General features: G+C 31.1%; 1 protein-coding gene across 1 annotated transcript; it reads left to right on the plus strand.

Annotated features, from left to right (window-relative positions):
- The first annotated feature begins 12,679 nt into the window (after window positions 1–12,679).
- On the plus strand, window positions 12,680–48,704 carry LOC124368129 (gustatory receptor for sugar taste 43a-like). The gene is made up of 6 exons (XM_046825403.1): window positions 12,680–12,751; window positions 43,208–43,628; window positions 44,266–44,540; window positions 45,141–45,209; window positions 46,516–46,605; window positions 48,636–48,704. The coding sequence occupies exons 1-6, from the start codon at window positions 12,680–12,682 to the stop codon at window positions 48,702–48,704; spliced, it is 996 nt and encodes a 331-aa protein (XP_046681359.1).
- Window positions 48,705–72,089: the final 23,385 nt, after the last annotated feature.

A 72,089-nucleotide genomic window follows, 5' to 3' on the forward strand; every position in this document is an offset into this window, starting at 1 on the left:
AATTCAGAACAATTTTTTCGATCAAATTTCAATTTGACATTACTTTGAACTAAATTTATATATTGCCTAGAAATTCGTTAATGAAGATATACAATTTTCCAATTTCTACCGGGATATAGTATATTACGGTATAACGATCACAACTGAACACCTGAAATGTGGCTTACTGAAACAACCATTTCCGGAACATGTGTTGGAATATCCATTATAAAAATTTGTAGCACCTTTTGTGGTCAATAATTCTGTGGAAGCATATTTTTGCGGCTAGTATTCATCCTTATTTTGTCGAATTACGTTTAAGTGTGTTGAATTTAAAGGGAGGTATTTTCATTACGAACTTTATTAGGGAACTTTATGTTGTCATAAAGGATGTTTTCGGGACTTAGGACTATAGTATTAAAGGCTGTCTAATTTTATGTCAGTCAGCGATTTGTCCCAGATAACTGTTAGTACAAAATTTCAGAAAGAGTTTAACAATAAAAGATAATTGTCAGAAGGCTAAAATTTATTTATTAGGTTACAAACCATCTTTATATATTTGATTTAACACTCTAATCTTACTCTTCGCCACATACATATTTTTTGTAAATTTTATTCCGTGATACTCCATGCATTCAATAATTCGTCAGTAAAACACTTTACTGTAAACTTTTGTATTGAAAAATTTTTTTCATTGGAATTGATATATTTGATCAATTAATTAATAAATAATAATGTGCTTAGGGCATAACTATAGTGTACTTACAGTGTGAAAATTATTTTAAAATATTACAAAACAGGTTTTAACTATTTAAAGGGAAAAAGTATTTCGAGAATCTGGTTTTCTATGTGATAGAACAGGGAGGTAACAATGCGGTGGGTAAATATGGCGAATGTTCATCACAAAAGATAACCACTACAATTCCACACAAAGAACTTTTTCTCTTTCCTCTCCTCCTTTTACTTTCTGCTTTAATTATCATCCCAGCTGAGTGATAATGCGTTAACTTGAACTGCTCACTCTTAATCACTTAATTGTGTAGACCATTTTATTAATATTTCTGAAGGGATTAAGTAGTAACATTTCGATAAATAATCGTCTTTTATTTTGCAACAATTAGCAATGCACGTGATATTAGAATTGTTTTTAATGATGTAGGAGTCGGCGCTAGTATTTTATAAACATTTGAAGTGGAGACATTTATACATTCATAAAACAGGTCATATATCTTAATGACTTTAACTAAAGATAAAATCGTTATTAAAATATTTTATGTCGAATCTTTTGGGAGTTTATTATAAAGCTTATGTTAACCCCACTCAATACCTTGTACACGAAACTATAAATATTTCTATATAAAATCTATATACTTTTATACTAAAAGCTTACAACCATAAAACATATTTGTATTATAGCAGATTGTAAACTACTACAATGTTATAAAAAAACACTAATTGTGCCAATTTTTTTAAAATATCCAAGATAAAATTCTAGTAAAATTGTTAATTTTATACGACCCAAGTGGTATTTAATGCAATGTTCTCATTTGTAGGTTCTAGAACTATAGTACACGTATTTTCAATTGGTCAGAACTTACAGCAGTTGTCGTATTCAGAAACAGCAAAATACCTTTACTATATTTTCATTTTAAAATACGTTTATCGGTTTCATAATTCCTAATGTTTCAAAAACATATTATTATAGAGGTTTATTTAAGAGATTGGACATTTAAACCAAATCAAATAATAATTTAAAATCTACGCTAGAGGCTTTATTAAAAAAATACAGGCTTTACATATATATATATATATATATATATATATATAATATATATATATATACATTCTGAGTTTTCATCTTCACCCGAATACTTATAGGTTACCAAATACATTTTTACACTAACTTATAATAACTTCCATCCAATAATACAATCTATTTATCACTTTTAATCATTCTGGGGATATTTAGGATGTTTGGTGGTTGTTAAATTTCGTAGTAGCATCAAATTTTCGTCAAGGATTTCTGGATTTTCTGGCCAAAGTTTCGTTGCCGTTATGTTTCGTGCTGGTCGTCTCTTTATGGTGAACATTTCAAATCCCAGGATCTCATTGTGACAAAATTTTGTGGTTAACTTTTACTTAGTAACCACCATCTAAGGAGCCATGATCCATATAAAGGAGAAGTTATTGTTTCAGAATAGTATTAAAGAAGTTTGCTGTGCCACAAGTGCGCAGGATGACAACTATGGTTCTGATGAATAAGAGGCTATGCTAGTTAGAATTTCAGGCAGAAAAAGTTGTCGTAGGCCAGGTGTATTAAATCTTACATCAGAGTGTATTAAAAGTTATTATTATTAGGTATAATATGCTAAGAACTATTTATTAGTGTGCGCCCCTGTACTTCGGCGCAACTCCCTGGATGTAACACATAGTTATCTTACATGATTCAATCTAGAAATCCAGTTATTGTGGAATAGTATCGTATATTTAGTCGCATATTGTTAAAAACTGTATAATAAACCGTTTAAGTCTTGTTATAATGTCATAATTTTGTCGTAATACTGAGAGGTGAATGACGTCATACATATGGGTTTAATACATAGGTCCTACATAGGTATAATACACAATCCTAACTTTGAATGTTATTTAAGTGGAGGGTCAGAAGGGATTATCAAGAATTTGGATACGCCCGACGTTATACTGAATATGGCAGAGGTTTTCTCACTTAATGTTGTCACAAACACGCTTGGGGAATCAAGCTTACAATTATAGTGTGAACATGTTAGCACACACAAACTTACACTTAAACAAAGTTTAAAGGTTGTGATTCATTAATTATTATTCTCTTACCTGCGTACCGTTAGATTATGGCGTAATACAAACACCAAAGTGAGAAAAATTAAAAGTGTAAGTTTTAAGAGGATTATAAATTTCAATTATACGCTCTAACGTATATTATATTGGAAATTCTCTCTAGTTTGTGGTAACTTTGTAAACTGGTTTAATAATTTACTTATCTATATATATTATAAATATGGTGAACGTCTGCTATTAAAATAAAAATCTAATTAGCTTAATGTTTAACCAAAGTTACATAGTAAATTAGCTGTTATTATGAGGATAATCTAGCACTCAGGTTCAATTCAGTAATACCATTCTATAAAATGAACCAAGGCTTAGTCAAACCTATTATATGACAACCGTACTTATATAACAATATAGCAGTACAAGAGACCAGGTATCGCATGAAACGCTTTGCAAGGGATGTAATTAAAGAATACGCAGAATATATTTCATTACAAACTCAGGTTTTTGACTCTACATGTTATCCCGCAGACAGACGTAGAAAGGCCAAAGGGACAGAGAAACTAGACAGAAGAGGCATTTTGCCATTGCACCGAGTCTGCTCAAGCTAAAAATACAATGCACCATCGTATGCCTTGGTCTTACCTAAGTAACAATGAACTTTTATACAAGTATTTAAATCACAATTTCAATCTCTATTTCAGATATCATTCTTTACCACCGCTCATAAAAACTTGCTTTTTCTATTCTTTTAACAGGTGAATCTAGAACGTAAAATGAATCAAACCGTTGGGAAAATGGAAAGAGAGGGCAAGGGTTAATTTATATTGAAATGTGGTACCATCCAACAGTACTACGACTACTGTACATTATTATGAAAACAGCTTTGGATTATACAACCATAGCTAGTACACCATATAAAACACGAACACCTCACTTACCACAAACTATGCACGATGGTAACACTTACATTTCCACTGGCGGTTACTAAATCCTACACGTATTAACAAATTTGACAGGGAACAAATTAGAGAACAGACTAAAATCTTAAAAGTTTTTTGTTCCGATATGGTTATGATTGTGGGCACTTCGACGCCAATATTTAAAAGCTAAATTTAATTTTAATGCTTTAGCTCTCCGTAGTTTTATATGAGAATTGGCTTAAATATTGTTATGTTCATGGGATAATTATGCATACACCAGTCTTTTTCAAGTTCTAATTATTCGTACTAATAAACCACTTAATTGTTTCTAATGTTAAAGAAACGCTATGCTGTAGAAATAAGTATATAAGAGGCAAGATTGTATTTGAATCAATTCAGAACCATCGTCATATAATTGTTAGTTCTATTTTTTTAAGATATCCTTCGGACACACATAATTGAAACAGACAAACAGACAGAAACATGGCAATAATTGTCTTGTGTCTATAAAAATTTGTTTTTAATTAAAAACCTGTAAGTATAAATCTTATTTTCATGAATGAATAATAATTTTCACTTAGTTTTTTTTCCATTTACCGTATGATAGAATATATACTTGTTGCTTTTGTGATATTAATGATGCATCAAACTGTATAAATTTTTAAAAAGCATCCTCCTTATGTACGCATGAGTATGAAATTTAGTTTTATTTGCTTCAAAATATGAGTTTTTTTGCCAATGCACATAGGTCAATCCTATAAAGGAACTGAAATAATACCATCCACAGGAATTTCTAGGGTTTTAAAAAGATATCCTCTTAATTAATTGAAGTTAGAAATTTAAAAACGATTTTTTAATATCACGAGATTAATCTATCCATTTTCTCTTATGAAGCTCCAGAATTTTTAAAGAAGCAGTTCAATTTGAGCCGCAAGAGAACAGTTCAAGTAGGTAACAAAGTGAATTAATCTGTCAATAAAAAACATGCACATATGTGTATGTAGGGGACAAAAACAACTCCCTAATGGTTCCCTAAAATTATATTTGTACGGAGCCCTGTTGTTAGTAACCGAAAAAAGACTGAGCTTGTCTCGATATATGTGAAGCAACAATATTTTAACCTTCATTACAAATTATCTTTTTAGTTTTTCCCTAAATAGCGTAAATGAATCTTTATGAATAAGCTCTATTTTTCAAAGGCATGTGAGATTATGTACAAGAAACCATTATAGAACTTTCAAGTTCTAATATGTATTTCAAATTAGATGTAATCAAAAATTATATAAATTTTAAGGAATGTTTAATATCATAACGTATAAAATATGTATACATTTTCGGATTCTTCAAAATCTCATTGGAAATACTTCATTTCATGACCTAAAATGAAAATAATTCTTTACATGGATAGTTTTCATTGTTATTAAAACGTTCTGGAAGCTATAACACACCATAACAATAAGTTAATGGTAAAACTATACTGTTAACGTTGAAAGTTTCCAGTACATTTAACAATATTTATTAAAACAACACCACTAACAAAGATTACAGATAAGCTGGGTAATTTAATTGGCAATTTATTACAAAGTATTCTAAACTGATACTGACTAGGTCAGCTCCTGTACCCGCGTAATCCGATTACAACTTCATCGTTGTTGTGTGCTCGTAATTACTAAATTATTCTATTACTTTGAAGTTTTATTCTGTATTAAATGTTAAACGAATTCCACAATAAACTATGTGCGTTTGAGTTTTATATTATCATTACAATATAAGAAAGTGGCTGTACTGTTTCAAAATACTATTATATTAAAAATAATCCTTGAACTTAAACACCGTGAGTTTTAAAGACCTGACTTCAAGAAAATAATTCTTAAACTACTAAAAGTACATATAGTTATGAACTAGGGTTTTCAGGTTAATTATTAACAAATTTGCTTTTTTCTATTACGTCGTTCTACAAAACGTAATATGCATTATATTAAAAATTACGTTGTAATAATAATATTAGTACTAAACGAATTGTATTAACAAATATATTCTCTCTTTGTTTTACATGAGTTATCTTCTACATTCTACCAATATACTAGACACGTAACCAAAATACATCTAAGAATCAAGTTTTCAAAACATCTTACTGCTCAAAACTTCTTGAGGATTTAGGTTTGACTGATAGACTACGTTGACTGCATACTAATATTGCACATCTCCATTTCAAATATCTAGTGAATTTCCGAAATTCATTGAGGGTTGCATTAAATTATGAGAACACTTTAAAACAAAAGAGTTCCTTCAGTAATTAATTTTAAAATTATTTTCTCGTGTAAAACAATAAATTGATGGTGAATTAAAACTTTATCACCACACCTGATACCCGCAAATAATATTTTTAAGAAAGCTATGATTCATAGTAATTAGAGGTAAACAATAATATTATTAGAGGTACTAGCAGTTACCCGCGCTTTGTACGCAACTTTAAGTTGGAAAACAGGGACATCGTGGGCATATTCCTGTACCTCTATTCTGTGTATGCTCTGTGGGCAATAAATACTGGGACCTCTGAAACTACAGAGTGTTCAACATAATACTTAGTGTTTTGGAAACAATAGTTATATTGTTAGAAGACGTGCAAGAGAGATAAAGCGGAAATATTTGATTTTAAACAATAATTTGACAGTATAATACATTCAAAATTAACTTTAAGGCATTAATTAAAAGGCAAATAAGGACTTCAATAAAAGTTAAGTTGGGTAAGTTGAAGTAAGTAGTATTTTAAATTACTACTAATAAGTATTACCAATCGTTCTTTGTTACTGCATTCATATGAGATAAACGTAATGTAAAATTATTGCCAACAACATGGTATTAATCGTTTTTGTAGGTATTTAAAGAAACTTTAAATAAATAATGAAGTATATATGTATAATGATGGCAAAATTTATAATTATCTTTCTGTAATCATGAAAGGTTGCATACGTTCTTTATCTACGGTATTTATCTGATTTGGTTCAAATAGTCAGTTTAAAAAGCCCTTCCTAAGTTTCACTAAAAATGTAAAACACAAATAAATAATGACTAGATAAAAGTTTTTATGATGAACCAACTACTGTTACAACGGAGCTCTTTTCACTCAAACAGTTATAATTCAACAGATACAGAGGTCGTAACAAGAATACAAACACACTAATTAATATGTTATACATTTCTAATGCTGCTGTGAATATGACTAAATAATGTTCCTTGCATGACTTTTGGCTCTTGTTCATGTTGATGTATTTGATTCATGATAATGCTTCTTGGCTGTGTAATACGAAACGAAATTATTAAAACTGAACCTAGTAGAGTTTAGTATTATAATTTACAGGTATACTGTCAAGTTATGTAAAATATTAGTGCCTTACCATGTGATACTCAATACTGTATTGATATAGTCCCAAATGGTTCAATGTTACATACATCACAATCAATACAAGGCGAGGTTGAAGTGTATAACGTATTAAGCATTTAAGGAAACACGAGATTCTGGACTGTTCTTATTTACTGCTAGGCTTTCAAACTCAAAAGAAAAAGTTTTTCATAATTTTTAATTTAAATACAAAATTCTATGCTATTCGCTAATTTTACATAATGGCATGGCATGATTAAACTGAATATTTCTCCGGATCTCTTGCCACATGATACACTAACATTATTATTCACTCAATCGGGTGTCGTAGCAGTGTTTAAATAACAAAAGACTACAAAACAAGTTGCGAAAATATTGTGCTGTATGTTCTTGTTTATTTATGAAACATTTGTTTGTCACATTTTTTAATATTACGTACTTAGTATGTTAAAAATATTATTTATTCTGCTCTCTTTTCGTAGCCCTAATACTTGCCTGTAGGATATATCTAAGCATATTCGATAATGCCCACCCAAAAAACATGGAGTGACGTGTTTCATGGCTTTTGATTCATTTTTGACATTTCGTATAATAAAAAGTCAGATATAAATTAAATGTTGGCAGACTTGATAGTGATAGGCCGCTGTAATGCTCAGCCAATTAACCAACTTAACCATCCGGTTTGAGTTTTAGTTTCTCCTAACCGCATTCTGATATTAGAAATATAAACAATATTACCATATAATGATCACTCATTAAAATGCCACTAAAGGGTGTTTAATGATCAAATGAACCTAGTGTTGTATGTAACACACACGTCACGTTAACTAGACGTAAATGGAGCTTCGCACATGTTTACCCTGATAATTACTTCGTAACTCAATCAGCCGTAAGCACGATGTTGATACTACTAATACTGAGTTGCTTCATGTGCTAATTTCTTACCAGATATATGGACTTAATATTATGTGTATAAACATTGTCGCATATTGCAGTTTTACCACACAATTAAGATGATTTCGCCTTACAATGAAGATGATTTTTCCATACAATGAAAATGTAAAATGTCGGTTTGAACGTGAAGGGAAGTTCTCCCCCTTTTAAAATCAGCACAACAGTGATTTCAATACAAATAAGTATTTGATATAAAGATAGAAGTTTAAATAGTAATAGTGAGTGGCCCATTGTCTGATTATTGAGAGAAACGTTAAGGTCTATATTAAAACCTAGTCATCAAAATTTAGTCGTATTTAATTAAAATAGTTAATTAAATTCTACTAATCCTAAGTGACTTTGTTTAACAATGGTGCTGGTATTGCAAGATTCACGATTTTATACAGATAATGATTAAGAAAACGGCTCCTGAGCACATGCAGATTAAATGTATACCTTTATTTGTATTATTATTTTTAACAAAGTGTAATCTAATACTCGGTATTAACAAACTGTTAATGCTTGTTTGGGTAGAAACATATAAACTTCAAAATTTCTCTCTGAGTTTCGCTAATTTGGCTGATACCTTCCTTCAAAGGTGTGTGAAGTAATACACTCTGTTCATAAATCAGCCTAAGTGAATTAACGGGGAAGAGCTTCATAATAAATTTTTTTATAAGTTTACAAAGTTGTTACTTTTGTTGAACCACTAATTTAATCTAAATAATATGGACGGACACTAGCCAAATTCCACTTAGGTATTCTATGGATTTTTCTTTAATGTCTGTTTGTTTTTTGGAATACGTATAGAAATTACGGTTAAGATACAGTACATACATCATAACTCCTACTAAAAAAGAAGACGTGACTGAGTAATGCTTGAGGACTATTCACTGCTGTTCGTGTGCTTCATTTAAATAAGATGGTTTGTACCGGATGTTTAATATCATGGGCCTTCCGAAGAATATTGTTACCCCTTTTGAATCTTCAGTTCGATTCAAGGCCGAAATGTGAATAGTAAAATTGAGAGGTATCGTTATTGGATCGTGATGGTGGCTCTGGAACTCTATTAGAGTTTTGGGAGTTTTGCACGCAATTATTCTCTGTCGTTGTAATAATTTCTTTATTTATAAAGTAGGATGAATATTTGACATTGCTAGGTCACTGTGTTTCTATTTGATTTTGCAGTGACTGCTGCTATCAAGGATACTATATTCACGTTACTGAGCATGATTAGCTTTTATAACTCCTGGTTCTATTCTTAGCATAGCTCCTCAACCAACTTAGTCCTAACATATGTTTTCGATTCAAATGTGTTGAAAAGGTGGTACTTAGGTTCAGAATCCCCCTAACTTGACTGTGGGCAGGGTAATCACAGTATATTTCTAAGAACAATTAGTGGATAAGAATAAAGTCCGACTGAGACTTTTGGAGCTCTAAGTTTTTTAATGTACTTAAAGAACGAGCTGTAGCTCTACTCATTTCATTCAGGCTTTAATCAAATGCCTCCCAGCACGATTATGCAGAAAAATGGACAAGAAAGAAGAAACATTTGGATCTACAGTGTTCATTCATTTCCAGCGTTCAACTCTTGTTCCTGCAAAATCCACCTCAACATTTATTAACCATTCATCTCCAGTTCATGTTCCTCTTAGTTCAGCACCTGGAACCTGATTATATTATAGTTATCACTAATGGAGTCTGGAGCTATTTATGTTCGTCTGAAGAGATCGAAAAAGCCGACGAAGAAAAAGCTAAAAAGAAAAATTTGCATTTTTTCGACATCAAAGACACATAGATTACAAAATATAGTGTAACCCAGGTGAGTTAGGATTATAATTTTATCATCAGGTGCACAATTTCAGTTCCTACGTCAAATTTGAATATGTAATGCACTTAAACCCAACTATGAATTAGTAGATTCATGAGTGATTTTGCTACATATATGCAAATGCCATTTCCCTAAAATAATACTTTTTAAGGCGAAGAGGCAATTAATGTGTGTGTGTGTGTGTGTGTGTGTGTGTGTGTGTGTGTGTGTGTGTGTGTGTGTGTTTGTGTGTTTGTGTGTGTAGCAATGCACAGTCATAAAGTACGTTACAAGTGCACACGACTGAGACAATGTATTAGAGTTAACATTAAGTTAATACAGGACCTTATAAAAACTTACTTAATGATGTAATAAGTACGTGTATGGGTTATATTTAATATTTATAGGTTTAAGTTATCGTGTTAGATGCTTCAAAATCCCAAAGATTCGCTTAAAAAAAATAATAGTTTGAAGAGAAGTAATATGAAGTAGAAACTATTAACCGAATCAACCTATATGATAACTCACATTGTTAAAATAAAAAAACAGTAGCAGTCGTGGGACTGCCGATAGAAGTGAAAACGGAACTATTAAGTTGAGATTAATTAAAACTATATGCAAAAATTATACAGATGTACTGCTACTATAACGTATTGTTGACGTGACTCACAAAATTATACTTATCCAAAAAGCGTCCAACGCGCACATAATACAGTAAGAAATAGTCGATGTATTAGTGAAAGTTTTATAATAAACATCGGTGATTCTGAGACCAGCGATAGTGAAGAGGATAGTGACGCCAGTGATGTGGAGGAACTCGCCGCTCCATTGTAAAAAAGTACTGTAGGTATTTAAGAATATTATTTTAATGCAAAAAAGTTTAATGCAATCATTATACTTGTTGTAATTGTTCAATATTAATAGTTAGTTAAACATAGAATACAAGTGAGTTAACACCGTTGTAAATAATACAGTTATTGCTACGGATAAAGTATATAATTGCAATGACAATTAAACCCACAATATTTTTAAGACTAATAAATTAGTTAAATTAACTTGGTTCTTTCGTAAAGATATTTTTATTGCACAATAAACTAATTTATTGAGTTAATACGGTATCAGTGAGCCAATGCGCCAACTACAGTTCCGGCAGAAACGTTCACTCATCACTTCATACGCTACTACAGGCTAAACTAAACTTCCAATAAAAAAAATGATAAATTACAAAAAAAATTCATCTATTTTCACACAACTTTCTCGCTGACAAATTTTGTCTGACCAAAAAATAAAAAAAATCCTCGCTTACTACTTTTTTCTTGTCATTGTAAACGCTATGTAAAATGTAAACAATAATCAAAATTATTTCGAAATTTTTTTAATATTTAAAAATGTAACCAATAGATTGCCAATATTAAGAGCTTTAATTTGACGCATCTTATAGAATTGTACGACATTGGCTTCACTTTTAAATCGCGAGAGGAAGCCGTAGAGGTTACTGATTTTCGCAGTCTGTTTTCATACTCCGCCGGGACAGTTTTAACACAGCGAGACTGACTTTTTCATGCAGGTTAGTAGTCCGCGGCCAAGTCTACGGTTAAAATTTTAAAGGCAAATTAGAAAAAAACCAGTACAGTTATAAAAAACTTACTAGACACCAATTAAATGAAAAATTACATTACAATTCCAACGGTACTTGTTTCATTGAATTCCGTCATTCCAAGTAAACACAACCACGTTAAAGGTAGGCTTGCACAAGCCTGGAACAAAAACCAGTTTGTCTTTTGATAGGGATCAGCTGTTTTACATAGAGTATTATCATTAGCATGTCGGGGACGCGAACCGAGGATTTTACCCTCTACCAAAACGCTCAACGCGCCTAAAGAAGTTTTCACTTCAAAAATTGTTTTCTAATGTTGTTCAATAATATGATTACGACTAATATTCAATCATTTTATATAATTTTAATATTCTTTTAATATTCGTGATAATCTTTCAAATTAAGTCTTAATATTATATTAGTCATAAATGTTAGTTAAAAACCAAGCTACAAATGCATTATCGATACTATAAACATCTTCTTGAATTCATTTTTTAAATCCTTAGTTGTGATCTTTTATTTATTAACTGCGTATTTTTAAACTCTTACATACAGTGTAATACTGTTCCTGGTATACAGATATTTTTTATAAAACGTAGCACATTTCAATAACGTTTCCTCTTCTCACTTCTACGTTTTAATATTCACCTGAAACTGGTACATTTGAACTATTTTAAATACTATAATTTATTTTGTCTTAGGAAATAGATTATTGATAGTAAAATTAAACAAAGACAGGTATAAGACATACAAATTAGAACACATATAGAAGAATAGTGTCAATTTTTGAAATTCGTCTCAGTTTTATATCATTGTATATTATTTACAATTATGTTTTATTACAGTAAGATTTACTTTTATCCTTAAAACATTTTATTTTCTATTTGTATTAAAGGTGCAAAAATTTAAAGCTGAACTGTATTGTACCTTAAACCCAAACGTAAGACCAGGAGCGTGATGTTCTGATCGTTTTTGACAGCGTCTGCTTGACGGTGACCTGACCAGTGTGCCGTAGGTGCCTTGATCAATATGATCTAGTCCGTGAGCAATCTCTCTAAACAAAGCGAGGGTGTTTTCTCGATTTGCCTCTTTGACAAACCTGTTAGATTTGTGGAGTTCAAATGGCACAAAACACACATAGACACATACATGCCATTCAACCATGTGACCCACCCCGATGCCAGTGAATGTTGTACATTAATAGCTATAAATCCAATTACCAATTCACCCATGGGTACCGAGTCGACGCCATGGGAGCTCAAGAGGTGTTTCGTGCTAGAATTACCGTTCCCTGTGCTTGTGCTGAAGTGAGAGAGACGTCGGTGTGTTTACATTGTTCCATCTAAACCGTTTAGTTATACTGCTATTCTTGACTGTTACTAGAAGATTTACATTTTTTTATTTTTCTCAATAACTATCGAATAATATAAAGTCAAATTTATAAAACCGTCTAATACTTTTAAACCATTCGTCGAACCTTATAAGCCTTAAAAAGACAATGGATAAAAATTAAAGTTTTAATATTGAAACGGTACTGTCTCCAACGTGGTTACCAAGACATTTGTAACTATAAAAAAATAAGATCAAGAAGTGAATATTTATTTCATTAAAAATGGCTGAGGATTAAATCCCTTATTAGAATTCGATCATTATTATTTTATTTGCAACAAAACATAAAGGGGCCCACTTACATCTCTGCTATTCTATAACATATTAAACAATGGACTAGATTTAGAGCAATATAATAATCAATATTTTTACACTTTTGTGTATAACCCTTTGAGCCCCGGACCTAAAAATATAGTTTGTGCAAATTTTTACCAAGTCTAGTTTTGCAAGTAACTGTCTAAAAACCCCAAGGCCTTTTCAGGGATTTTGTACGATTTCATTTGAAAAATCATACCATCACTAATATACTAGCTAATGGCCTATACACAAAAAAACACACAAATGTTATACATTAAAATGTTTCGAATAAGGTAGTTTACAAATAAAAATTCAATAAGGGCTCAAAAAATTTTATCTACTTTTATATATGTAAAATAACGCATATGTGCAAACTAAAAAAGAAGAAAAAGTTACATTTAACATGTTTTATAAATAAAACAAGGAACAATTAACCCGTGGAAATAATTTTATTTCATTTGCCATGTTATTGCAAAGATACAAAAAAAATTTCAGACAGATTAGTTCAATAATAAATATTTTGTAAAATATTTTTTTAATTACACAAAACCTGTGACGTACTACGCCTAGGTTGTGTAACATTAATCTGAGCTGATGTAGATGGTATCTCAGGCGTCAAGTCTTTAGCACTAAATAGGCCTACATTTCTGTTATTGTCACTATCATAATTAAAAAATATCAGATAATACCGAATCGTCATCTGAATAGTCAATATTCAATTGTCTGTCAACTTCACTTGACTGTTCTGCTAGGTTTGAATCACCCATTATTTACAAAATAAAACAATATTTCATACTGAAAGTACCAAAACAATAATATAACTGTCTACTCACACAAACGTAACGAACATCAAAATAAACACAGTAGTGGAACAACACAACACAGTCTACTAAACGTAAACAATGACAGCAGTTGCAGATGTTGTTCTTAGTAACAGCTGATATTCTTACTCTTTCTTTAGGAGTAGTGTAAATATTATTTAGTAACCTTTGACCATGCAATCATATTGTATATGTATGAAAATAACATTATAAGTTCTAAAATCACTGGTATCGCTAAAATTAAACACTTAAGAGCCATTTATAATAACTTATAGCATGCCGACGACATATCGTCGGCTGGGGTTTCTCGCACTATTTTTACTGCCGGATTATCGTCGGCCTGGGGGTTTTTGGACAGTGAGATTTACCGACGATATACCGGAGGCTGAAGCTCAAAGGGTGGAAATACATTTTGTTTCATCAATTTTTTACCCTGCAGTTAATTTAATAACCTAGGAAATAGCACAGTATATTGTTTTAAAAAGTTAATATGGACCATAGATTAATATTAAATTTTCAAAACTAGAACCAATATTTTATAATAAATTTACTTTAAAAGTCGCATATATCAGTCGTAAATGTTGTGACACGCCACACAACTCTCGTTGTGATTAACGACATACAGCTGACCGTCTGCAGTGACTGTGACAATGTGTCACATAAAACATGTGTCAGATTGTAACATTTAGACTTATATCATAACTAATGTTGTCTTAAACCATTGTTTTATAAAATGTGTACTTTTTAACTAAACTATGAAAATGTCGCTGCATATGAAATAAAACTTGTCAAAAACATAAGGGTGAATAGTTTTAAGACACCTTTTCCGTCGTATTTCTGTTAAACATTGAATAAAAATTTATTAAGCTGTTCAAGTAATAATTTTATAACATATAATATAATTATGTGTGAATATTTAAGTTTTGGAGTATATTTCTGCACTATTCGCATTGGTTTGCGATATCTTATTGATAATAAACTTATGTTGTTATTTCGGACATTACCGAAAGCAATTAATGTTTTATTAAACAGACTTGATTTGTATCGCACTTTTTATACTTTAAACTTGTTCGTTTCATCAGTAAATAATACGTGATTAATAACATATACCAAATTATTTTGCGAAAGTATAATTGCTAGGTTTAACAACAATTAACTAATATAACAGTAGTATCGAAAACACTATACTTCAATTTTTTCGATTAAGCATCCGTTCTCAGGCATACATTCATACAATATATCCCATTAATGAAAAACTTTATGAACGCTCAGCCAAATCCTATAAAATGATATGCTTCATCCAATAACGCAAGTTTTTCAATTAGAAATATAGCTGCAAGTATAATTTCCAATATATTCCTCATAGAATTTTTGAAATGATGCGCAAAGAAGAAGTAACATATTACCAATCCCATAATTGATGGGTAGGCTCAGGAAATATGAAAATTAGTAAGCTACACTCTTTCTTATACTCTCAAGCCACTCATAGCAATTAAAGAGTTCACAATAATCTGAGTTACTAAAATTTTTGTTTGTTTTATAAACTCTTAAAACTCGAAAGGTTACAATTTCTATTATCAGAGTTATTAAAATTTTCTTAAGCCCGTATTTCCAATTGTAATTTGAAATATGTGTAAGATTATAAATATCTATTATATCAATGCACGATGGCAAAAGAGCGGAGAAAGCATCAAAGAATTTGTAGAAAAAGTCACATTTCCACTGTTTGATAATGTTGAAAGAAGAGTCTCTGATAAAAATGACGCTAACATCTGATCTTTAAAAAGTTAGTACATCTACTCCCTTAAAATAACATGAAACTCCTTTGTTAATGCACTTTGTATGACATAAAATCTAATACATCTTGTGTCTTTTTTAAAATCTGACATGAATATAAGTACGAGTATTTTTAATGATTTCAAGTGTAACTATTTGGATGAGAGAAGGTAGGTGAGTTTTAAAATGTTCAAAAAATTAAAACCATTTAAAGTGGGTTGTATTTATGAACACAACTTAAAATGATCGTACTCATACAGTCTTATACTGTAAACACTGAAAATACAGAAGTGTGTCACACCACATATTATAGCAGGCTTCGCTGAAGTTTCAGGCTAAATTTCAAATCCAGATAATTGCATTCCCAAAAATTCACTCGGAAAAATCAACAGGAATACGATGAAACAGATAAAAGTTGACTAAACATTACTCATCGTAGAACTTATCCTTGTAGAAATGAAGATTTGTGCAAATTTAATGTTTATATATGATATCCATCTAGACTTGTTTTAACACCTAATATATTCAGATTTGTTTTCGTTAAACCGTTAAAAATAATAATAATGTTTTAATTATAAATTTCCACTTAAAGAATCACTATAAATGGAGTTGCACGTGTTGGGATAGTGAAGCCACATATGTTAATACGTCACATGTTGAAAACCTCTTAAGGATGTATTGCTTTTATTTACAAATTTTATATTAAGCTATTTTCTCATTGTTATCATTATTACCTGTAAACCCAATGATAACGCTCAGCCAAATTCCATACAGATGATTTTGAATCGTCATCTTTGTGCACTCAATTGTGCTCCTTATGAGACAATGATAATACCTCTTCTCCTAGATTGTACTACTTTACTTTACTGCACTACTATCCCGATGCTGGGGGTTTAGTTTTGAACTTCGTGGTTCTTCGTCACGGACTGTTTTTGGATCACTTCAGTCGAACATGACTTCAGGAGGAAAGTTTGCAACAGCATCATATCTCAGATGCTGCACGTGATAGAAGGTAAACTTGATATTAGCATTGAATCAACCCTTCCCGCCATAGCTGCGTTTAAAACAATTTGTACTAAAATAAACTCTTCCTTTGAATAATATCATGTACATTTTTAAGACCGCCGACCAAATAATCCTTCTGGCAATTAACCTGCTCGATTGCTCAGCCAAATCCTACGGAGGGACATTAATGAACACTAGAATTACTTTAGGGTATATATATATAAATATTTCATACAACACACCGAGTCTATGACTTAATTTATTCTCCCTGATGGCAATAAATAGGGATAGAAGAATATTCTCACCAGCCCCCTTAATAACAGGCTTCGCTGGCGCTCAGCCAATAAACATTGCATTTTTATCAGTTTACAAGCTTATAAAGGCCAATATTGACATTTGATCCCTGCAGCATGTGGAAATATGCCAATAAAATGCGGCGAAATATCCAATCGACGCCCTTTGACCCCGGTCTGACACTGTAGGGACATTTACGAGCAATTATATGAAATGGTTGTTTGAAACGTGTTTGTTGAATATTGTGTGTGTGAAATCATATTTCATTAATTGGCATGGTACAGGTTTATTACAGATATCTACTTTTTTCTCGTTGAAATAAAACTAATAGAATTGAAAAACTAGACAAATACATATTTATCAAATCAAGTTTAATACACATTTGTATTGAACATTTTACTGATATTGCTCTTCTTGCCTTTTGCGGGAATTTACATATTTTTAGTATATATTTTGTAGTAATTATTGTTAGTTTAAGTAATTATTGTTTATTTATGAACTGTTTTAATCATGTGTTATTTGTTTCATTTCATTTGAAATTGAGTTTGTATATTCCTGCAATAAAGAAAGTTTTCTATTCTATTCTATTCTTAGGTAACACCACTCATACATATAGTTATGTTTTAGTGCTTAACTTGTATTCACATATTTTCTTTTCAGTAGACGGTGCCGCCACTTCTCAGGTTTCATTGCTTGCTTTGACCTTTGTCAGGACAGTGGGATGAGGGACGAATTCTAAAAATATAAAGCAAAATTGTTTCCTATTGAAGCCAACCTTTTAGCCATAATCACGTGTTTCAGTATAAGTACACATATTATACTGTCCTAATATAAGTAATGGTTTCTTATTTAATGTTATTTCACATTCATAAAATTTCCATGTCTTAATAATCCTGATAATGTTAATGATGTTCTGAGTCCTGATACTACAGTGTAAATGGGTTTATTATTAATTACAAATAACATTTCGTATTTACACGAATTGTGACGCCATTTGTCGAAATGGCTCCTGAAATGTAAACAATGTACAAATGTAAATGCTGATGTAGGAGCGGATATTATTTATATATAATAATTTATAAAATGAGAAATAATTGTGTTATTTACATTTATTGTTCCAGCGGTGTAACCATTTTGGCATTCCAGTTGTATAATTAACATTACAGAGATTCTTTTTAAACCTTCAAGTGCTAGTGAGGCCAAGCTCTAAAATCAAATAGTATTATATGGGCATTTTTAATGCCTGTGAAATAATGAAATTATACATTTTTTGAAATGTATGAAGTCTGAAATTTCCGTACCGTACGAAAACATTTCTCTCCATTTCGGTAGTATTTTTATTTGTTGTTCTATGCATTTAAAAACATTAATATTACCCCTGAAAATCGTGTTTTGTTTTTAAACTGATTCAATAATAATTATTTCTGTGTATTTTGGTAATTTTATGTAGATACTTGATCTCAAATACTCGGTTACATTTATGTGTATGAATATGAAATAAAATAGTTCTTGTTGATTTTTTTTCATTCTATGTTTAACTAGACATTTGCTTTTTTCTTGTCAACGGTTCAAACGCAACTGCTGAAAATTTCGAGTTCCTAAATTTATTTGAAGTATCTGTGACAAAAATATAGTTTGTAAAATATGTTATTACATCTAATAAGTTTTGAACAAATATTTTTCCAAATTTTGTTTCAATTTAAGTATCTAAAGTTAATTTATGATGAATATTTAAAATGTTTGTAAGTATTTTGTGTAAATTTTGAATAGTGAAAAATATTGATCTGATATTTTTACGTATATATTCTATAATTTTACTAGTATAAAATCTATACACAAACATAACACACACATTTTATTCAATGATATGTGACAAGAAAATGAGTTGTTCTAATAATTTTACGCTTAGGTAAATATATTTCAAATTATCACATTTGGAAATTGGTAAACAATATTAATTCAAACCGCTAAATAAATGTTGTGTTTTGATGATTCTATTAATAATTAAGTTTACGCTTCAACTGTAGAAATAATTACTAATTATTGGTGTCCATTTCAATTCATTAAACCTAAACATGACATTTAAATGTTCCGTGTATTTAATCACCAATACAATGTAAAGCTCGTTTGCCCGTGAGAGGAGAGGGATGATTGAGTCAGTGACCCCTGCATTCACAACTTACCACTGGATAAAACACGACTATGTATTAAAACAACAATACTTTCAATAAAAAATATATCCCGGATGCATTCAAAACACTGCTCCTAATATTGTACTGTTTGAGTCAACGATTTTTTTAACATACTTTTGGTTATCTGCATTCCTGATATTCAGTCTAATGTGAGAATCCGGAGGCTAACTTTAAGGCAGTTAATACCTACCTGGCTACCTAACTTAATCACCTTAAAACAATAACCCACATTTATTGATATTTTTTTACTTCTTTATTAAGAGGCGAATTTTCTAAACTTGATATTATTAGCCTTGGTGTATTAAAATAGCCAGTACATCCTTGTTTACTCTTAAATCTAGAAATTACATTACAAGCTAATCGATATCATACGTTAGTCACACTTGAGAATATAAACTGCTAAAAACTCAACAGTAATTTAGGTGAGTGAAAGAAAAACATATTCTTATATTATTATTCGAATCTTATTTGTATATTTTTATGTATTTCCAAAACCGTCTGGCCGCAGACATGATAGGTTCTCTTTTTTACCTATAATTCTTTCGCGTGTAAGCGAGTAATATCGGTCCTTGGCATTCATATCACCTGATATTTTTACTTTACAATTGATTGAGGTGAATTATGTGAGAAAAGAAGGAGACTATTCTAGTATCATTTATGTTTTTTTTCTAAGATAATTTCTATCATCGAATTATAATATTTCAGTAATCAGTTTAAAATATGGTTATTAATAGAATACGAATTTTAAAATTGAGTTATATTGCGATTCCGGTATATCTGTTAGGAATGTATTACTTCATGAATTTGATTCTACAACGTCTATAAGATTAAGATATCATGCTACAAAATTGCAGTAACTAGAAGTGACTTTTGTTGACGATGTATCTCCTGTCAATGACTCGAATAAGACATTTTTATGTGCGATATTAAATAATACGATTTGTTGTAATTGATGGAAGTATAGCCATTAAAATACAAAAAGCATTAAGAAAATTCAGTATAGATATAGCTACAAAGCTTCATCAATACGCAGGTATTCAGGTCATTGTTAGGAATGAAATTACTGTAGCTTCATATGAACCCCAAAATCTGGCAGACATCCAATATTAGGATGTGGAAAACACACTCACATAATCAGGCCGTCGAGCCACATGAAAAAATTTCCAATTACGCTGGTTTTGGTATTACTATGTATCCATTTTGAAGTAAATAGATACATTTTCTAAGTTTCTGTAAATTATCTAGTATATTTACTCTCGTTTTATATTGTTCAATGTGTACTCTCTTAACATTTCTGTATCGTAGGGAGAAGCTTTGACTTGTTTACTGCAGGTAAATAATTCAAAATCAAGATAGGTACTATAAGGAAGGATTATATAACAAATGAAGCTGCCCGCTACATTGGTAAACCTTCGGAAAAAATCACCAACCACTAGCTAGGACTCCATTTCTGACTGACACATACATACCTAAAAACATGGAAATTCAAATTCATTGTTCATAGATGTAAACCTTAGCGTTCCATATTCTAGTAAATAAAAATGTTTATTATGGGTTTATGTATTATTCCATTAAAGTATAATAGATTTAATTAATATTATTGTGCATTAATAATCAATTATAATTTTAGAAAATGTGGAATAAACAACTGTTTGGAATAAACAGATTAAGATAATCGGAGAAAAGTCTGAAAAATATTCGATTGATTTTTTTGTATTTTTCACTAATACTTTTAATTCATGCCACTGTGTGGTAATTTTACTTTTTAATTTTCAATTTACAGTCATATCTCATCAATAACATAACGCCAAAATAAAATTTTACGGGCTATTAAAACTATCAATACATGCCTCAACAGATTCCCTGCCCTTCAATTTACTGCATCAGTGTCTGTGTTTATTGCAAAATAATGTTATGTATTCTAATAATTTGAAATGATTTTATCTTTTCTATAATAAAATGTTTTACTAAAAGTGTGTTTACGCTATTTAATGTTTACTATATGGGCCATGAACTGGATCAATTAACTAAAATTTGAACAGAAGCACTTCTGGCTGCACCTAGTCCTTTATGTCAGGGAGTCAGTGATTTAGTTTATGTGGGAATAATGAATTAACCAAAATGTTTTATGAAAACTTATAGTCAACTTAAAATTGTCTCCCGGACTTTTTCATTTCATTATTTAGGCCTATTTCAGGGTTCAAATTTCAGGTATAGTTGCTACAATAGTTAATGTGTAAAATTATATACTTTTTCTAATAGAAATGTTTTTCTAACACCAATAAGTTTATTTTTTGTATAAGTTTTGCAATTAAACTGTCTATATAATTTATAAAATACATAATTTAGACTATTTATCATTACATCAGTTATAGCAATAGATGTTAAGTGATATATAAATTAGAATATTGTGTAATAGAATATCTAAATTGAATTTTAGCTGGCTAAGACGTAGTTACCTGTATCTACTGGTATTAATTTGAACCCGTCTGTGTATCAAATGTTTTGATTTCATGTATAATTATTATTTTTAAACATTAATATTGTTAAAGGATAAATGTTTTGGAAGTCAGTTAATCATGGAAAAATTAAGCGATCTTAATGTTTATTTTTTGTTTATTTTTACGAAACATTTAAAAAAAGAATTAACTTTTATCAAGAATAAATCCATGCACAAGTGAGACTCTTCCGTTATTTTTGCTCAGAGTATTTAGACAGAACATTTTATAAGCCACTTGAAGTCTCAACTGAATCAAAAGTAAAGACCAAGATACTAATTCTTTAAAGAAAACAAGTTGAAATTTTATATAAAACCAATTTAAGTGGCTAAGATACTATATATGTTTACGTTCTGAATACTTATGTAATTCTACAGCTCTGATCGGTTTTTTTTAGGCTAATTACTACGTAGTGAAATATTATATAAAAAACCAATTTAAGTGGACTAAGATACTATATATATGTTTTACCTTCTGGTATACTTATGTAATCTTACTACAGACTCTGAATGGTTTTTCAGGCCTAATTACTATCGTGTGATGAAATATTTATCCCTTATCTAGAGTTTTCGATATATAATATTTGGAGGACGCACAATGTAATGTAATATAAAACCAATTTAAGTGGCCTAAAGGATACTATAGTATGTTTACCTTCTGGAATACTTATGGTAAATTCTACAGCTCTGATGGTTTTTAGGGCAAATTACTACGTGTGATGAAATATTATATAAACACCTATTTACATATATAACTTTGGAGTAAGACGCACTATTGTAAGTTTACAATTTAAGTGGATACTTATGATAATTCTATCAGCCTGATGATTTTTTAGGCTAATTACTACAGCTGTGAAATGGTTTTTATTTAAAACCAATTTAAGTGGCTAATGATACTATGATATTTGTTTACCTTCGGATACTTAAGTAATTCTACAGCTCTTGATGGATTTTTATATTAGCGAATTTTAAGTGGCGAAGTGAAATATTATATGTTTAAAACGTTTCTGAATACTTAAGTAATTCTTCAGATACTAAATGGTTTTTACGTTCTGGATACGTGTGAATGTAATTTTCAACACTCTAGAGTTTTCGATCTATAATTTAGGCTACGCACAAACGTGTTAAATATTATATAAAACCAATTTAAATGTGGCTAAGATACTATATAATATGTTGTACGTTCTGAATTTACTTATGTAATTCTACAGCTCTGAAAGGTTGTTTTAGGCTAATTACTACGATGTGAAATATTATATAAAACCAATTTAAGTGGCTAAGATTACTGATATATGTTTACCGTTCTGGAATACTTATTGTAATTCTAACAGCTCTGAATGGTTTTTAGGCTATATTAAAACCATTTACGTGGCTGAAGATACTATAATATAAAACCAATTTAAGTGGCTAAGATACTATATGTAATGTGTACTAGCTTCTGGATGGGTTATGTAATTCTACACTACGTGTGAAATATCTTCTGATCTAGAGTTTTTAGCTAATTACTAACGTGTGTGAGACCGATAGTTCATATAAAACCAATTTAAGTGGCTAAAGATACGTATAATATATGTTTACCTCTGGAATACTTTATGTAATTTCTACAGCCTCTGATGAGTTTTTTAGGCCTAATTACTTAGTGTGAAATATTTATCTACTAGAATTTTCGATTTTACTAACGTGTGAGACGCCCCACTATTTACATTTCATAGAAACCAATTTGAAGTGGCTAATATAGACTATATATGTTTACGGTTCTGGATACTTATGTAATTCTACAGCTCTGATGGGTTTTGTAGGCTAATTTTACTACCGTATGTGAAATATTTATTATCCACTAGTCTAGAGTTTTTTCGATATATAACTTTGGAGACGCACAATGTAATTTCAATATAAAACCCAATTTAATTAAGGGTATACTAATGATACTATAATATGTATTACGTTACTGTATACTTATGTAATTTCTACAGCTCTGATGGTTTTTATTTAGCTAATTACTACGTGGCTAATATTTTATTCCCTATCTATGAGTTTTACGATATATAACTATTGGAGACTCTACAGCTCTGATGGTTTTTCCATATAAAACCCAATTTAAAGTGGCTAAGATACTATATGATGTATACCGTTTCTGAAAACTTATTGGTAATTCTAGCATCTCTTTGATGGTTTTTAGGCTAATTACTACGTGTGAAATATTTATCCCTATCTAGAGTTTTCGATATATAAAACTTTGGAGACGCACAAATGTTATATTTCATATAAAACCAATTTAAGTGGCCCTAAGATATCTATATATGTTTTACCTTCTGGAAATACTTGATGTAATTCTACAGCTCTGATGGTTTTTTAGGCCAATTACTACGTTGTGAAATTTTATATAAAACCAATTTTAAGTGGCTAAGATACTATATACTGTTTACCTTCTGGAATACTTATGGTAATTCTAACAGCCTTTGATGTTTTTTTTAGCTAAAACATTACTACGTGTGCTAAGATATTATAATAAAAACCAATGGTTTAAGTGGGCTAAGATTCTATATGTAATTTACTGACTTCAGTGATACTTACGTGTGAACTGAATTCTATCCCTATCTACTGATGGTTTTCGATATAGGCTAACTTACTAAGTGTGAAATGCTAATTCATATAAAACCAATTTAAGTTGGCTAAGATACCTATATATGTTTAACCTTTCTGGATACTTAAGTAATTCCTACCGCATACTGATGGTTTTTAAGGCTAGAATTTACTACGTGTGAAATATTTATCCCTATCTTAGAACCCCCCAATTTAAGGTGGCTAAGAATCGACTATATATGTCATTTACCTCTGGAAAACTTAAGTAAGTGGCTAACAGCTCTGATGGGTTTTACGCTATATTACAGAATACGGTGTGAAATAATTCAATAAAACCAATTTTGATGGTTTTTAGGCTAAGATTACTAGTATTATGTTTTACCTTCTGGATACTTATCTAGAGTTCTACAGCTCATGTTGGTTTTTAGGCTAGATTACTACGTGTGAAATTTTCATATAAAATCCGATTTAAGTATGTGGCTAAGATTACTTATATATGTTTAACGTTCTTGAATTACTTATGTAATTCTACAGGCTCTGGTGGTTTTTAGGCTAATTACTACGGTGTTGAAATATTTTAATCCCCTATCTAGAGTTTTCGATATATAACTTTGGAGACGCACGAATGTAATTTTCATATAAAACCAATTTTAAGTGGCTAAGATACCTATATATGTTTACGTTCATAATACTTATGTAATTCTACAGCTCGGATGGTTTTTTAGGCCTATATTTACTAACGTGTGATAATATTATATCTCCCTATCTAGAGATTTCGATATATAACTTTTGGAGACGCACACTGTAATTTTCATTATAAAACCAATTTAAGTGGCCTATAGAATACTCTATAGGTTACGCTTCTTAGATTACATATTTAATTCTCACAGCTCTGATGGTTTTTAGGCTAATTACTACGTGTAAACCCATATTTAAGTGGCTAAGAATACTATATAAGTTTGGAGACGTTCAGAATACTTCATATAAAACCAATTCTACAGCTCTACAGATGGTTTTTTAGGCTAATTAACCTTCACGTGTGAAAATATTTATGTAATTCCACTAGCTCTTATATTTTTTTCGAAATTACTAAACGTGTGGGGAGACGCACAATTAAGTTCATATAAAAACCAATTTAAGTGGCCCTAAGATCACTACGTATATATGTTTTACGTTCATGCCGAATACTTATGTAATTATCTAACTACAGCTCTGATGTTTTTAGGCTTAAATTACTACGTGGGTGAAATATTATATATAAACCAACTTTAAGTGGCTAGCTAAGTTACTATTAGTTTACCTTCTGGATTACTTATGCTAATTCTACAGCTCTGATTGGTTTTAGACGCAAATTACATACGTGTGAAATATCATATAAAACCCAATTTAAGTGGCTAAGATACTATATAGGTTTACCTTCTGGATACTTATGTTAATTCCTACAGTCTCTGGATTGGTTTTATTAGGCTAATTATCTACGTGTGAAATATTATATAAAACCAAATTTAAGTGGCTAAGATACAATATATGTTTACCTTCTGCGATACTTATGTAATTTCTACAGCTTCTGAGGGTTTTTTTTAGGCTAATTACTACTACGTGTTGAAATATTATATAAAACCAATTTAAGTGGCTAAGAGACTAAATATGTTTATCCTTCGTGGATACATAATGTAAATTCCCTACAGCTTCTGAAGGTTTTTTAGGCTAAATTACTACGTGTGAAATCTAATTATATAAAACCAATTTAAGTGGCTAAGATACTATATATGTTTACCCCATCTGGATACTTATGTAATTTCTAACAGCTTCAGATGGTTTTCAGGTCTAATTACTACGTGTGAAATATTTATCCTATACTAGAGTATTCGGAAATATTAACGTGTTGGAGACGCATAATGTAATGTAATATAAAACCAATTTAAGTGGCTTAAGGATACTATATATGTTTTACGTTCTGAATACTTATGTAATTCTACAGCTCTGAGGGTGGTATTTTAGGCCTAAATTACTACGTGTGAAATATTTACTCCCCTATCTAGATTTTTCGATATATTAACTTTTGGAGACGCACAATGTAATTCGTCATATCATATTAAAACCAATTTTAAGTGGCTCAAGGATACTAATATATGTTTACCTGTCTGGAATATCTTATGTAATTATATAGCTCTGATGGTTTTTTTATAAAACATCCTCTAAGATACTGTTTTTTAGGCAAATGTAATTCATACAGCTTCTGAAATGGTATTATATAAAACCAATTTAAGTGGCTCAGATACTATATACTGTTTACCTGTTCTGGAAATACTTATGTAAATTCTACAGCTCTGATGCCGTTTTTTAGGCTAATTACTAACGTGTGAAATATTTATCCTATCTAGAGTTTTCGATATATAACTTTAGAGAGACGCACAATGTAATTTCATATTATAAACCTTAATTTAACGGGGCTAAGATACTATCTATGTTTACCTTCTGGTGAAAATACTTATGTAATTTTACAGCTCTGTTGGTTTTTATATAAAACCAATTTAAGTGGCTACTAAGATTACTATATTATGTTTACGTTCTGAATAACCTCTAGGTAAATTCTACAGCTCTGATGGGTTTTTGATTATAAATACCAATTTAAGTAGTCTAAGATAACTATAAATGTTTTACGGTTCTGTAATACTTATGTAATTTCCTACAGCTCCTGGTGGTTTTTTTAGGCTCTAATTACTACGTGTGAAATATTTTATCCCATATCTTGAGTTTTTCGATATATAACTATTGGAGATCGCACAATTGTAATTTCATATAAAACACAATTTAATGTGGCTTAAGATACTATAAATGTTTTACGCTTCAAGAATACTTATGTTAATTCTACATCTCTGATGGTTAATTTAGGCTAATTAAAACTCTAATTTAAGTGGAAATATTGATATCCTATCTAAGTTTTACGATATATACCTTATGGAGACAGCTACCTATGTAATTTCCATAATAAAACCAAATTTAAGTGGCTAAGAGAATACTAATATATGCTTTACCTTCTGGAGATACTTATGTAATTCTACTAGCTCTGATCGGTTCGGCTAATTACTTAGTGGTTGAAAGTATCTTATCCCTATCTAGTGTTTTCGATATATAACTTTGGAGACGCTACAATGTAATTTCATATAAAAACAATTTAAGTGGCTAAGTTACTCATTTATGTTTACGTTCAGAATACTTATGATAATTCTACAGCTCTGAAGGTTTTTAGGCTAATCAATTACGTGTGAAATAGTGTGAAATATTTATCCTCTATCTAGAATTTTCGATATATAACTTTGTAGACGCACAATGTAATTTAATATAAAACCAATTTAATGTGGATAAATAGCTATATATGTTTACGTTTAGAATACATTTAAGTGGCTAATATACTATATATCTACAGAATACTTAAGATTGGTTTTTAGGCCTACAGCTCTTATATCGTGTGAAAATATTTATCCCTATCTAGAGATCCCATTTCGATATATAACTTTGGAGACGCACAATGTATGTATTTCATATATAAACCAATTTAAGTGGCTAAGAAACCTATATATGTTTACCTTCTGGATACTAAGTGGCTAAGATTCTATATATGTTTACTTCTGAATACTTATGTAATTCTACAGCTCTGATGGTTTTTACGGCTAAATACTACGTGGAAATATTTATCCCTATCTAGAGTTTTCGATATATTAACTTTGGAGGACGCACAAGGGCTAAGATACTAATATAGTGTTTACCTTCTGGATACTTATGTAATTCTAACAGCTCTGATGGTTTTTAGCTAATAACACTTGTGAAATATTATATAAAATCCAATTTAAGTGGCTAAGATACTATCATATGTTTACCTTCATGGATATACATATGTAAATCTACAATACAGCTCTGATGGTTTTTTATGGCTAATTACATCACGTTCGTGAAATATATATAAAACAAATTTTAAGTGGCTAAGATACTATATATGTTTACTTCTGGATACCTTATGTAATTCTACAGCTCTGGATGGTTTTAGGCTTAATTACTACGTGTGAAATATTAATATAAAAACCAAATTTAAGTGGCTAAGATACTATATATCGTTTACCTTCTGGATACTTAATCGTAATTTCTACAACTCTGATCGGTTTTTAAGGCAATTACACGTGTAAAATATTTATCCCTTCTAGTGTTTTGATACTATAACTTTGGAGACGCACAAATGTAATTTCATATAAAACCAATTTTAAGTGGCCTAAGATATCTATATATGTTTACGTCTGGAATACATATGTAAATTCTACAGCTCTGGGGTGGTTTTTAGCTAATTACTAACGTGTGAAATAATTATCCCTATCTAGAGGTTTTCGATATATAACTTTGGATGACGCACAATGTATAACTTTCATATAAAACCAATTTAAGTGGCCTAAGATACAATATATGTTTACGTTCCAGAATAGGTGAATTACTACTGCTGTGAAATATTATATAAAACCAATGTTAAGTGGCTAATGATACTATATATGTTTACCTTCTGGATATTATGTAATTCTACTGCTCTGATGGTTTTTAGGCTAATTACTACGTGATGAAATATTATATAAAACCAATTTAAGTGGCTAAGGATAATATATATGTTTGCTTTGGGAATACTTATTGTATTTCTACAGCTCTTGATGGTTTCAGGCCTAATTTACTACGTTGTGATATATTTATCTCTTATCTAGTGTTTTCGATATATAACTTTGAGACAGCACAACCTGTAATGTCTAATATAATAACAATTATTTAAGTGGCTAAGATACATATATGTTTACGTTCAGATACTTATGCTATATTCTACAGCTCTGATGGTTTTCTAGGCCTAAATACTAGTGTGTAATATTTGTCCCTATGCTAGAGTTTTCGATATATAACTCTGGAGACGCACAATGTAATTTCATATTAAAACCAATTTATTTAAGTGGCCTAAGATACTATATATGTTTACCTTTGGAATACTTATGTAATTTACAGCTCTGATAGGTTTTTATATAAAACCAATTTAAGTGGCCTAAGATACTATATATGTTTTACGTTCTGAATACTTATGTAATTCTACAGCTCTGATGGTTTTTAGGCTAATTACTACGTGTGAAATATTTATCCCTATCTAGAGTTTTCGATATATAACTTTGGAGACGCACAATGTAATTTCATTTGTAAAAGGTAACATTTCGTGCCATAGTACCGCGTATTACCGTTAAAATAATTTACACATAACCTGCATCCTAGTTGCTTTATTTGGCAAATTTTCTCAATTCATATCTGAAATCTCCCCCATAAACATCGACCTAATTAACTATATGTAAAGAAAACGGTGTGGTACTACAAAAATTCTTAATTAAAACATCATATATTATGCAATTCGTCTATGAATTTTATTCATAATACGTATCTCATACACCCTTACAAAATTACTGAAACTGATTGGAAGTCAATGTTTTGAAAAGTTTTCTTTGTTAAAAGGATTAAAATTGGTGCCAAATTTCGATTTATTTTCTATGTGTATTTTGCAAAGGGGTGTAATGTAAAATTGGAATACGATAAATGTAGTTGTGATACATTTACCAATAAATATTACTCATACCAGCATACGTCTTTCTTCCACAAACAGAAAAGTGAAACCTCCTCTTAAGTTGCTAATGAATAAATGTATGATAATTTGCAAAACTCTTCAACTGAATAAAACATTTGTGGAAAATTTAATACACATAAGTCAGGGTCTCTGAATTCATATCTACAATTAAACATGCACTGACTGTGGTGGAATACACATTGGAGAGTTGATCCACTGCCCGTTCCACTCCATTATTCACATTACAGACCAATATCACTGACCTACTGTGTAATAATGTATAACTGCGTTCCCCAGGGTAGCTTTTTCTCCCATAGATAGATATAGGCCTGATCGGTTTCTAATTTTGAATTTCATCTATATTCACCACAGTGAACCCGGGCAAGACAGTTAGTACTCTCACTTTTATATGAATTATTCAAGTATAATGCATATTTTCACGTAAATTTTACTTTGACTGACATTATACGAGATGATTAGTACCTCTTAAGAACTAGGATATATATTTATTATAATAAAAGGCTATAGATGATTCATAGTGTTAGCTCATCAATACAAAATGCATCTTCATTTGATTATAACATTGGAATAGCTTATAAGAACCTACCACTTCAATTTACTAAAAAGTGACATGACACATTTAAGAGGATCAGGGTATGTTAGCACTATCCTGTGAAGGGTACACTTCTTGTTGGTTTGTAGCTTCCAGTTGAACCAACACTAGATACGACAAAACTCATATATACGAACATCCCTCTAAATGACCAGAAGTAAAACACTACTAATTACAAATATATTATTTTCAAAGAGTGAATCGATGTCCCCCATCTGTTTTGAGTGCTAAAGGCTTGAACAAGGCCTTCTTTTTTCCTAATCTTTTTCCCAATTGAGGGAATAAAATGTAAGTATTAAAAATTACACAATTATTTTAAATTTGATATTATAAGTCAGTAGTGAGTTTCCACGAACTTAAATATAATATCGATCATCAAAATACTACTCTTTTACTCTGGATACCACCACAATCTGAGTTATGTTGAAAAAACAAATATTTCTATTTGTTAGTAAGAAAGTAAGTAAAGATATAGGCTACCTGACGACTGGCTTTGACCCATAATGTTTTTAAAGTTTTCGTATTATTGAATTATCGAACTAGAACAACGAGATGAATATTTAAAATCTTTCTTGCTGAATACACAGGCGCTTGATTGGTTGCGGGTAGAAAACAATGCATTTCCTGAATTTCCGATTGAAAACTTGCTAATTAAACTTGCAAATTCCCAAAGTTTTATTAGATCCTTAAACACAAATCGTAGCCTTTAAAGAATATTCGACGTGGTTCGAGTATTTAAGTAATTTAAAATACCAAAAATCGCCGTGAAAATGTTTACGCAAATATTTTGCGTAATATATAGAGCGATTTGTACTAGTTTGTTATTAATAATTGTTTAAGTTTTTGTGTGCATATCCAACATACCACTTGTAGAATTTTGTAGGGGTAGTTTACTGTGTGCTTTTCAGTATAATATCTAAATACTATATGGATTTCCTGTTTTTGTGTGTATATCCAACATACCATAGAATTTTAGAGGGGTAACTGTGTGCTTTTCAGTATAATATCTAAATCCTATGTGGATTTCTTGTTTTTGTGTGTATATCCAACATACCACTTGTAAAATTTTAGAGGGGTAGTTTACTGTGTGCTTTTCAGTATAATATCTAAATCCTATGTGGATTTCTTGTTTTTGTGTGTATATCCAACATACCACTTGTAGAATTTTAGAGGGGTAGTTTACTGTGTGCTTTTCAGTATAATATCTAAATACTATGTGGATTTCTTGTTTTTGTGCTCCATTAAAATAAGTTCTTTCATATAGATACATTCATGAAAAATTAAAATCTGTTCATGGCACTTGTTACTGCATGGTACTTATTAATTTTACATTGCCTACTTTTATATATTTGCAGAAAACTATAACATTTTAAGTTGCTGTTGAGCCGTTAATATTCATACAATAAATACGTGCGTTTTTTGCTTGTACTAGTAGGCAGAGATAACTACAAAAAACAAAACATATATAAATTTGATCTACAAAGTAATGTTTTATGACATTTATATTTTTATACCATTGTGAAAAAACTACGGATAGACACTTTAGAATCTTAATTCTATAGGCCAAGAAAAGCCTCAAATAATGCAAACCATGATCTATATTGTTTTCCATATGTTTTTCTCCCTGAGTGGGTTATGTTTTAAAAATTTACAGGATTCAAAGTAATAAAGTAAATTTAACCACATTTTATTACACTCTTAGGGACAATATGTGATAATTGAGAGAGTTTGGTTCAATTCGATAATGAAATATCCCAATGGCATTCATTTAAAATATTTAATTAGAATACATCAAAAAGTACTAACTTTATAAGAAAAAGATATAAATGATTATTGAAAATGTTCTATTCAATCAACAAACATTTAAATATATAAATCGTGTTACAAATGACTTGTTTAATTCAATTAAATAAGTTACATATATTCAAAGTAAATTTATTATCTAATTTTTGTGGAGGTTGATACCAATTGGAGGGTTTAATAAACGAAAGATTTATAAGGTCTACTTATAAAATAATTCTTAAGCTATTTATTAGATGATTTACTGTTTATTCACTAAATTTGGAAGTTTCAGCAATTGACCATCACAGAACCCATTCTCTTCTATTCTTGTATATATATATGACATTTTATCCGAAGTAAAGTCTGCAGATGGAATCTTTGAGATATCTTGCCAGTAACAATTTTTCACTTTTTCAGTGAAAGTCGTGTAATATTCTTCTGCATGATGAATTATACACTAACGACTAAATATATAATATTGTTTTTTTTTTTTTTTATTGTGGTTTTGGAAGTTTATTCTACAAATTTAGGTGAGTGAAACTTCAACACATTTTAATAGTTACTTTTTGTATCAAATTAGTTCCTTACGAACACCAACACCGTACGTTCGAATAGCACAGTTGGTTTGGTGCTATTCGTTAGTTCCGCACCTGTAAATTTTGGTAAATCTAATTAAAATTTACCTAGAATTTACCGGTGATACTGCAATACGCTGCGTTTGTGAAAGTGGTTTCAACTGAGATAAATGTACCGTCAACTCACAGAAGTCTCTTACAAGAGAAGTAAAATCAAATAGGATTTGTGAGGAGTGCATACCTGAGAGTAACTGGAACACCAGCAGTGAGAAATCGAAATATTTTAAAGATTTTAAGGGATATAGCAATAAAAAAACAATCCTTACCAAAGTCAATTCACTTCTTGATCTGAAAACGCAGCATTGAAAGCTTGATAAATTCCCTCGTAAGTATAACTAGTTTCTAAAGACATTATTCAGTCTGCGAACCGAGAACCATGATCTGAAAAAGCAGCTAGAAGTACGAGAAGAATAAGGAATCAAACGCGATGGAGAGAGTTGAGACCTCAGCATTGGAACTCACCGATCTGAACTAGTTTACATGTGCCATCGTTGTAGCCTACTATAACTTGTCTAAAAATGAATGAAATTTCGTCCACGCCTCCTCAAACTCGATCTCCCCTATGAAGAAATAAAGTTTCATGCCTAGAATTTAAGAAGGTAACGTTTCCCAGCCCCCTGTGTAAATTTTGCTAACGCTTAGCAAACCTTTTCTAGATGATTTACAAACAAAATTTTGATGAGATGATATTAATAAAAAAACGTATAACCCCTTTAACTGCGTGTACACCTGTGCAAATAAAGAATTTTTTTATAAAATGAGGACCATACTAGCCTATAAAAACAAACTGTAATTATAAATATATAAATCATGTTATTTTTACGTAAATCATATTTAATTATTTGTTATACTATTACGTAAAAGAAATATTAAAAGTCTAATTTCATAGCTCAGCAAACTTTGAAACATAATATTACTATAATTAATGTTATATTACAATAAACCTGTTGGACTTATAATAGTTTATATATAGTTTATATATATATATATATTTAAATATATGTAAAAATGTAACATTACAATATACATATATATATATATATATATTGTAGTATTACATTTTTTTATATTAAGTTTCCAAATATCTATCAGACAAACATAATAAAATAATTAAAAATTAAATATTCAGCTGGGAACATTGTATATACTGTAGAATCTCGTTAATATTACAGATTATAACTAATTTTTTTTATTCCTCCTCTGTAAATACCTTCTTCAATCCACCTTAGCGAAAACCTTAAGTGACATTACACTCTCTCCGATCAACGTCGGTTTATCCCTGGACCTTAGCCAGACGGTGCTTCTTAAAAATGATTGTCGACAAAGTTAATTTAAACTTTCTATTGTAGCAAAGAACCGCTTCATAACGTAACTTTCTTTCCCCAGTGTATATGTGACACAATTTAAAATTCTGGATATAACGAAGTCGATAAAGAATGATTGTATATAATTAAATTGTAAAGTATTGATTATTTACTAGAAAAATGCAATGAATAGTACCACTTCCAAGCCAATTTCTCAATCGAAGTCCTTGCCTACTTAATAAAATGACTTATGATGAAATAGGATACAACAGTTTGAAATGTTCCAAATGCAAGTAGGCGTTCAGCAGATAAATATTATTTCGAAGTTTATCAATAAGAGGAACAGAGTTTAAAAGACATACTCTTATCAGTTTTTATGATTAGGATTACAGAATTTAACCTGACTCTTTTATAGTGTTTTGAACCTGTAGGGATTTTTCCGGTTCAAAAGAGTTATATTTTTGTCACAGCCGGGGTCTGCCTCGTTATAATGATAAAAACATTTTACAAAAACATAGTTTTGGTAAACGGTCTAAATCTTTTATTTCTAGCTCTTATCATATAATTCTTATCATTTTTTCCATGAAAAAATTAAACATATATACTTATGAATGTGGCACCTATTACTGCTCACATGGAAATTTACCTACCTTCCTTCTAAGGGGGAAATCATATTTCAGTTCATGCAAATTTCTAAAGTAATTGTTTATTTTGTGTTATTGAAGTCTTGATGTTTTTTGCACTTTTGTCTGGGAAAGAAAGAATCAGTTAAGTATGTTAGTTATCATTTAAGTTTATCCATAAACCATTGTTCACACGCTATTTCACAATCATCAGGAGCCCAACAGATTGGAATACTTCAAGTGAAAACTGTCACAGCTTTCATAATTAATTAAGTTTGGTTTTGTAACGGTTTTATATGGAGTTAAAATTAGATGTTATATTTGTATTTGCTATTTGCATCATACTAATAATCGAGCACAGTGTTTATTATTTTACAAAATTTAAACGTGAAAGCAATTCATTGACTTTGTTTATGCTACATTTCAAAATAATTTTTGACAATATTTTACGTTTAAGAAGTGTTGTTGTGTTCCTGACTGTTGTACGGGAAGAATGCACCGCTGATACATGTTATCGTTCGTTTTACCGTTTCCCCCCAGTCACTGTTAAGGGGAGCGGGAAGGCAAAAAATTGAATTTCTTTTAGTTTTCTGTTTTTTTCGTTTTTTGTTACTCAGACTTGTACAGTTTCAGAAAATATAACACTTTTTGTTGCAAGATTATCCTAAGTACGCAAAAAAATTATTTACGAAGTAACTACCGGCGCTTTTGGCATGAAATTTTACTCCACCAAAGGGTGCCGACTCTTGGTGCGGTTATAACAAAGGGTTAGCTCTAAATCAGCCCTACAAACATAAGCACTTTTTACCAAGTGACATAATGGCCACAATTAAACAAATTTATAAGGATTTAGCAAACCCCGAACTTCTAAAAAAAGTGCCTTCACCAAAAAACTCAAAATCCTAACGAAAGTTTTAATCACGTAGTGTGGAATAAAGTCCCCAAAAATGTGTATGTGAGACTGAACACTTTGAAGTTAGGTGTGCTGGATGCAGTGCTAAGTTTCAATGATGGATTTGCCAGTAAGTTGGATATCTACAATAAATTAGGCCTAACTTTGAGTAAAAACTCAGTGCACGCGCTTCGTGGTTTTGATGTTTTGCGACTCAAGAAAGCCGACAAAGCTGCAGGAACTAATGACCAAGGAAGCCAGAACAGCTAGAAAAAAGAGAAAACTGGTTCTAGAGGAGGATCAGGAGCATGCTGATGGCCCTGCCTATGGTGCTGGGATGTTCTAAGCTAGCTAAAGTAAGTACAGTACCTAGTTTTAAATATAACCGTCGTTTCCCGAAAACTGTGTTTTTTTAAACAAAGGTAAATTTTTCTCAAAAACCAACGGAGGTATGGCAACCAATGTTTTCCACTTATAAAACACCTAATTACCTAACCATGGAAGCAGAATAGATAGTGTAGCACAACACACTAGCTTCAAAAAAAATATTTTTCTAAAAAAAACTAAAAATTGTAAATAACTTTTTAAAAAAAAATCTAAATTATCTATTAATTTAATTTTAATTTTTACCATTTTGCCTCTGTAGTTAGATACATATCATAACAATACACACACAAAATTTTAGGCCTATAGATTTAATGGTTCCTGAGAAAAGTGTACCTAAATTTTGTAGAATTTAACATAGTCGGCATAGGGCCTTCCCGCTCCCCTTAAATGGCCATATTATTTGGTCAAGGCAGCGTAATAATATGCAGTAGCTAAGGTAAAAATATTTCACAACTTTTTTCGTTAAGATTGGTTTTATAACAGTGTTTAAGTGTATGTAAGATGCATCAGATGTTTGAATTCGTCAATAGCGCAATCTAGTAACAGTCTTGTATCATCTTAATCTTTACTACCTTATTTAAAGTATTAAACAAGCATACATAATATTTTATAAAAATTAAACTAAACAGATATTTCAGCAACTACGTAAAACATTCAGATGAGAGTGTCGACAGCTGTCTATTGTCAGTTAAATTTGGAATATGAAAATAAAAATAGGATTTTTTCAAAATTCAAAATATTTGAGTTATATTTTTCGGTTTCAACCTTTTTATAATCAATCCTCAGACTTACGAGGAATATTTTACAAAAATAAATAACCGAATTGGTCCAGCCATTTGAGGTTAGAGTTTAGCAACACAATTCATTTTCATTAATAAGATTAACTTTGGTAAAGTCAGCTTCTGTCAGGTTTGATTCCGAAGCTACAGAAATAAGTATTTTATAAATAAGGAATCCAATATTCTTTGGAAAAGGAGGATTCACATCTAATTTAACCTATGCTGGGTAAAGCAAAACTAATATGTCAATCTGGAGAACCCCATGGTTTCCAACGAGCATCACATTGCTAAACGCAAATAGCAGTGAATTAGGATACACGAGAAGATAGATTGATAGTCTAATGCGAAAGAGACTGTTGGAGTTGGTGGTGTTCCATACGTGTTAAAGGCATTGACAACCCCTACCCTCTATGACTGAAGAGACTGGTCCTCTTCTTCAAAGAGGATAGGACTGAGATACTGTGCATGCTGTGTGATATATAGTACCTCATGCAAAAGGCTACACTGCCCCCCAACCTTACCTATCCCAAAGATCCTTTTATGACTAACTACAATGAGAGCCTTTTCAGCTTCTTGTCCTAAGAGAGCAACAACAAGTTTATATGTACTAAATACAGCTTATTAACAGTCATATCTACATAGTTAAACCAAATCTAAAAGTTTATGACTGAAGAGACTGGTCCTCTTCTTCAAAGAGGATAGGACTGAGATACTGTGCATGCTGTGTGATATATAGTACCTCATGCAAAAGGCTACACTGCCCCCCAACCATACCTATCCCAAAGATCCTTTTATGACTAACTATAATGAGAGCCTTTTCAGCTTCTTGTCCTAAGAGAGCAACAACAAGTTTATATGTACTAAATACAGCTTATTAACAGTCATATCTACATAGTTAAACCAAATCTAAAAGTTTAACTAAATCTAATACATGGATTCTACAATGTTGTGAACCAAGAAGGCATTAAATGCTTATTGTTAGATCGCTGTGTTTGAATTTCTCAGCATGAATTTTATCGTTAACCTGCTTCATTTGCTGTAGTACAACTGATTATTAAGTGCAACATATTAAAATAATAAATTTGAAGTTTAAAGAAAATATATAGGATTTCTTTTAAAACTAAATTAAATAAATAATTAAATTACTTTATGATAATTTTTAATGAACAACTAAAATATTTTATGAAATTCAGGATTTCATGTAACTTGATTGCGTGTGTAATTTATTGCACTTTATATTTAATTTATGGCATCATGTCTTTACACACATTCTACGCCACACAACATGCAATGTGGTTTGAAGTTTATTCAGGAGGAAACTGAAATTTTAGCCGGACCTTTTTGGATAGATAGCTTGTTCCTATCTTGCTATATGTACTACAATGCAATGGCGGACTAGATGATACAGACAAAGGAAATGTGTGACTGTGGCATCTGGAACTGAAATCCAAATCAACCCATTGTACATCACAAACGTTGTATGTTGTAAACATAAACATAACCAGTATATAATGGATAAGTCCGTATGTCGGTTTATATGCAGTATATTTCCTAAGAAAAGGCATTTCAGAAAATACCAGTTTATACAATTTTAACAATAATTGTATCAAAATCATATATCCAAAAATATACCTGATAAGTAATTACGATTAATTGACCAATCTATTTTTAGAATACTTAAACGTCTCGGAAACGTTGAAAACAATTAATATTAACATGGTTTGAATCAAATATTTTATTCAATACAATTTGTACAGCATATCTTTAAAGTTCACTTCAAACAAATCAATGCCAAATATTTTATGTCAAAAATAATGTTATGATATTTTTATTTCATAATAATTTTGTCTTTAAATTCTTGGTAAACTAGTACTTATGTACAATTTTAAGAATCATATGATTATAAATTATGCTTGAAAAAAATATCTAATGGGTTAGAAAGAGAAGCTAATGAAATTCTTCCTGATTTATGAGTAATACAATAATTTGCTATGATTAAACATTTTCTCAGTTTTAATTATAAATTATGCGTTATACTTTTGAGATATTAATCGTATGATAATATGTAAACTTGATTGAGCGAAAGCTATACATTCAAATTCATGCATTGCCGGTCTGAAATTTATTTTATATTCTTGAAAATATTAAGACTCCTCAAAAGACAAAAATAAAACGTTACTCTATATTTATCCTGTTAGTGTATTATGCTTTTAGTAAATTTAACTATTATATAATATTCTCTTTTATGAACTTAAAAATAAATATTATTCAACCGTTCTCATGCCATATATTCTATGTATGTAAAATATATCTCTCATGCAATTTCGTTTATAAATATATACAAGATAGGAAAAGGTCACATCAGCTCTCGAGCTTCGCTGCAACATGTTAAAATTTCGAATGGTCATACTCAGTTTGTTAACCGATTTATTCATTTTTAAATTTTCTCTGATTGCCCATGAGACCAATATAAATATTTTTGGCTGATACTCAGCTAATTGATATGGAGTGAATCGCAATTTTTTACATAGAAATAAGTCCTAATGATAAAAAGTAAAAAAAGATGTCTTATTTCACCAGGCGAAGTTAGGGCTAAGAAGCCCTCTTAAACACTTAACCTGGGGTCCAACGGCTTAAAGGTATATTCCAAACCACCCCCAACGCCACCACCTGGCAGGGCCATGCTCCACGTTGCTTGATCCTACTTGAAACCTTTAGGTTAATTTGTTCTCAAGATATCATGGAAACATATATAAGTAAAATAGTCGTGATCACAATGGTTTCTGAGAATTGTTTGTATTTGAAAATCATTTATAAAAACGAATAATTAAGATATTATTTCATACGTTTAATAATTAAAACATAGAAAATGATTGTAATGTTTATCTATAACCAAAGATAATACACAGATACTCTTAAAAAACCGTCAAATTAAATCTTTACGGGTTTTCTGCAAAAATAGCTTTATTTTAAATTAAAGCAATATTAAACACAGCCTTTTAAAGAATTTATTAAGCAACATATACTAAAAATATGTTGTTTTATGGCACTGTGTAAGAACCTTATTGGAACTATATACTGAAAGTTGTTATAAGTCTGTTAAAATGCATCTATACTTTAGATTTCCTTGCAACTCGTGGATTTACATTGCAATAAAACTAATATTTATCACCTAGATATTGCAATGATTAAACATCCTATTCCTCAAAATAGTTATAACTTATATATATATTTTAAACTAATCAAACCCATTACAAACAGACCTAACATTTAATACAAATATAAAACTATTCTTATCGTAAATAAGATATACGTATAGCGTATAGTAATGAAGTCTCGCGAGCCAACTTAAGCTTTATGTTACTGCTTCGCCGTACCATGCCCTTGGAAACATTTGCATCATCAAAACTGTAAATAAACCTGAAAGTCCTAGCAACCTTGTTCTATGAACGTATGAACCCAGACGTAATCCGTTTGATTTCTAAGGAAACATCTTGGCTCGGGAAACAGTCGACGCTTACTTCTAATCAAAACGACTCTGCGACGTATAAAAATATATGTCTTTAAAATATATGTATTAGAGCAGCTCTCTACTGAGGTTGTCAATTGGCAATGATTTAGTAGTATAATCAGAAAACGCTCTTCACTAGCCCCTCGAGTTTCTAATATATCTAAACCCGCGAGGATTTTCTATTTACGAACTGTTTTTGAAAGCGAAACTTAAATGCAATAGCACAAGAGTGTTTATTAAATCTTTACTACGAAAAATCGTAGAGGCTACCGTATTTACTGAATTTGGAACGTGAGAAATAGTCTTCATACATAGTATGCCCACGACTCCTTCAGATTATTAGTTACAATTTATGAGACTTAAGTTCCCAATCCAACCGTAAATTTTAACTAGATATCTCCATGTTTATACAGTAGACTACATTTTATATAAAGAAATAAAGCATGTTATCCTTTAAAAATATTTCTCCTTTAAACGTTTCCTTATGACTTGTGTATTTTTTTAAATATTTAATTAGCGGCGTTTCTTACATTTATTTGTTAGGCACATGAATTCTTAATAGAAACAATGTGCTCATATCAATCTCGCTACAACTTCCTCGAGTTTGTGTCGCTATAATACTTAAATATAAGTATTCATAATTAAAGACTGACAGGCATAAAACATTTTCTATCAACTCTAAACAAAAATATACGAAACATCGTCTACAAATTTCTTAGCAACTGCTCAAAGTACATAATGCATAGCTCATAGAACTATTTATTTATCAACATTACCTTGTACCTTGACAGTAAGTACACCTGACTACGGCGGAAGTTTGCTGTTTGAGTTAATAACGAACAAACAATACAGTCGTGTCAGTGCAGAGGAAACTCTAAGATGTGGCCACAACTTGGAATGCTGGCATACACATTCTCCTCATTGTGTAGAGACTTGTCTCCTGTATCAGTAACTCAAACTACAGTTACAGTTTAACAGTGGTTTTAGCGAATTTCCCCTGTGGATATGAGCTACAGCGGTTATCATCGTATTGACACACAAGCCCTGGATGTTTGAGTGCTTACAAATCCGCATACATCTAATACATGTGTTGGCTGGTTATTCACAACTCAATGCATGACAGGGTGGTTAAGATCGTTTTGAATATATGTATATTGCTTTTAATTCTTATACATTTATTTTTACCATTTATCTCGCTTAAAAGGCTCCATATAAAATTTTAGTTTGATTTTAAACGGTCATTTAGGGATAAAGAATATTTTTATATTTTGATAATGCTGTGATTTCCTAATACTTTAGACGTTTTAAACCGATAATTTCTTTACTTGTACCAGTTTCATTATAAGCGATCTTCTGAATTACGGAAACAATAATTAATTTTGACATTAGAAAATCTCTCATACAGTCTGATTTCTTTATGCTTCGCAATTTTTAAATAATTAATTTTGGAATATTACAAGTAATGAATCCAACTAGTTACTTATCTTTTGTTGCTGTCATATCAATAGTGGGTTAGTACAGTAGTCTATAAATGACATCTAATACATGGGAAGCTATTTATTTGGGCCAAAAGTTCCACAAAAGAAATTTAACAGCTAATTACTTGAATTCACATATATAGAAAGATATATTCTCGGAAGAAAATCCCACTTCAAACTTATCTTCCCAATTACGTTAGTTTTATACAATTCTAATAGTATCAAAATTACATTTCACTTTTTCATCATAACATAACGCACATTACTTATATTACAATTAAAAGTTAAATATTATTATTAAGTAATATGTTTCTACTAATCCATCCGCTGCTGATTAAGTAAACAGAATTTACATTAAAGTAATTATAAAAGAAATAAATTAAAGCAAAGCTCCCACTTGTTGTGCAAATAAGCCTAGACGATGACATTATCTTTTGCAATCTCAAATTACTCTTATAATATTCCATACCTTGGCAACGTTTGTAAGTTTGTAGGTTTGAAATAGTAATCATTTAGTAATACGTGTTGGAAAACGAAGTACATTATTATGCAATTTACATTACTTTGGTTTTTTATACTCTGTGTTTTGGAATATATTTGTTTGTATATTTATTGCATAATAATTACGTTAAGATTTAAATATGATTTTAGATAAAAAATAACGTGTTTAAATATGCAATTGTCCTATCTGTCTATTTGCTTACCATTCATCACAATAATAGATTTGTTTTTTTAGAAGCAAATTAACGCAAATTTAAAGCAAATAGAGATCTTGAAAATAATGCTTAAACAGCCAATATAAATAAGTAACAAGTTTAAAGAATGGCGTATAGCAAATAATTTCACTTTTATTAATAATACTTTCTAACGCAATCAGAGAAATGCTGCGAATATTGTTCTGTAATAGAGGTCAACAAACAAACCACTTCTATCAATATTTAATATCACTTTACAATCAGTGAAAGTGAAAAATAGATACAAACATCCTGGAATACTCCTTCTGAAGAATATCACTGGCAATGTTACATACATCATGAATGTTTTTCCAAATGATGTCCTTTGGTTTTGCCGAACATTTGGTGGTCTCCCAATTCAAAATACTTCAAGCCCTTCGAAATTTAAAGAACTGACATTTTCTTTATCAGGGTTCTTATGGAGCTTAACATTCCTTTTTGTGCAAGAAGTAGTGTCCTGCATCCTGGTCTACTTAACCATCTTAGATGACACATTCAATCAAGAAGAAAACAATACCATTAAATTTGCAATTATTTTGAACGTTGTATTTCAGCAAATTATATTGGCTTTCTCTTTCTTCTACCGCACCTGGAACCACAAAAGGATTGTTGATGTTTGTGAAACATTACAGAGAATCTACCGAGACCTCCAGGATCAGACTCCAGAGATCACAATCCGAGTAAATATCATCGTGTTCACTGTCATTACAACGTATTTGTTTATGATCGGTTTCGCAAACATTATAACGAACAATGCAGATAATGATGTGGTCTTCTTGTTAGTGTATGCCAACTCGCTATGGTTGTACTGTACCGAAGTTGCCTTTCTACTCCACTTCACACATGTAGCTCAAGTTATCACAACTGGTTTCAAGATAGTTAACGTCAGGATAACAGAAGAAATTGCCTACGACGTAACTCAACAAACCCTGATGGGTCGCAGATTGCCTGATACTGCAATCTTTCATACAACACGTAAGTGGACAATTCTTTTATAGTTTTGAAATATTCCCTCTTCATAAATCTGAAATAAAAAGGAAAATATATAATGATAGAAAAGGATACTATTATAACGGGAGATGATATGCTTTTTAACACCCGTATATTCTGCATCAGACAGCCAAGATTGGGTCTTCACATATTGTATACGATGAGATACTGCCATTCTTCATTACGAACAACGAGGACAAACTATGTATTTTTTTATAGATATTGGTCTACTTATTATGTCAGTACTGATGTACACTCTTTGTGAAAACTCCTGGAAAATCAATCTCTTCTATCTTAGGAAATACTAACATTTCAACCATTGTATTTTACCTCAAAAAATGTTGAGTGCTCTCTAAGAAACCATTTAACCTTCTCTTCTTGATCAATCCAATTTAAGGTATTATACTTCTGTCTTTTTCAACTTTAAAGTACTTAAACGTTGTAATACAACTCCGAATGGCACATTCATCATAATATTCAAGATTAAAAACTTTACCATGAGCAACTTGTTCCAGTGTAGAAAAGTGTAACAAATGTGTGCATATGACAAATCGGTCCAATACGATGTAATATCATGAGTGCTCAAAATCTGTCATTTGCTGTCTAATTTCTGTGTTTACAGGCAGTGTACTGTCCAAGATCAAGAAACTGAAGACTCTGATGAACACATACTGGATGCTGTGTGACGCCGTACACCAGGCTAATGACTTCTACTGCGATCAGCTGATGGCTATTATGTTCTCCTTATTTGTTCACGTCACTACCAGGTCCTACTTCTTCTTCTTACACGTCCAAACTGGTAAAGTGTTAAATATGACTAATGAGGGAGCCTGGTCTTTGGCGTACATTTGCTACGCGGTCCTGCTGGTTACCTCAAGCACAGATGTCACGAACTCGGTAAATGGCTTTTTAATGAAGCAATACTATATAACTCTAATTTTGAAAAATGAAAACCTAACATTATTGTATACAGAAACGAATGACTGTAGGATATTAGCTTTAATAATCAATATAATATCTAATACGACATCTATTCTATGTTACTTTGTTAAAATATTCTTATTAATTTTGATATTCATTATAAGTATGGTATCACATAACTCCAGAGAGTTGTATTAAATCATTTAAAAAGTGAAAAGGAAGGTTATAAAAGTGTTTTCAAAATGTAACACTATTATATTGTAATATTTTGGTAGAGTAGGTTTATTGTTATGACATTAAATTTAGTATATCCATATATGATTATTGTGCTGAGTATAATAATTGTTCCTCTGCAGAAGTGAATATGCGTTTCAATTTAAAGAACTACCAGTAAGGGAATTACGTGTTTCTTTTTAATCTCCTCCTAATCGGAAAAATTTAAAAATTTAATATGTTTTATTCTAAGCAATGGGTTTTATAAACTAAATATTTTCAATACACATTTATGATTCTATACTACTACGATAAAAAGTTAATTCATAAGTAATATTTTTCATATTATTCGTACATGTTCAGGCTGACAACACAAGGACGACAATTTGCAAGTTCATCAACGAAGATCTGGATCCTGATATTAAGAAAGAGGTAAAGAAACATATTGTACATCTATGGAGCATTATGTTGGTATTACACAAAAAATAGTCGCAGATAAAATTGAATCAAAGATTTCTAGCTTGGAGATGAATCTGATATTTTAACCACCTGAATCTTAACAATCAACATTATGTCGATTGTGATTGTGATCATCGTTGAATGTGATGTAATATATTTTTCAGGTTAGAGTATTATTATTATTATTTGGCTAATTATATAACAATATTATAATTTTGGAATTCATTTTCTTTAAAATTTTGATGAAAATAACGTGTTAAATCTGTGTTGGTAAAAAAACTCATATCCATCAATATTTATGGTAGCAACTGATATGAGGGATTTACTACATACCAAATAAGCAATTTGTTAATTAAAAGTAATTTTAAATGTTTACACTCGAGCTATATAAAATTTTCAAGATAGTTTCAAATCTCTCTGTACAGTATGTTCTGACAAATTGACAAAGTGGAAATTTAAAATAAGACTCTTGGCCCATGTTGATGTGGAAAGTGGGAATATGTGTAAGCGCTGTGTATATAACAACTCACTCGCTACAAATAACTGTGTTCAGTGCTCAGTTCATATTTAATCTTACAATCTCAGTATTAGGCTACAGATCATTATATCACTGGTCTAACTCGTTTATATTAATATGCTAACGTTTGTGAAAATATAAGAATTTTAATTTATGTTAAAAGATGTTATTTATTAGTATGTTTACACTGTACACTGTCCAATGTCACTGTGACATACGATTTCTATTACTGTTGATCGAATATACTATTCAGATTTCTGGCTACCAGTACACATACAGGAGGTAAAAGGCATAAAAAAGCTATTATAATAATTAATATAGAGTAATAAAGCTGGAAAAGTGGAAGATTTAATCATAAATCATACAAAGATACTTCTAGAATAGGAGGTTATCTTACAGAACCAACAAATGGCGAGACCAGTTTTGTGACATAAAGGACGAATGCTCGTTACCGCTATGTAAAAAATCCCCGCATAAAAACCATGAAAAATATCTCTAAACTTTAGCATTTTTAGCGTACGCATTAATTTATAAGAAATTTGCCTCTCAGCATTGCTCCGATACATACATACTGGTTAAATTAAATGTTCTGGATTGTCCTTAAATTAACCACTTAAGCAATTGATGAATTTCTTTTTTCAGTACAATTTTGTAAAACTACATGAATGAGGATTTTCATGCTAAATTCATCATGTATTATTTATATGAAATTTATTACGTATATTTAGTTGCGTGGTTTAACTATTACTTATGGATTTCCAGATGGAAGAGTTTCTGCTGCAGTTGCCTCACCACAACGCAAGATTCTCAGCTCGTGGCTTTTTCCAGATCCACAACGAGACTCTCACATCGGTAACACTTTATATATAACTCGTGTATATTTTAAATTCCATTTAATTTATTTACTGATCTTTATTTATAATTTAATATTTGAAATTATTAACAGGGATCACCGTTTTATTTTAACCTAGACAGGGAATCATGTCTTGCTTACCAGAAAGTTGTAATAGTTACTAAGAGAAGATTTTATCTGGAAACTTTATTTATCCTTTCTAGCCACCAAAATGCTCGGCGCCTCCAATGGGAGCTAGAAAACATTCACATTTAAAGCGAAGTTGTTGTTACGGTTTCCAATGTCATTTATAGACATGGGGAGAAATAACTCGATCGAATTTTCTGTAATATTTACTTACACTTCTCGTGTAAGATAACCTGGATTACCAGTTGTTACGTTGTACTATTCCATGGCATTTGACACTGAAAGACACTTAATAGGGTGTCAATAGGGTTGTGAAGTAGGTTTAATGCCCATAAAAGTGTACTTGGAAGGTGTTAGGAGTTACATGTATGGGATTATTATTACGTTACTTTGCAGGGATGTTTCTGATTTTCCATTGGGATTTGTAGATTTCCTTTGGATTATTAGTTAGAGATTTGGCTAGACAGCTACTAGGATAGTTCTTGGAATTTAACTAATAATATTTTCTTTTATGATTAAATTGACTTCAAACTCTGGAAGGAAGAAAGCTCATCTGGAAAACTGCATGGTTTTGTTTGGTTTCTGATAGAATATTGGCAGTCATACCATTTAGAAATTGAAATGTGTTGCATTAAAATTCAATTTTTTGAGTTGAGAGATATATATTATTGTGTAAAAATTAAAGCCACTTCTGACGTAAAATTACCTTATGTCACAGGTCGTATTAGCCGAATAATAGGTTGGTTCACTATTTATAACCCTGTAAGGGAAATTATATAGATCATAGTTAAACGTAATATGGACATACAAACTGCAAGGACAAGTCCCTCTTGCAGTGGAATCTGGTGGCTTGGATGTTGCAGTGAAAATACACCTATTGGTTATCCCATCCGCAGATGTTAATTCAGCTAAAGAAACCTAAAATCCGGCTATAACTGGTTTTTAGGCAAATTAAAATGTATAAGAAGCACGATATATACTTTGGATGAAACACTAAAGAAAAAAGTAGGCAAATCTTAATAAGAACGGTACTTGTGGAGGGTTCGCTTATGCATATATCCACATGAAAAAACTGTACCTTTAAAAAATATATTTTACATTTTCTCAAATGTTTAGGACGAGTAAAAAAATTTAAAAATACCATTATAATATATAAAAGTATTTTTTTTACGAAACGTTTACTTTGAAAGGGGTTTTTAGAAACGTTATTGTGATTTCCTTAAAAGAATAGCACTCCATCTTTTTATATCTCTGGAAGTAATTGAAAATATAATTTAGAATTGGCTAAAGGTGGGTGGTTTTTATTAAGAATAATGTAAGAAAAACGGTTCAGATATGAACAAATGTCATACATTCCTATAGTAAATAATAAACCTAAATTTCTTTACACTCAATACTAGATAGGAAATTTACCTTTATAGAATACTTATAATATATATATATATATATATATATATATATAACGAACTCGTCGCTTTTAAGTTCCTAAAATTACACTTAGGTCTTGATAACTACTAAACTAAATACAGATGATTTGGTGTTTTCTCAAGTGTAAAGTTCGAATTTCATATTTTACTGGTAAATTTAGTACTTAAACATTGTGTTTGAGAGAGAGCGTCTGTTTTTCGTCATTGTATTAAGCAGCTTTAATACGTATTATTTAGTAATACAGATACAGTACGTTATTATTACGTAAGGTTTTTTTGTAGTGTAATTTATTAAAATAATAATTACTAAAATATTTATATCAAAGAAAATATATACGTGTAAAATTAGGATTTTACTGTCCTAAATACCAGATAATATCTCTATAATGTAGGGACCAATTGTTGAATCAGCTACCTTAACCTACAATTGGTAACTAATATCATTGTGACAGTGATTGTTTTTTTATTGTATACAGATGGCTGGAGCAGTTACAACATACTTGGCAGTACTGATCCAGTTCCAGACTGAACCACCAACTACCTAGGATAGAGAAATATAGGTTTTGATATTTAAAAATAGTACAAAACTTCGTATAGTATGTTATCTACTTAGTTAATGTATCATTATACATTTAATTGAATAATTTTATTTCGAATGAATGTTACTTGTGAATTAACATATTTTTAGCACACGATAGATGTAACAATAAATTTAATTTTATCACACATAAAACTTAGAACCTTAATAAGTAACGTAAAATCAATATTAGGTTCTTATTATTTTTGGTGTCAGCATTTCCTTAAGCTTATTATCCTTACAGTTTATTAAGAAAATCAAATTCAAATTTTAAAGTCATACTTTTAAGAGTAAAAGATTTATAGATACGGAAGTTTCCACTGTGTACATTTTTAATAGAACAATGTTGAGTTTAAATTTTTGAGCGCCGCTATTGCGCTCGGATCTAAATTCTCACAAGAAAATTACAAAGTTTTTATTTTACAAATTTGCACATACTGTAATCGCGTTTTGCGGCTTAACTAATGGTGATAGTGCCAAAAGTTACTGGGCCTTTTTTGTAGATCAGGTCATTTCCTAAATCCCAATTTCGATTTGTTCTGACCTCCGACTAATGGTTTGGCCGCTATTGACCCCCAAAATCTAAATTCTTACGTGAAAATTACAAAATATTATTTTGTACTTAAACGCGTTTTTTTGGCCAAACCAATAGAGATAGAGCAAAAAGTCACGGAACCTTTTCTGTAGATCGCTCAATTTTCTAATTTTTTGGATCAATCAGATTTGAGCTACGACCAATGGTTCGGCCGCTATTGGGCTCGAAACATTATTTTTAGCGCAAACTCTCTGGAAAGTCAAATATTCGAGCGTTAAGTTGCTTAACCATCGAAGATAGGACAAAAAGTCACTGAACCTTTTTTTGTTCACTTCATTCCTGACTAACTGTTATCCGGCAGATCCGAGCTAGCTCCAAAAGTTCCCCCGCTATCGGGCTTACAAAAACGGCCTGCAAGGGTAAATATGCGCGATTTCTTACGAATTAGTTTAGGGGTTTCAAATTTAAAAAAGTCCAGTTTTCAGACTTATCCTGTGGGTCATAGTGCAAAAGGTATCTTCGTGCCAAATTTCAAGTTTTCAGCACTTCTAGAACTATGTTAGAATTTGTATCTATATACGTATCAGTCAGTGAGTCAGTTACACACGCGTCTGTATATATATATATATATACAGGGTGAGTTTTTTAAAGTGATCCAACAGCTAACTTTTTAAATTACACGACTTAGCACCACACTTTAAATTTGGAACTTGCTCAATTTTAAGTTTCACTCAGGGATACACTTTCAAATTGTTTGAAGATGGCCGCCATTTTCCAATATGGCGGTCACTTTAAAATCTTTTAAGGAACTTCCCTGTATTTTAAGAGTTGTTTTTAGATTCTACTCTACAAAATAATACATTTTTGATTTCCCTGAGAGTTTTTCAATATCTCTAATGGTTCAGGAGCTATGTGGACTGGAAGTTGGTTATAATTTTTTCCAATATGGCGGCCAACTTTAAAAATTTTTGGTTAACACCTTGTATTTTATGTTGTTTTTTATATTCTACACTACAAAATAAAGCGGGGGTTAATGCATTTTGGGGTGCCGGGGATATATATATAGGATATTTACAGTGTTGTTAATCTGAATGTCTCGTTTAGGTAATATATTTAAAAATTAATAGTCTTTGAATGTTAGTTAAAAAGTAATAATGGTCAATTTCATGTATACTGCCAAATAATAGTTATATTAAAAGTTATATCAAAACAATATGAAAAAATAATAGAATATTTTTTGTGTTATAAAGAATATAAACAAAGTATATATAAAATTCTAGAAAAAGAAGTAGATTACATGTTCACTGTGATTAATATACTTTTATAGAACAATACATTTATGAACGATAAATTACGGGTTGTCAAATAAAAAATGCAACAATCATAATTAATATCAATAAACAAAGCTTTAACAGTGTGCTGTAATGTATTTCAAACAAGATCCGGTTTTCCTAAGTCAGGAAATTGACAGGAATACAAAATTAGCATCTAATAGAAGTTGAATTTAAAATTCAGTTTTCCGATTTTCTCCCGAGTGCCACACATTATTACTCAGTACAATTAACATTCATATTGAAGAATTGGGATACATTGTTAATTTTAATTTTCCAAATGCACTGTATTTCTAATAAAACATATAATAAGTATCAAATGTGTTTGAGACATTTTCCTTTGTGCAATTTCTTAATATTGCATATAATATATTGATCTAATAAGAATTTCTTAATATTTTAAGCATATAGTTATGGTAAAGGTAAGTCTATGAACTTCATCATCTACTCAGTATCTGCAGCATTTGTGATATTTATTCTGAAGTATTTATTTATTTATTTTGTCTTTTACATCCAAGAAAAAACCAATAATACTAATACTTCGTAAAATGAAATTTTCATATCATATTTTTAATACAAACAATTTCAATATCATTTGATATAGTACTTAAGAAACATAGCAAATAGTAAGCAATTTTTAGTAAAGCAGAACAATGTTCTTTTGTATGATTTATAACATAAACCTTTACAAGACAAAGCACATTGTTTTTAGACTCTGTACATTTGAATATTTGTATTACTCTATTTTTCCCTTTTTAACTTAATTTTTATTTCTTTTCTTACCAGATATATAACGAGTACCTGTGTGTAACGAGAAATTATACCGCGCACTCGAGTTTTAAATGTATAACAGGATTGTTTTGACAACTATTTCTATGTTTTGATATATACGTATATGCTCACTTAGAACATATATATTAGCATGAGGTTTTTTAGTGTTGGAAGACATGTTTAATGAAATTAAATAAAATAAGAAAAGCAATTGAGTAAGTAAACACAGAATGTACTAGGAACAAGAGTAACCTAAAAACATTAGAGATTTAATAAATGAGATAACGTGAACAATAATAAGTAGAAAATACCTAAAAGGTGAACTACTAGATGAAATGCATATTTTCTGTGGACAAATATTAAAAGTCCCTGTTACTGTGGTACATTGAATTTGATAGTAAATTGTAATAGTATTAATTCTAATTTAGCAATGCTCTAGGTTTTGACTTTATCTTGCAAAACTTATTAGATTAAATATAATGTTTAAAGTTACTTAATTATTTCATAAAGAATTGTAATAATTCCTTCAATATAAATTCTTTATAACAAGAATATTTAATTAATTGTTCATATTTATGGTCGAGTTTCAGGAGGAAAACTGATAATGCTTATAATGCTCTATAAGAATTGCCACACATTTCTAAAGAGTGACATATAAAGCTTTATAACATATTTTTAACAAAAGACAGTCAATAATTAATACCACAATCATATTATTGAATAAATTGAATAGGGGGTTACTGCTTTTGAAGAATATAAAGGAAGAGAATAGTTCATCAGACCTGCAATTGTGGTTGTCGCAGACGTTTTCTTGCTCTATAATTTTCCATTTCAATATTTTTCTGAACGAAGACTATGATGAAAATTATTGACTAAAAACATATTACAACTGGGTATAAATTGAGATCTTTATAACAGTATATCTATTTTATTTGACACTCTTTATGCTGAAAAGTGAAACGCAATCCTACTAATATATTTTTTATTTTTTATTTTACGTAATCATATTATAATTAGATTTGAAAAAACCTACCTAAAAGATTTTATATATTTTTACCATAAGCGTTTCTACTTCTGTATCACAAATTTGTATATATATATATATATACATATATACCTGTATGTATATATATATATATATATATGAACGATATATATATGAGTTCACCTAAGTAATTTTTAACGTATGGTTTGATTAAATATTATTAAAATAAATAGTATAATTATTTTTTCTTAGTTATAGAGGAGTGAGTTGTGTTATAAATACTCCGATATAAATATTTAGTCTTTTATTTAGTATTTATTTCGCAAATTTATAACCCTTTAGCCATGTGAGTAGAAAGGGGCTACGCTCTATCGTAATTGGTTTAACCAATCAAGTTTCATATTCCAAGGTCCTTAGATTTAATAACCTAGAAGATTAGAGCGTAGATTACAGATAAAGAATACTAATTAATACCCTGTTTTGTGTGTTCACAGCACATGTAATGAAATGTTTATTATCATAGCAGTAGTTTAGCGTAGTGTATGGTAACAATATGTGAAGTTTCCAGTGTTTGTTTTACGACTCACCGGTTATTACTCTGGTCAAGTGCAGTAAAACTTATAATGTTTCATTTGATTAATTTTACGTTAGATCACTCAAAGATAAGTTATGTCTCTGTAAATATAAATTAAACTAAATGTTTGTAAATATTAGCTTTGTAAACCTTAGACGTTATTTTTTGTATTACATAGAGAAACATATACCAGCCAGGTTAATTTGATATCGGTATTGGCTAGAAAACTTTAGATCCTACTAAACGCACGGAAATATATCTACTAATAACATGTATCCTCTATTTAGTTGGTTTAATTTTGTTCTAACATGATATTGTATCTAAGACAGAGTTTTATATTTATAATTCATAGTTTCATATTAATTTTAATCCGCTGTTTCAAATATTTAACTACTTCATGGATGATTGGTTGAATGTGTTTTGAAATAATGGAAATATACTTATCTTTTATTGTGCTTTTACTACTTAAAATAAAGTGAAGAATACTATATAGGCACAAAATAATGTATCACTAAAAAACTATCCTTTGAAGTTCCACACTTGAACAAAACCTATGTCTTGATGTGACAAAATTAAAGAAAACCTAACCATAGATGGGCAAAATAGGAATAAATCCTAGCCCTAAATGAGCTAAAATGGAACAAAACCTTGTTATAGATGAGCCTAAATGGAACAAGACCTAACTGTAGATGAGCCTAAGTGAAACAGACGTAGCCTTAGATAAGCCTAAACGGAACAAGATATATCCATAGATGAACCTAAATGGAACGCGACCTAGCCCTAAATGAGCCTAAATTAAACAATAATTAGCCCTATGTGTCTTAAATTGAAACAAGATCTAGCCCTAAATGTGCCAAAGTGAAACAAGAAGTTCCAACAAGATAGTCATATAGGACAATTATTTTTAATTTTTCTCACTTTCATCTAGAGAATTTGTGAGAACATATAAAAATGTGATATAATATTATATTGTGCAAAAATAATACAAAAGATACTCAATTAAATAAACTATCAACATCTTAACTATTATGATATATAAATAAACATTCCTTTATCTTCTTCTTTCAAAAAAGCCTCTTAAGTTCTGATTGTTATAAATCAGATCGAAAATTCATTAAATAATAAATGTATATTAACGGTACTAAACGTAAGTTCTGACGAACGAATAATTTGGCCGATCCAGGGTTTACTAATATCTAATATATTTGGGAATTTAGTTGTGTGGGAATATGTGTATATATATATATATATATATATATATATATATATATATAATATATACCAAATAAATTCCTAAATATATTTGATATACAACATTTTATTTGATTGTTGGATCAAATCACGTTATTTGTATTTAAATTTACACCCAGGAGCCGAATAAATACCCAGAGATACAATACCTAATATTCGGCTATATTTTTATAACAATTATAGATATATTTTTATTTTAATCTAATATGACAACAAATCAAGAGATATTTTCAACTACGATGGCAAACCCTTGGAAGATTTTTAATACCGATCACTCGGAACCTATATCTATAAAATAAATAAATATAAATACAATTTTTATAGTCCTCGTACCACAAACTTCATAGTGAAGGATCCGGGAATCAATTTGAATTTTATAAGCACACATCCTGATTTTTGGTAAATAGGAGGGTATAGAGAAGATTAAAGATATGAATTGATATTTCTTTCTGTTTCTTTCTGAGATTCGGCTTTCCTACCTTGATACATCTAAAAGAAGACCAGTTTGTAGTTATATCACTGACAGACAATTATGCCACTTTCAGCTCTGTGTAAGGTTAGCTGTCGTAGATTTAACATTGGAAATGGTCTTTTGGCTTCTTAATTATCATTTTAATCTACCGTGGTGTGAACCTTCTATTTACAAAAATAAATCTTTTCTCCCTTTACTATCATTTGTACCAAATATGCAACACATATAATTGTTATTTTCGTTACCGTACTTATTAGTTCATTGTATCAGTCTCTCATGTTTTGCAATAGTAGGAATTTAAAAAATACATTAAATATTCTAGCTCTTTTTGTGATTGACTGTTAATGTTTAAGTTCTCTATCGTGCCTTCCAAAACATTGGATAACAACAAAGTACCGTTTAACTGACAATTATTAACCATCTTCGACGTTACATAGATTAGTATTAAGCTCTAAATGAGGCATCTTACATATTTTCAATTTTACTGCTTGGATATTTTTAAAAATCATACAATTATATCATATATAATTTCTAATAAAAGTTTATACTGGAAAACATTTGTAATATTATGTTTTTTAATAGTTTACTCTTTGCAATGATCTGTTCAATCTTAAATAAATGAATATTTTAAAAATACGAATAAAACATTGATACTTTTACTGAAACTAAAACAACTGATATATCAATGTATTCCCTTTCAGTGCAAGGATAGTATGTATCAAACGATCTGTTATTAAATTTACTAATGCAAGTCTGCAATATCCAGTCCACAATCTGCAATGACAAGTTGAAATTAGGGTAGTTACACTTTATTTGCTTTACTGCAAATACGCTCACAATGGTGTACCTGTCTACCACACTATTCTTCTGTTGAAAGCGACGAATTAATTCGTATGAGACTGACACAACTGCAGGATTGCCAAACCTTCCACCAACTCTGACTTCATTAAAAGTTAAAAAAACATGATTACTGTATATTATAAATATTACTGCTATACTAAATAACACCTTAATTTAAATTAAATCCGCTACAATAGAATTATATGTTATTTGAATATTCCAGTAACGGGGCAGCAGGGATCTGGAGAATGTAGCTGGTATTTGATAAGTTCTGTAGTTCCTGGTTTATTTATATTGAGTGGGCTAGTACCTTAACTCATGTGTGTCTATAGTTCCACTATTTGTTCACCAGAGAACGCCTGATATTTGGCGGAGTCTTATAGAATCCTTTAATTCTTGGTTGTATATATGATAAGCATTCTCTTCTCTCATTTTAACTCGTACGTGCCAATATTTAAAAAATTGTAAAACTACAAATCTTTTAGGTGTAGTCTGTTTCTATTGCAATCTTTCAAATTATGTGGTTATATGTGTTAAGCATTCCAATATTCTCTTAATATTATTCATATGTGCCTATAGATCCCTTATTAGGGCACCAGAATAGTCAGAAAATTAATCGGTTTTTTAAGTTCTTTAGTTCCCGGGGTTATATTTGTTAAGTATACTAATACTCTGTAATTTTTTAATCACACCAAAAACCTCCAAAACAGCAAACTTACCATGCTGTGTTCTACGCTTAACTATTACTATATTAAAATGAAACCTATCGTTTTAGTAAGACTGAACGACATTTAGTTCGATATTCTGCTTCCAGGTGGCTTGCGCTAATCTTAACTCAATGGAAAGCTAAAAAACATAATTGTCACATCGGTCCAACCTTTCCATAGATTAGTGTTAAAGAACACATTTAGAGATTAGTTTTATTTATAAGAAAAAATTAGATAGACAATTCATTAAATATTTATCAACATCAATATGTCTTCAATACATTTATAGTATTATGATAGTACACTACAAAATTTGCATAACGGATTGAGTATATATATATAACAACCGTGACAGTGCCCAGAATTAATAGTATGTATTTATAAGTCATGAAATACTTTTTTTGGTCATCTTGGATGTCAATATAATATTTATATAACAAATACAGTCGTGCGAAAAATTTTATTTAGAATTGGTATCTATTTAACGACTCTAGCATCTTTTTACCAAGCCATGGTATTGGACTCATATAGAGCCACAAAACTTAATTATCGATTCCTGTTTACTTATAACTTTACTACTGAAGAGGGATTTGAAAGTCTTATGAAAATTAGAAGAGAAATACCATTCTTTATCCTCATCTATTCTTCAGTAAAAATATTTTATGATATTACGAAAAGTTTTTTGAAATATATTTTGCTTACAATTTGAACTTATAATTTCATTGTCAAGCTTTAGGAAGATTTCTACAGAATTTTACCGAAGATGAAGTCATTTTTAGAATATAAATTACGTGTAAAATTCCAATATGAAACAAATTATAATATAAACAATTTTTCAATATCCAACTACTTTATCCGATTGAAACTGAAGGACTCTTTACAATGTGTTTCCTTTAGCATTAATCTCACTAACACATATCCGATTACCCATGTGATCAGAAGGCGGAAGTTGCTATATCGAATAGGGTAAGGGTTAAGCGCTAATGAAGATTCATATTCCCAGGTTCATAGATGTACAAACATGGCAGATTAAACGGAAGATTTCAGATAATGGAGTGCCAATTGCACCAATACCCTGTTTGTGTGTTCACAGCACTTGTAATGGAAGTGATCATTATATGGTAGTGGTAGTTTTGTGTACTGGATGGTAACAGTGGACTATGTTTCCTGTGTTCAAGTTATAACTGTGGTCAGGTGCCATATCCTGTTATGTTTCATGTGATTAACTTTACATGAGAGCGGTAAAAATACAAAGTATGTCTCGGTATTTAGACGAAATCAAACCAAATACATTCATGCTATTGACTTCGTTAACGTTGAGCAAAAAATTATATATTATATACTGCAATGTTTCTGTCAAGTAGCCAATTTGATTTCATTATTGGGCAGAAACTTTTAGATATTATTAAAGGTACGGAAATATTCCACTGTCTCAGGTGTTTCACTGCTGAATAGATGAATGTTACTGTTTATTGAATGTAGTAGCCTAGTTGGAAAGAAATATACAGAAAGTGGCTCTGGAACCTAGCTCTGTGTAAAATTATTATTACCTGTAAAAGTTTTATGTAGTTTTTCTTTGTTGATTTTGACTTATAAGGTAGAGTTTCAATCCTTAGTTGAAATTTTCAATTAGAAACTGCCTAAGTCTCAACTTGCTTGAGTGGATTGGATTCATTTGTGGTTGGTTAACTGTATGCCTTGTTATCCTTCGTATCAGTGAAGACAAAAGCGGAAAATACTTTATATTATTATTCTTTACTCACACAAGAATTATATCACTTATTTATCTTTGTACCCTAAGTGTGTTTATTTATATATGTCTTAACATTGTTAGTCTATGGTTATTTTGTATTTTTTGTCCACTTTACAATAGAAAAATTGTATTTATAAAATAAAATTAACAATAAAATTCTTTTTATATATAGTAGTTAAATTATATAGCCTCTTGGCAATAGAGGGGTTACTATCCGTAAATTATATTACTTGTTTTGTAATATGATGTAATTGGTCAGTTCGTTGAGATATTATACACTAAACGATTCCTTGTAAAACATTTTTATTTAGGCGAAATCTTCTTTATTATGAAATATGTATTTTTGTTGGCTATATTAACATTTTATTTTGCGTTAAACTAATATTTTAATAAATTTTGACATTATTACCATTATGGGCATTTATTTGTAAAAACTTGAAAGTGTAATCATTTAAAACTGCTGAAATAAATATCGGACAAATTAAAACAAATCTTTCTTTCTTCCTCCATCCACAAGAATTGAATGCTAATAAGTGGAAGGGAGCTTTAAATATTTTAATTTTTAAATAAGAAGAGAAAGAGGGAGATAAATGAACCTTCTCATATTTTGAGGTAAAAAAACAAAAATCTTTCTTAATATTTTAAAATTTATGTGATAAAATAACATGTTCTTTTAATTCTTTACGATGTAAAGTCTACACATGTAGTTTGTTTTATTTGTTGTATAATATCTTTTAAAACCTGTTATACTACAATTTTATACACTATAGTTTGAAAATTATTGAGGAAAAAACTTAGCTTTACCAGAAACTCTGTGGATACACAGGTTGATCTCGAAATGCTAACTGTGGCCTAACGCAATGGCTGACTGACTCATATAGACAAAGGAATGTTTGACAGCCTGGATCTAACATTCCAAATCAACCTATTCAATATTACCAAGTTTCTGCGTTGGAAACTCAATCCCTATCATAGTAGATAAGGTTCTAGCCTTTGATAAAAAAATAGAACATTTCTAGATAAATAGACATGTCTACAATGAATTATAAAACTCTGGAGAAAATTTGTTAAATTAAGGGTTGACGTTTAAATAAAAAATATACTTGTACATGTTTTGAGTAAGGATTACCTGCTAATTGACCAAAATGTTCAGATTTGTAACATTATATCTGTTGTAATTACAAACCACACTTGATAATGTGTCGTGATTTTGAGATAACCGCATGGAATTTGTTAACTGAATTATGTTGAAGATACATATTTAAATTATTACCTTGTTTTTCCTCATGTAATTCGTGTTCTTGGAAATATTAGGACTCGCAGAAAAAAATAAATGTATTTGCTGTATGCTATGTTGTAGTAACTAAACAATTGTTCTTATACTGATTTAGAACCTTAAAAATTATACAGGCAAATTTCAGGGGACCACAACAGCCATGTTGCGTGCCTACTCCATGTACACTAACACTAAAACCTGCTATTAATAAAAAGTAAACACTGGCAATTAAAACTGAACTACAGAATACAGGTCACAATATACAGAATACAGGTCACAATAGATCTGAACTCACAGGCCAACCGATTAGAAAAAGTTGTCACAACGCTCTGGTGTGTTATGGTACCTTTAACCGTTTTAGTCATGCATTAGTTTAGTCATTTACCTTTACCTGAAGAAGATATTAGATTACAGATCTCAAAACGTAGCGTCACTGATTAATTGTATCACTGAACAATAGCAAACGTCTGAAAAGATCAGTTTCCGTCACGTTATACTGTATATTCTATCAAAATATTCCACTCGGCTCGATAAATAAATATGTAATAAGTTTTTTAACAACTAAGAATATTTATTAAATATATTGTAATACATTATATGTGGTAATATAAACAAAAGCAATTTAAATTTTCTTGCTTGTAATAAAATATGTTTATAATACACATCATTCTTAATAATATGTTAGATTATTTGTTCAAACATTTTAAAATTGCACTTTCCAATTTAAATTTTATACAATTAATGCTGTGCACAGTTATACTGTGTCTTCAACCAAATATTACTATATATATTTTTATTGTCTGTATACTTATTAAACGAAAATATGTTACCGCATACTTATGAGGTTAAATAGGCGGTGAAACGGAAGGAAAAGAAAGAAGGAATTAAAAAAGTGAGGACAAACGAAAGAATTATAGGAAGAAAATGTATAAATTAAAATAAAAGTTTATAAAAAAGAAAACTTAATGTGTTTGAAAATTGCAGTTTTAAGTATTTTATCCTGGAGAACGCGCTTCACTCTTTTTGACTTTGTTTACGGGCGTGTTTTAATGAATGAAGTTGTCAAGTATTTAGCAATTGTATTAGGGAATTAAGTCTTAATATCTTACTTCTTAAAGTTCTTAAATTATTATTATTTACAATCATCTTATGTGCAAATAAATGGATATAAATTACTGTGTAAAGTAATATTCGAATTACGATAAAATTGTACTGATCATAATCTTTATATGATCAATGGACTACTTATTAAAAAATATTGTCAAAATATAACACAATTATATCCAATAATTTCTATAATTTCAATTATAAAAGTTTTTATGTAGTTAGATTTATCTACATTAGGTACCAAGTAACTATAATCTTCTGAAAGTAGGGCCAGATACTTCGGAATACTTCCGAAATTAAAGTTGAGAAATCTGTACACAGTTATGCATAAACTTATATCCCAACATTCCGACGAAACGAACAAAATCAGAAACTAAAACAATGTTTCATTTCTGTAAATTGATACCTTTATATAAATTAATAATAATATTCGATAACAACTGCTATGACATTTAAATTAACATTCTTCATAAACAAGCTTTGATGTTTTATTGGTGTTACATTAGCACATAACTGGCTAAAATATGAAAACTATTATAAACATTTTTGAAAAATTACTTGATTTTATGATATTAAATCCACTTTATAGGGTTATCTATATATATATATATATATATATATATATATATATATATATATATATATATATATATATATATATATTAATGTAATGAAAATAACTAAAACCCATTAAATTAAAACTTTTTATTACATACACGTAAATTTAACATATGTTTAAAAGGTCCACATGTGTATATCTAATTGTTTATTATTTATTTATTTAGAGGTTAATGTACACTGATGATGGTTAAAAACCGAAACACGTGTATGTAATAAAAAGTTTTAATTTAAAGGGTTTTTAGTTATTTTCATTACATTAATACTTGATTTTAGTTTCTCGAGGAGAGCTCTGGATGTCCAGCTATAAAACAATAAATTTAATCCAAAAGGAACTTTCTGTAATGCAATTAATACCGAAAAGCGTAACAGTTTTGGCTGTATAAAAACTAAACTCTAGTAAGGATTGAAAGATTTTACATATATCTGTGTGTCCATACCGTAACGGGAAAACAAACTGACCTATGGACAATTAGGTATAATTTTTTTTTGTATGACAACACTGAATTCATATTTCAGTTACTTATCACTCCATGAAAATCGGCTGGGGATTCCTTTCGTTTTGTATAAGTTATAAAACCCTAAATGCATCGCTGAGATTTTATGCGACATTTCACGGCTATAATTAGTTTTACTTCTTCAGATATCGAGTGGACGGACAAATAGAAAACCGTACAAAACTTAAACTGTTACATTCCTAACCAGATATTACTGCAGTCTTCCGGATCTGAAGGGGTTTTAGTGGTTTCATTAATAAAATATTATGCATTACTGTATTTGTATAGCCCTCAGTGAAATTATTTTCCTTTTAATCATTTATCTTTAAAAGGCAAGAACATTCTTCTTTTTTTAAACAGTTAATTCCTTAAAAACATAGGCGAAGAATCCACTTTATTCTCCAAATAACAGCTAAATCCCATTTGATTTTAAAATATAATGTAATTAAACAGCAAAATCTAAGAAACTGCGGTAGAAAATATTCTGTAATTTTTTAGCAATATGAAATTAATTTTTGAGTTTTAAATTACAATAATTTGTAAAATTGTACTTATTATTCTTACTTATAGTGTGAACAGTTTTAAACTGTTGAAAACTTATAGTAAATGACAAACAATACATCCAGAACTGGTTAAAATAGTAGTAATAATTGATTTATACGGGTTTTGAGCAGTTATAAATAAGCCACATCTTAAATATATGACTGCTCAAGAAAGGAAACAATCATAAACCATAATAGACAATAATAATAAACAAATACATATAAGTGCGGCTCACTACAACTTGGATAATATATATTCTGGGATAGTCTAAAGAGGTTAACTTATATCATAAAATATAGTAGGAACTTTACCAAAAGTGTGTTAAATTTGAATTGAATAGTGAATAATATATTACAAGAACTTTAGTAATCGCTGTTTACCGGTTACATTATCACACATGTTTACAAGTTTTACATGTTTACGGTTACATGTACAAGAATTATGGCCAGTACAAAAATTTTACCATTTTTAGTCGCTGTTTCTATGTTTTTAGGCACCACACTGTCCAAGATCGAGAAACTGAGGACTCTGATGAACACCTACTGGATGCTGTGTGACACCGTACACCAGGCTAAAAAAGTGACTTCTACTGCGATCAGCTGGTGGCCGCTATTTGTCCACGTCACTATCAAGTCCTACTTCTTCTTCTCGCACGTCCGAGCTGGTGAACTGTTAGCCTTCATTACAGAAGCTAACTGTAATGCTTCTGGGTACAGAAGCCGTCTGGGTACTGATGTCCATCTGCTACACATTTATACTGGTGAACTCAAGCACAAAAGTCGCTAAGGCTGTAAGTCATCTGTTGTGAAATCAACAGTTTATGATTACATTATTTAGTATGTAATATGTAACCTTAGAGTGTAACTATGTAATGGATTTCATATTGTGCAGTTGAGAACAAACGTGTATTAGTTGTTATAATACCTAAAAGAAATTATAGATTCCATCAAATGTTCGAAATATTGCTATAATTCCCTGGTCGAAGATTCAGAACAATCCGCAAAATTTAAGAACTAATTTGAATGTGTGCAATCTTTTCTTAACCAACCTCACATAATTTACAATCCAGAGGGTAGGTATTAAATGCATTAAAATTTAAATTGCCAAATCGGAATTGCTTTTTTAAGTCCTAATACTCATTACCATTATTTCAATGTATACCGTAGTTAAATTATATATATTTTAAGTTAAAAATGTCAATCCAAGGTATCTGTCATTCTTTTCTAAGATGCGATCAAATCGGGAAATATTATACATGGAAAAAGAAGAAGTACATGACCCCATAAATAAATATTTCCAATTTATAGTGTGCCACCTGCAGAGCCTGTGTCAATATATTATTGGTATGAGAAATTCATCAATATATTTAAGGTTTCAAATTACTGATATATTTGCAGGCTGACAGGACAGTTGCAATTTGGTAAGCAAAGATCTGGACCTAAACCTTAGAAAAGAGGTAACGATATTTTATCATTGTTGTTTATATGGAGTTTTTAATTATTGTACTTCTTATTAAAATGGAATAAATATTTAGTGTAACATATCGAATTAAAATCTATTTTGGTCCCGGTGAACTTGTCCTGTGTAGAACAGTACCTAAGAGAAAATGTGAATTTAAAACTTTCTTCTATATACAGAATATACCTAAAAAACAAAGATCTAGTTTACTTATTGGCTAATAGCTGTTACCCGCGGCTTCGCACGCAATTTTTAAAACCGAAGTCCTTATAAAAAGCAATTATGATGTAATATGATATGATGGGAGTCCTACAAACATTTTAAAACGTAAGTAGGCATACATCAGGTAGATATTATTATGTTCATGGTAAATAGTATCAGAGTTTAACTTAATTATTATACAATGTTTTCCACGTGTAGGAGCATTTCTGGTTCTAATTAATTATATACATAACGTCACAGCTAAATCTGCCTTGTAATCCCGATCAAAAAAACACAAATCTCGGATCACAAAGGTCTCGGAATCTTACTTTGGTCAAAAACGCGTATATTTCCAGTCCTTGTCATATATTTCAGGTCTAAGATATTTCCAGTACCATAGTAGAGTTTGCATTCTTGTTCTGACGAAGAAACAATATATATACTTACATAGGACAGAGGTGCATACTTCGGATAAAAAGTTCCTACTTAAGACAGTTTAAATTCACTTACCTACTATGTCAAAGGTTAGCTTGCCATATTGCCTCGATTAAAGTATTATATACGTTCGATTATATAGTTCTCGGAAATCTATTTTGGTCAAAATCGTGTTGGCATAGTTGAGTTTGCTAGGACTGAAAAGCCTATTACGACCTAGGGGGAACTCCCACCTACTTATTATGTACTTCCGGTATAAAGGGGAAATTTTTAATAAGGTTATTCAACATTCCAAAATAATTGTTATTAAAGTTTTGCGTTACACTTTTTTTTGGATTGTAGCCAGGGAAAGAATGAAACGTTAAGGTATTTTAGTATTCATTTCTCTGTTTTTTCCGTAAGCCACTGTTAAAATGTAATAAGAAAGAAAGAAAGAAAGAAAGAAAAACTTCTTTATTGAGTTGAAATTAGGACCATATGGTCCTTTCTTACATTTAACCTCTACTAATAATGTAATAAAATGTAATATGATAATGTCAAGGAAGCCCACCACTTTAAAGTAACTTATGTGAAAACATTCATAACTTTATTCATTAAGGTTAGGTTTATAACAGTATTTAATGCATTAGATTATTTTAATTCCTCACTGGAGCAATCTGGAGTAAAATGTATATATTAATGTTTTATTTACTATCTGCATTACACTACCGATCAAGCACTGTTTACTTATTAATAAAATTTAAATGTAAACAGATGTTTCAGAAATTTTGTCGAATTGTAGCTGTCAACAGCTGTTTAGTGCCAGTTTAATTTGAATTATAAAACTTTATTACGTTTCGTTCTTATCATAACATTTGAATGTAAACAGACTAATTTTTCAATTTGAATCCGACTTTATTTGGTGAAATGAATGTGTTATGGGTGGTAAAAAGCACTCACTCTATGTGTTTATTCAGACCAAAAGCTATACCTGTTCCAAATTTCAGCACAATCCGTATAGCAGTTTCAGCGTGATTCGAGGACGAACCTCCAAACTTCTAAACATCTACAAGTACAAACATCCAAACATCCAAACATTCAAACTTTTGCTTTTATAAAATTATTGGGAAGATTTAGTTAAACATATCTCTCGAGGGGGGCTGTAAAATTGTGCCTACAATGTGAAATTTGACTGATACCATTAAAATCGAAAATAAACATATAATGCTATTATTTGATATAGTTATTATTCACACCAAAGTTCAGACTATCAGTCTTTGGAAATCATGAGAGAAAATGTGTCTTTTGCTAACTTTTTTCGGAGCGTTAAGACGATACATGCCTACGTTGATCTCCTGCAAATTACTATGGAACAAATTTAATGTATCTTCTATTTGATATTTCTATGTATTTGATTTAAAACAAAGCGACCTAGGTTTTTGTAACATCCCTTTAGAAAGACCTTCCAAAATCAATTTATTTTCTCCTAATATAAATAAATCATGCAGTAAAATACTACTTTGTAATAAAATTGACGGCCTAATTACAGTTTTGAACGGCATTCAAGACATTAAACTTGTTGAAAAATATCTTTATTTTATAATAAATCGGATTAAATTGGCCTTGGAAATGAATCAAAAGAATTCTTTGAACTGTTTTTTAACTAAATTCTAACAAAACAAATTTTGAGAGGGCTTTCATGAAATCAATGACTAGATCTAACAATGCATGTTACACCAAATTTGTTTATGACAACTCGAAATGGTGTAGTAACCGTATTTATTCATGCTAATCGGAATACTTTACAAACAGGTGGGAGTAAAGATTATAAATATCAGAACCGTACTTTGTCAAGCTCACTTAACACATTCCAGCAAAACTTAAAAATTCCTACTAAGATATTTCAGTACCAAGATAAGAGTTTAAATGGAGTTGAAATCAAAGTGAATTTTTTATTGCCTTTAACTATGATTAAATCAGTCACTCAGTGTTGTTTGAGTTTATTTCCTCCAAATTAATTTGCAATTATTTTTCCAAAAACATGATATTTTAATTTTTCTCGACGATGCGTAAAAATAGAATAGAAAATTTAAATATAAACATTTTTTGATCACATGCTTCAAGTCTTGTAATGGATTTCCAGGTGAAAGGGTTCCTGCTGCAGTTGCCTCACCGCTACGTAAGATTCTCTGCTCGTGGCTTTTGCCAAATCAACAACGAGACTCTCACATCGGTACTTTGCTTCCCTTATATATCTTTATTTACACATTATATTTTCATTTAGTCCAGGAAAAAATATACTTCCACAAGAAACCACGAATTTCTTGATAATACATGGTCTGTAAATAAAGTAATTAGACTGATTTTATCCACAAAAAACTGGCACTACTGTAAATATATCAAGTAGTTATGTGTTTGACCAAACATTAAATATTAATCTCCTTACTCTATCATTGTCATTTCAGTGGTAACAGTCCTTTAACAAAACAAGTTTTTTATATACATTTCAAATATTAGTGAGAACAATTGTAAAAAAGTTTATGCAATAAAATCTTGGAATAAACTTGGCGGTGCTTTTACTGTAACATTTAACAAATTTTAGAAAGTTTATGGTGACAATATTTTGATAAGAATTCAAGTTCTTTGATAAAGTATTCAGATGGGCGAGAGTTGGTTCTCAGGATAACCATCTTCTCTAGACCGTTATTATCAACAAGAGATGAAAAATGTTTAAAAACCATAGATTTGGTGTGAATTTCGGCGTAAAAAACTTTGTTTGAACGATACGACTGTACAGTTTTGACGCAAGAATACAAAATGATAAAAAATTGCGCAAAATCAGTTCTATAAAATCTTACTGTTTAACAGAAATACGACTTTTTCTTTTTTAATGAGAAGCCGATCCGCTTTTATACGCCTTATTCTGCCCGTCCTCATGGGCCACTGTCATGTGCGTGGATTTTATCCAACATAACAAAACAACTTAATAAAATATCTTTTAGGACGGATTGAATTGAATCAGTGGTGCTGATTTTATAGAGTAAGTTATTACTGGTGACATATCTTGTATGTTTTATTATGAACCAGAATTAATACATAAGAGTAAAGAAAGGCACATTTCCAATTCACCTCGTCCGAAAGAAGCAAGAACGATCAAATCCAAAATGGATACCTCCTCATATCTTTATTTGTTTCCAGTGGCATAGTTCATAAAGATATGTTCCCTGCAGGATATATTTTAAATCAATATTTATATCGTGAAATCCTTGAGGGGCGGTGGAAAAGAGTCATATGTGTGAGACAAGCCATCAAATACAACTGGAGTCTACATCATGCTCCTTGCCAAAATGCATTCTCCACTACTGAGTTTTTGAGCAGAAATATCGTGTCTCGACCACCCTATTATCCAGATAGTCCTTGTGAACCTTTGAGGTTTCCTAAGCTAAAAAGCTACTTCAATGGAATCGTTTTTTAACAATAGAAAACATAAAACTAAATGTGACCGACCAGCTGAAGGACATTCAACTTTCGGACTTCAAGCACTGCTACGAGGAGTGGGAAAACCGAATGAAGTAATGTTTGGTTTGCCAAGGGCAATAATTTGAAGAAGGTAGAGTTCTTATACACATATATTGTAAATATAACGTATTATTGAACCAGTGTTATTACGTTATGTACAAACCACATAATATGACCAAAACTTTTAAAATACACGGATAATCAGGGTTATACAGAACCACCAACATATTTATAAACAAAATTAAACCAACAATTATTGAACCAGATATTTATTTATGTCTAGCTGTTTACATACTGAATTTCACTGAAAGTAAAATGTAGCCAAGTAAAATTTGTAATACATTTAAAAACCGTTTTAGAGAGCTTTAAATAAGCCCTCATTTTTATATATTAAGTGCAGATAATTAATTAAAACTATTGTCTTACAAGCAGATTATTCGACCATTGCCGTTAATTCACCATTGCCACAAAGAAATAATATCAAATTGAGTACAAGACATAAAAATGTGTAAAGGCCATTTTAAATGTAAGAAAAATCGCCACCAGGATCCATCCTATTTTTGAGTGGGTTCAATAATAGCAATATGTATCTGGCAAAGAAGAAGGATGAAAGCAACCAGTCTCTCTCTATATATTTAAAAAAATACTTAACTCTGATAACCCATCTAGGGGAGTTTTTAATTTATTTTTTTGCTGGGCGTTTGTGTGTAGTTCTATACTGTGTATTTATTTATTTAAAGTGCGTGTGATATTGCTATCATCGTTTTAAAACGCGTCTCGCCTCGGAAGTAATGGATCATTGAAGTGTATTTATATAAATATAAAAATAAATAAATATATATATTTATTCTTTATTCACCCCCCCCCCCCCCCACCCCAGGATCCTGAAACCGTACATCGCCGCTCGCACACCCACAGCAAACCATCAGGGAAGCGCGCGCCCATGGTGGCGAACGGGATGCCGGATCAAAAACAAAACTAGGTAAAAAAGAACACCGTGGTCAGTATACTCAGGTTCATTTACTAAGACACCGCATAGGCCTATCTAGTCAAAAATAAATATATATATATATATATACTATATATATATATATATATATAATACTATAAAAAAAAAGTGCCTGCAGTGGTATACCCTCAACAATCCTCGTCAGGTGCACCTGCATACAAAAATTAAGAAACGCCATAATTTGAAACAAGAAATGCCAATTCCACCCGGTATCCTTCGGCTAAGGGCGGGCTCCTAATGAAATCCAAGAAATAACTAAATAATATCTAAAACTAACTTAAAATTAAATAACAAAATATAAACTATATAAATGGCAACAATAACAATAACAAATAAATAAAGAATATGGGCAGGGTATCACAGATGTTGACTAGTAGAAATGTCCATCATGGTGGCCGTCCTTCAGCAGAGCGCAAAAGCGAAGGTTCTCTGCGACCCACGCATGATGGAGAGATGGCAGCAGAAAATCAACTCATCTCCTGGACCTCATCAGTGAGGGGCCGTAAACTTAGCCGCACATGTCAGAAGGAGAATAGCTCAGCAAAACTAACAAACACTAAATAAACAAAAAATATTAAACTGGAGCCACTCCTAACTTGTACACCACGGCTCGGAGTCTTTGCCACTCTACCGGAGAAGGCCAAACGCCTTCAAATGGTCAGTGGCCTCTGCAGCCAATAAACCACACACACATACACTATATAAAACACACATGAGCCGGGGAGATATAGGTTATTGAACCGGCTCAGACTCCCCCCCCCAAAAGGAGGAACTCCCCTCTGTTAATTTCTTCAAAATGAAGAACCAAACGAAATGCCTCTCCCCCCAATGGTTGAAGAATTATAAACCGGAAACCCTGAAGTCTGCAGAAGGGAAAACCAAGAAAATCCAGTTGGAGGCAAGAAATCACTCCAAGAGTTGCGTGGGTACAAAGAAGAAAACAGGAACCTTGATCAGGAAGAAGGAAGCAGAGGTGATCAGGCCTCTGGACCTAAAACCCTCCCGCACAGACTAAAGAGAAATCACGGATGACTCCGGCAAGGCTTCAGATGGGATATGTGCGCCTTCCTGAAAATCTTCCCGGACTGAGGATATCCCAGTCGGGCAGTCACCGGAGTCAGAAACTTCAAGATGCGGTGGGGACCAGTCCACCTGTAGCAAAGTTTAGCAGCTCCTTTTAATCCACAGCCGAACTGACTGGGTGAGACCTTGCAGTAAACTAGATCCCCCACCCTGGAAGGGGATTGGCAATACGACCTCGGTTTGTACTTCCTCCTTTACTAACTCCCTAGCCCGAATGAGATTCCGCCTGGCTGCCTCCCAAGTGGCTTTCAACATTGGGGGGGGAGTACCGAAGGAGGTGGCAGAAGATCGCTAATTTTCCAAAGGTTCGCCAAAGGGTTGTTTGGCGGTAAGCCAAATAATAACTCGAAAGGTACCCCGCCTTGTGACTTTCATGCTGGGCCGTATTAAAGGCAAATTGGATCCAAGGTAGTTGTTGATCCCAGGTGGTCTGATTTTCCGCATGAAAGGCAATGAGAAGCAGATCGAAGATTGCGATTAAACCGTTCGGCGTGAGAAGGCTGAGGATAGAAAGGGGAAGTAGTCACATGGCGGATTCCGTGCCCAAAGCACATTCTTTTAAAGAAATTGGAGACAAACTGTGAACCATTATCGGAAACTAAGGTGGCGGGGGATTCCAAAGTGTTGTAAAAAAATGGTTACGAAGTGGCTTGCACCGTGAGCTGCGCGGTAGCACTCCGCAATGGGAACAAACCAAACAAACTTGGAGAAGGCATCCACACAAACAAGTAGGAAACTTATTTCCGGACTTGCTACGCGGGAGAGGCCCAACATAGTCAATGAAAACCTTCTCCAAAGGTTTTTCCGCCACCTCAGATGACAAAAGACCCAACTTGGTATTTTGAGCGGGTTTGCTTAGCGAGCACAGTTCACGAAGAACGTACTCGAGCTGCAATATCCCGGTCCATACCTTTCCAGATGAACTGATCCCTAATCTTCGCCGATGGTCATGAATTCCTAGATGTCCGCCCCAGGAGAAGAATGAAAATACTGAAAGACCATCGGTACAAGAAAGCTTGGCAGCACTAACTGTAGGTTTTTCTCCGCTGCTTGTCACGGCAGCATAGAGCAACCTCGGTACAGAAAATAAGGAAGGGTGGGCACCTCCGTTTTTAAGCTCATTGATGATAGCAGTCAGCTTCGGGATCCATTACAGTTGGTGTGGAACAATGTCCGAAAATGCCAGAGGAAAGTCTAGGAGCACGCCACAACATGACGGCTCTGATAAATTCTGGTGGTCCGTTGGGTAAGTGATACATGCGGTGACAGAGTGTCCGCTATGATATTTTGGGTGCCTCGCACCGTGCTGCACTGTGAAATTAAGGGCAGAAATTTGGACTACCCAGCGACCAATCTTCCCGAGCTGACGGGGGTGGGCAAGGAGCCAAGAAAGTGCCTGGTTGTCGGTTTCCAACAAAAATTCTTTATGTTCTAGGTAACGCCTGAACTTATTAATTCCAAACACGACAGCCAAACATTCCAGCTCATAAACAGAACCACTCTTCTTCTCACAAGGGGTTAACGTGCGTGAAGCATAAGCTATGAGGCTGCCGGATACCATCTACTTCTTGTGATAAAACAGCAGCAACGGCTAAGGAGGAAGCATCAGTTTGCAAGACGAAACTTACGACTGAAATCAGGCATAGCCAAGACTGGAGGCTGCATCACTGCCTCTTTCAGCTGCTCAAAAGCAGTCTGTTGCGCTTCACCCCCACTCAAACTTGGCACCCTTTTTCCTAAGAGAGTTCAGAGGGGCCGCCACTTCAGCAACATTGGGGATGAAAACGACGATAAAAATTTATCATTCCCACAAAAACGGGCAATCCCCTTGGCATCCTTAGGAGGAGGAAACTCCCTGATTGCCTGGGTTCTCTCTGGATCAATACAAACACCTCGAGAAGAGACAAGATGACCCAGAAACGATATTTCAGGCTGAGCAAAACTCACCTTTTTCAGGATTGACGGTAAGGCCAGACTCTCGCGCAGCCTAGTTAGAACTTCCTCTAGATGAGTCAAGTGCTCCTCATAACTCTCACTGTACACAAGCAGGTCATCCAGATAGTTGAACACGAACTTAAATTTGACATCATGAAAGATAGAATCCAGGAGTCTGGTGAGTGTTTGGGCCCCCACAGCCAAGCCCATTGGCACTCGGGTGAACTGGTACAAATTCCAAGGCACACAAAAGGCAGTGAGAGGTCGAGACTCGTGTTTTAGAGGAATCTGATGATATGCCTGATTAAGATCAAAAATGGAGAAAATACTTGGCCTTACCAAACCAGTCGAAAGCAGAATGCAAATCGGGGAGAGGCACGGAGTCAATTTCTATCTGAGCATTGAGCTTTCGATAATCCAGGACCAATCTGGACTTTCCCATTAGGTTTCGGCACTAGAAACGCTGGACTGGAA

The sequence above is a fragment of the Homalodisca vitripennis genome, chromosome 8 (genome assembly GCF_021130785.1).
Source record: "Homalodisca vitripennis isolate AUS2020 chromosome 8, UT_GWSS_2.1, whole genome shotgun sequence".
Classification (NCBI taxonomy): Eukaryota; Metazoa; Arthropoda; class Insecta; order Hemiptera; family Cicadellidae; genus Homalodisca; species Homalodisca vitripennis.

Excerpts from the sequence above, each read along its gene's own strand:
- LOC124368129 (XM_046825403.1), top strand. The coding sequence starts at position 12,680 with ATGGGAGCTCAAGAGGTGTTTCGTGCTAGAATTACCGTTCCCTGTGCT. Across the intron at positions 43,629-44,265 it reads TGCAATCTTTCATACAACAC|GCAGTGTACTGTCCAAGATC; the intron begins GTAAGTGGACAA and ends CTGTGTTTACAG. Across the intron at positions 45,210-46,515 it reads ATCCTGATATTAAGAAAGAG|ATGGAAGAGTTTCTGCTGCA; the intron begins GTAAAGAAACAT and ends ATGGATTTCCAG.